The following is a 72,089-nucleotide window of genomic DNA, read 5'->3' as shown; positions in this document are numbered from 1 at the left end:
GATTTGGGGCCACCTCGTAACCAAACCACCTAAAATTCCCTTTTATGAAAAATGTTTGTTCTAAATTGGACAATGATGATTGTTTTTAGGTTGTTTATTAACATTATTATGCTTTAAACATAAAAACATTTGCTTCAAGTATGTCTTTTATTGACTATTTCAAAAACCATTTGTAACCAAACGGACCGCAAAAAACCTCCCTCATCCTATTAAATATTAATTTTAACTGGTTTATGCTAAAAATATGACGATTCTCTTTTGTGTTTCGTAAACTAGAATATATTTACTCATAGAATCACATAAAAAAGTACCAAATAATCCGAATTTTATTTTCAACTCGTCAAGTGAGTCATGGTACTACAACTTTAAATGGAAATGCCCAGCTTACAAAGCCACTATTTAGTTAACATGATTTCACCTATTTTAGTTACCTAAACTACTAGGGTCTGTGCGGAAAGAGAAGAGTCGTGGAATGTATTGGGCCCCATACATTCTATCATTCTTCTCTTTTCGCACAGCCAATCCATATAAATATGTACTACAGTTAAGTCGGTAATCTCAACTCGTCCGGTCGTGTGTGTTTTAATTTATCACCATCAGCGTTCCGCACTTGTATCGGAAATAACTATTACAGTATATACAAATATATACATAATGTAAATTTATCGCCCTAGTGCGGAGTCCTAGCTACCGAGCTAGGACTCCGCAAACATTCCGCCGGAAAATTTAAAGGGCCACTCTAAAGGTACACATAGATATAGGCAGTTAAATTATATATTTTGTACTAACACTATGGGTTCTATGCCTGAAATAAATAATTTAAATTTCAATTTCAATTAAAGGTGGCCTTCCACTGACGAGTCTTCCAACAGTCCAAATAGCGTGGCTGCAATCCAAAATCGGTCCGTGAATGTCAAATGAATTCATTGTAACGGCATCCATTTGGAAGGCTCGTCAGTGCCCTGCCTAATACGTTGTAATGTAATAATTACAGTAGGTACATAATGGTGCTAATTTACCGCCCTAGTGCGGTAACTAGCACTGCGTATGTCGAAAATTTAAAAATTTAAAACGTTGTACTTTTACAGTAGGTACATATAGCCCTTTAAATGGTGTACCCTTGTTTTGATTCATCGAAACGTTAGTACTATTAGTAATATTGTTTGGCGTTATTTTGTTTCATGTACTATTTATTTCAATTTTTCTTACTGCGTAGAAATACTATTCAACGAATATTACTTGATCGCTGATTCGTTTCAAATTATTTTAATTGGCACAACTACTAAACATTGCAATTCATTTGTTCGACGTATTACTTTCATACATTTTTATATGTCGTACTACTCATTTATACATTATTCTGTTGTAACAATTTTAAGTTTCGGTTAGGTTAGAACTGCAACCCCACACAGAAACGAACGGCTATCAAAGTCGGTTTAGGTTAGGTTAGAACTGCGACCCCACACAGAAACGAACGGCTTTAAAAGTAGGTTTAGGTTAGGTTAGAACTGCGACCCCACACAGAAACGAACGGCTTTCAAAGTGGGTTTAGGTTAGGTTAGAACTGCGACCCCACACAGAAACGAACGGCTTTCAAAGTAGGTTTAGGTTAGGTTAGAACTGCGACCCCACACAAAAACGAACGGCTTTCAAAGTAGGGTTAGGTTAGGTTAGAACTGCGACTCCACACAGAAACGAACGGCTATCAAAGTAGGTTTAGGTTAGGTTAGAACTGCGACCCCACACAGAAACGAACGGCTTTCAAAGTAGGTTTAGGTTAGCTTAGAACTGCGACCCCACACAGAAGCGAACGGCTATCAAAGTCAAATATTACATATTGAAATAATTTTATGCGTAGTAAATTTTATTAAATGCAATCCAAAATGAAATAAGAAAACCCGTAAAGAAATATACCACGATATAAACTATATACGAAATAACTCGAGTGCCAATTAAAAGTCCCAGATTTAAATTTACTAGTATCAATTCTTCGACGCAATGACTTGTCGATGAAATGAAAATACTTGAAACGTGGTCTTCGAAATAACATTCGATGAAATGTCTGTCGGCAATTCAAGGGTAAACCCCTTTAAATAGGTATTCGACATACTCACGTATAATGCTACTATCTTATCCTCCATCCGACTGAATGCAAAAGTTTTATTTTAACCTCTTTGCTGGCCCTTTTCTTTGATCTCCACCTATGTCCATTCCATTCTTTGACCCATGAACATCGCCCATGAAGAGTAAGATAGTAGATATGAGTTGACAAAATATGAAATAGGAAATGCTCAGGCACGCAAAAAAATACTTAGGTATAAGGACTGTATCGTTTATTATAAATACAGATAAAACCTGGTCTAACTATTGACGTGTGTATTATTTTGTATTACTATGTTCTTAACTCGTTCTTAAGGTATAATCTGGGGCGGTATTTTTAAGCCATATCTGATATAAGAAGGTTTTACATTTATTTTATTTTAGGTTTGGACAAGCCTATCGAGCTTAATTTGAGACTATTTCACCGATTCCTTGGTACGATTTAAAGAAACAAAAGGTTAATATGCTGCCAAAATTTGCCATCTAAGTGTCCTTTTCATGATTGCTCAATTGAACATCCACAGAATAAATGTGGTGAATTTTTATCTTTACATGAAAACGACTTTTTATGCAACATTTTGGATTCCCGTCAATTTCTGACGCCAGCGAAATGAGGGAAACAGCTAAAAGAATCTACCGAAATCCAAAGCCTAACGGACATTCATGGCGTTGAACCATGGCTAGAACAGGTCGATAGAAACGCTCCATGCTCCATAATTGCTGTTTACCTACATAGTACGATTTTTTGTGTAATATCTCGTCTTGTTTGCAAACCGTAAATTTTCTTGTAGTATTTGTCCAAAATCGTTGTAGTTACTCGGGAGGATTGGGTAAATATTGTCCAAACCATATGCTTTACGTGATCTCCCAGGACGAAATGTTACTTATTATTAAAGCACTAATTAAACTATATGTGTAATTTTTTTTAATAAAAATATAATACCAGAAAAAACGGCTAAGTTTTATTCATAATAAACGATACAGTCCTTACTATTAATGTGTAACTTCTCTGTACCTTTGTCGTAAGATCTCCAAATAAATTATTTATTGTGATGCGTGGCTTCGTTGATGCTGTCGATCGATGGTATTTAGCAGCTGTTTTCGCCCCTCTCTTAGTAGATGGCGTCCTGCGGGGCGCAGCCCCCCCAGCTCCCCCAGGTCCCCCAGGTGCCGCAGGCGCCCCAGGCGCCTCAGGCGCCCCAGGCGCCCCAGGCGCCCCAGGCGCCCCAGGTTGCGCACCCTGAGGTGGAGCTTCCTGAGCTTCAATATCAGGCATAAACGTAATAACAGCGCAAATAAATGCTATCGTAAATATAAGATTATTTCGAGTGAAATCTGAAAAGCCGGTACCTATCATCAGCATTTATTATCTAGTACTGTCAGCGTCATATAGGCATAGAGTAATAATATAAGTAAAGAAAGAGTGGTAACTCCATACATCAGTTTTCTTAGCAAAACCCGAGTAATTGCGTGGTCGACATCTAACGTCAAGTCGCGGAAATTATTTCAGTAAGTATTCATTTATTTCTTGCTTCTACATTGCTGGTACATTTTTGGGTATAAGTAGTATTTACATTTCTTATGGTAGGTATATCACATGGACCCTGAATAGGGTGTAGCAAACACAAATAATTCAATTAAGTTACAGGTACTTAACACATCTCTAACATAGCTGTAGTGGCTTTTACAAAGGACCCCGCAGCGAACATAGGGAAAAAGTGGTTTCAGTTAAATCTCACGAAATTTTAGTATGATGTTAATTTGGCTCTCCTGATTATTTTTTAGTATGGGCACAACTCTCTCAGAAGTATACTTTCAGAAATAATCAATGTAATTGTTTTATACAAAATATGTGTTTGTTAACCATTTTTACGTAATTCCTCCTCCTGACAGTTGGTAACTGGCCTATAACCGCGAAAATCGAAGTTCGCAAATTGCGGGCATTCAAAGTTTTCTCTGTCACTCTAGTTACGCCTTCATTGGAGTAAAAGAGAAAGATCCCCGCAATTTGCGAATTTCGTTTCGTTTTCGCGGTAGCGCCTCTGCACCTTATAACGTCAGTAACTGTCAGTGCGTGTCATATTGTATCGATTTTAGAAAACATGTCGCGTAAATAGAAAATTATACCGGGTGTGGCCTGTAATATGAGCAAAAAATTAAACTGTAGGCTGTACTCTTCATACTGATCAACATTTGTTCAGCGACTTTTAAAAATAAGTTGTGGTTTGATTTTTAATACATTTTAAAGTTTATTCTAAGACGCAATGTATTGCGAATTTTGTTATGTTCAAGGCGTGACAAGCAACGTCAATCACAATGATAATGGCGTCCATTGAAGATAATATTTCTTTTGTATGAAAAATAGGGAGTCTAAATTCTTCATAATTTTTAAAAGTTGTTGAATAAAAGTGTCACCGTTTGAGGAGTACAATCTATGTTTTAATTATTTGCTCGTGTTACAGGCCACACCCGGTATACTTGATTATTCCTGAAAGTATACTTCCGAGAGAGTTGTGTCCATACAAAAAAATAATCAGGAGAGCCTAATTAAAATCATACTGAAATTTCGTGAGATTTAACTGAAACCAATTTTTCCCTATGTTTGCTGCGGGGTCCTTTATAACTTACATTTATCAGTACTGTTAATGACCACTAACATGAATACTTACAGTATCAGTACTGTTAGTTGAGTTGATAATAGATGTCGCGGCGAACGGAAATTAACTCTAATGCTCAACAATTTTCAGCTAATATATATTCTGAACCGGATCAACTCTTACGGCGCGATTCGGGAAATGAATTAGACATTCACTAGATATGAAATAGTAACGATATGTGACGTTCCAGGACAAAAGGTACCTTATGGCCGCAATAATATTGGAGCGACGTTAATAACAGCGTAAGCGCCAACCACCATAAGGTACCTTTTGCCGTGGAACGTCATATATCGTTACTATTTCATATCTTTATCAAACTGCACAACGGGACTTAATCGCGTATTTTAGTTTTAAGATTTACCTCCGACGTTTCGAGGACGGCGTTGTCCCCGTGGTCTCGGAGAAGACTGGCTCAAGTTGACATCAACATCTTCTAGCCGCGCGAGTTTTTCGAACTACCCGCACTTGGTCTTGTTTATCAGTTTGAACGTTTTGCGCACTAGGGATGTCACTCTGTCGACACACAACACTAACGATATTCGATTTATCGACTGTCGATATTCGTTTCCGCTTACATTTACTAATGACTGGATACCATGTGGATGAGATCTTAAAACCCTCGTCCCGATTAAAATTGCAATGTTTTTTGATTTTAATGGCTTCCCGCACTTTTCTACTGTAGAAATGGCGATCCGTGGAGAGGATTTTAGGGTTATGCAGCTCAATCCAGTGGTTTGGTCCTGACTCCAGCAAATGCTCAGCCACCGCAGGAGTCAGGACCAAACCACTGGATTGAGCTGCATAACCCTAAAATCCTCTCCACGGATCGCCATTTCTACAGTAGAAAAGTGCGGGAAGCCATTGAAATCAAAAAACATTGCAATTTTAATCGGGACGAGGGTTTTAAGATCTCATCCACATGGAATCCAGTCATTAGTAAATGTAAGCGGAAACGAATATCGACAGTCGATAAATCGAATATCGTTAGTGTTGTGTGTCGACAGAGTGACATCCCTAGTGCGCAAAACGTTCAAACTGATAAACAAGACCAAGTGCGGGTAGTTCGAAAAACTCGCGCGGCTAGAAGATGTTGATGTCAACTTGAGCCAGTCTTCTCCGAGACCACGGGGACAACGCCGTCCTCGAAACGTCGGAGGTAAATCTTAAAACTTAAATACGCGATTAAGTCCCGTTGTGCAGTTTGATAATGTTTAATAATCGTGAAAGTTTAAATCAGTATTTCATATCTAGTGAATGTCTAATTATTTCCCGAATTGCGCCGTTAGTCTATTTTCAACTGTTTTAGTTGTAAGTACATTTTTTGTCAGTAGCGACACTTGTGACATCTGCTGTCAAGTAGCGGTACTTGACGTTAGATGTCGACTACGAAAGAACTCGCGTTTTGGTAAGAATGATGTATGGAGCTTCGAGCAACACCGGCTTCCGACACGTCGGAAGGGAGGGGCCCAAGCGATATCTCACCGTACAAATTATTCTGCCATTTTTCGCGGGGGGAAAGGTGCACACAGTCGCACTTCTCACACACTTACATACAAAATCCAATCTGTAATGACGACACAAATACATAGAAAATGACGCACGTCAAAGACAAATCTTGCAAACCTCGATCTCTTTTTGTGTACGGACGAGTGACTAGTGTCACAACACGCACACTAACACATTTTCGTTGAAGTATGTCATTGTATTCTGAGAGATGAGAAGTCGGATTTGTCGCTCGACCGATCCGCAATTTGTAACAAATAAATAAATAAATAAATAAATAAATAAATATTATAGGACATTCTTACACAGATTGACTAAGTCCCACAGTAAGCTCAAGAAGGCTTGTAATGAGCGAGCAAATTCGATAAATCCAACAATTACTTGAGACTAAAATATAATAATTGTATTTAAATGTAATTTAACGTATGATATGTAAAAAAAAATATTACATGTGAAATGTAACACTTTCTTTTTGTAAATTTGATGTCCCCGACCTCTCTTTATACCAAAAAACCGAGCAAACAGGCATTTTTGTGCAGCAGTGTTCACGCGCGCGTCTGGACCCGGTCTAGTGAAAAATCCAAGTGCAACTAGTTTTATTACCCGCGCTAGATTAGATTGACGCGCTAATCTTGTACCTCGGCAGAGGGGAAATAGTGCGAATGCCGCCTCCCTTCCGTGTTGCTCGAAGGTATGGAGTTACCACTCTTTCTTTACTTTAATGTGACGTTCCACTGAAAAAGGTACCTTATGGCGGCCGGCGCTTACGTCGCATGGCGCCGCAATAATATTGGAGCGGCGTTAATAATAGCGTAAGCGCCAACCCCCCATAAGGTACCTTTACCCGTGGGACGTCACATATTACCCTAATGGTACCTAATATATAGTTCGTTTTTTTTAGCATTAGAAAGAACTTCGCAGAAGTAAGCTTGTGGTTCCAAATCCGGCACTTTTAACGGTAATAAATTGAAGTAAATTATATGTATTGACCGTGCTACATTAGATAATTCAATAATTATTAAGAATTAAAGAGGCTGATAAAAACTGTACGCTTACTTCTGTGGAGTTCTTTCTAATGCTAAAAAAAACGAACTATAGTAACCACTAAAGTAACCAAATATATGGAATATCGATATATTTCATATATTTGGTTGCGTAGCCAGGTCTGTTTAGGACCTAAACTGAATCGCTATAAGGACATCATGGTAAGGCCCCTGGCCTTGTGCATTTTGTTTGTTTTGACGCCATTCAACCTTTACTTCTCACTTTTTTAACCGACTTCCAAATCTCAAAGAAGGAGGTTATCAATTCGGTTGTATGTTTTTTTTTATTTTTTTTTATGTTTGTTACTCCATATCTCCGTCATTACTAGATCGATTTTGAAAATTCTTTTTTTGATTGAATGTATATGCATACAGATTGGTCCCGTTTTTGTCAAAACCCAGTTCTGATGATGGGATCCATGAGGAATCGAGGGAACTCCTCAAATCTTAAAGGCATACATATAGTAATTTTTGGGTTTTTATCAACAAATCAAGCATATACACCCAAAAAAGTGACATTTGATGAAGTGGAACTGCTGATGATGATCAGAACGGAACTCTTTAACGACGCATAGTTCACGGTTGGCGATTTGTCCTCTTCGTTATGTTTGTTAAGCAAGTTAAGTTTTTAAGCCACATTTTTGTCAAGCTCGAGTTCTGATGATGGGATCCATGAGGAATCAAGGGAACTCCTCAAATCTTAAAGGCATGCGTATAGAGATTTTTGTATTTACATCAGAAAATCAAGCATTTTCATTAAAAACTGTTGCATTTGATGAAGTGGAACTGCTGATGATGATCAGAACGGAACTCTTCAACGACGCATAGTTCACGGTTGGCGATTTGTCCTCGTCGTTATGTTTGTTAAGCAAGTTAAGTTTTTAAGCCACATTTTTGTCAAGCTCGAGTTCTGATGATGGGATCCATGAGGAATCAAGGGAACTCCTCAAATCTTAAAGGCATGCGTATAGAGATTTTTGTATTTACATAAATAAATCAAGCATTTTCATTAAAAACTGTTGCATTTGATGAAGTGGAACTGCTGATGATGATCAGAACAGAACTCTTAAACGACGCATAGTTCACGTTTGGCGATTTTTCCTTTTCGTTATGTTCGTTAAGCAAGTTAAGTTTTTAAGCCACATTTTTGTCAAGCTCGAGTTCTGATGATGGGATCCATAAGGAATCGGGGGAACTCCTCAAATATTAAAGGCATACGTATAGATTTTTTTGTATTTTCATCATAAAATCAAGCATTTACATTAAAAACTGTCGCATTTGATGAAGTGGAACTGCTGATGATGACCAGAACAGAACTCTTCAATTACGCATGGTACACGTTTGGTGATTACGAATTTCGATTTTGACTTGGACTGGGACCTGGACTCGGAGTCATACCCGGATCCGGTTCGGACCCGGATCCGGTTCGGACCCGGATCCGGTTCGGACCCGGACTCGGATCCGGATTCGGACCCGGACTCGGATCCGGACTCGGACCCGGTCTCGGACCCGGACACGGACCCGGACCCGGACTCGGACCCGGACTCGGACCCGGACTCGGACCCGGACCTTGACCCAGAAAACCACTATGATACCTTAACTAAATAAACAACGATGATGCCAATCTTACTAGCCCCTCCCGCTTAAACCCCCGTACACCGCACGGCATGCGCCATTAAGTGGGTTAGATTAGGTTTGAACTGCGATCCTCACAGAACCGAACAAGGATTAGGTTAGGTTAGAACTGCGAGCCTTACAGAAACGAAATGCTACTTGAAAAGTGGGTTTGATCAGGTTCGAACTGCGATCCGCACAGAACCGAACTGCTATCTGAGGAGTGGGTTAGGTTAGGCTAGAACTACGACCCTCATGGCTCCTCTTCACGATGGGCCAACGCCGTCCACTCCAAGGGACGCATTTATGCGTTAGAGGGAGCAAGTGATATTGCTATCTCATTCTACCGCATGGCTGCGTCCCTTGGAGTGGCCGGCGTTGGCCCATCCTGTAGAGGAGCCATTATACAGAAGCGAAATGCTAGTAGAAAAGTGGGTGGTTTTACCTCCTTTTCTACATAGTGTACCATCTACAATAATCTTTCATCGGCCCCCATGGAAGTCGGTTTTTTTTTTCTTAAAAATTATTATTTTTTCTTATCAATATGAATTTAAAATTAGAATGCGGATAGGCTGTATAAGGGCACAGACAAAACATCCTCCAGACTGAGCATGTTCGCGCTACCCCCTCGGCAGGTATGCGTGGCAACGCATACTGTAATTTTACTCCATGTTCGAGTCGAAAGTGTCTTTGTGTGACGTCCGTGTCTTTGAACGGACCAATCACGTCACGGGACTTCGCTCACCTCGTACCGCTCACCCCTGCATTTTTGGCATCATCGGTTGCATGAAATAATTGCTCTAAACTCGATCCAGAGGATTCCTAGTCTATGTATAAGGGCCTTAGCAGAAGTGGTTTACGCTCGGTTTGCGTGAAACATTGAATGGAAAGTTTTTGTAAACGCTGCTTATGGCCGCTTATAAAAACCCCATACTGTAAACGGCACCGCAGGCGCCCGTACGAAAGAGCGAGCTTCGCGCTACCTTACTGTGTGGAGTGCACCACAGATGCCTACGCCTACGCTACGCGTAAATCAGAGCATGCAAAGCTTACAGTGTAAAGGGGCCCACTGATTAACAGTCCGCCGGACGGTATCGGCCTGTCAGTTGTTCGGGACTGTCAAAATTTTGTTCTAACTGACAGGCCGATACCGTACGGCGGACTGTTAATCAGTGGGCCCCTTTAAGGGCGCCGCAAGCGCTCTATATGTACAGTGGCGGATTAGCCCTAAGGCCCAATAGCAGCAGCGTAGCATACTTGTTTGCCGGCACCGTAATTGATCGAATATAACTAAAGGTTCCAAGAGAAATGGATTCTTATTAGCGAATATATATTTTAACCCGTCATACATGTGGGATAGTATCCCATGTTGATTTAAATATGAAAACGCAGTGTAAACTGGGCGTTTTTTTGCTGAATGAAAATATACCCCATAGAGACCTCTCTGGTATACCCCAAGTAACAATTTGTGGTACTATAGCAGTCGATAGAACGTTTCCTAAATACCACTTAAGGTCCTATAAAAGACCTATGAAGGTTGTATAAAGCCAAAATGGCGCATCTTTAGTGCCATTCAGTGATATAGTAGACCTGTAGCAGTGTCAGTCGTGACGTTTTAGGTCTATAAAAGTGATATAATGCATGATTCTTGTTCTAATTTGCTGTCAGAAACGCCATTATAGTGTCAATTTATACTATAGTAGCATTTGAGATTCCATTATAGTGCTTGTTTTATACTATAGTAGTATTTGAAATTCTATTATAGTGCTTTTTTATACTATTGTAGAATTTATAGTTCCTTTACTACGCAATTTGCTATCAAGTTGTCCATCAACTGTTGTGAGTGGTTTTGTTGTGTGTTTACTTCACAAAAACGGTAAGTACTAAGTAAAATGGTGACAAGTAAAGACTATATTAATATGCGTCATTTAGATGTCGAATAATTCGGTCCTTAGCGCAAAAAGTATATGGGACGGAAGTTTTACCGTTAGAATAGTATTAGGTTAATGAGGAATTTTAAATGCCCCCTCGATTTATTTATGATTTTAATAAAATAATTTAATAAAATATTATGATATTCACCATATTTACTACTATACAGCCAAGAAGTAAATCCGACGCTTTTATAGGCTAACTATAGAACTTACGAAGAAATATTCACCGCCATCATGATTAAAATTAGGGTTCCAAAAGAATTTTGCTGTGACCCAGTTACACCAACAAACTCTTTAGAAAGACGTAGGATTTTTTTTTAATTAAGATGTAGTTATTACTGTTGTTTTCTTTTTCAGTGTTATTGGTAAAAAAAATGTGCTAATAATGGATGGCGATAAATATCAAAACCGTCACGATTATATGCTTGTATTAAACCATTGATGATAAATCTGAACTACAATCACTAATATCACTGGGGTCTTTTTTTATCAATTCATTAATATAAAAATATTTTGTACGGAACCACATTATGTGGCTTAGGCCTGAACTTATATAAGCAAGATATAAGTAGCCATTACAGATCAAATTTATCATTTACAAGTAGTCGGTTTCTACCTTTATGTATCTAACTCGGTTTATAAAATACATAAAAACTCAGCTATAACGTTGTTGTCTTTTAAAAGAAAAAAGAAAAACCACTATACAACAGTTTTGTGATATAAAAGAGTCATTGTGACGTTTACAGCGATGAGATATAATAGGGATTTAAAAACTACGAAAGCGATTTTTAATGCTATAAAAATATGTCCCAAAAACGCTACTACAGAGCAAAAGAGTTGTATAATAGTGTTCATATGACTACTAAAGTATTATGTACTATAACAGTGATCTCTAAAGCCACTATATCCTGAAATCGTTGTATAGATGGGTTTTTGTCACTGTTAAAACACAAAACTATAGCGGCTAGCAGGGAATCTTAATAGCGCAAACTACTAAAGTATTATGTACTATAGCAGTGATCTCTAAAGCCACTATATCCTAAAATCGTTGTATAGTTGGGTTTTTGTCACTGTTAAAACACAAAACTATAGCGGCTTGCAGGGAACCTTAATAGCGCAAACTACTAAAGTATTATGTACTATAGCAGTGATCTCTAAAGTCACTATATCCTAAAATTGTTGTACAGTTGGATTTTCGTCACTGTTAAAACACAAAACTATAGCGGCTTCCAGGGAACCTTAATAGCGCAAACTACTAAAGTATTATGTACTATAGCAGTGATCTTTAAAGCTACTATATCCTAAAATCGTTGTATAGTTGGGTTTTTGTCACTGTTAAAACACAAAACTATAGCGGCTTGCAGGGAACCTTAATAGCGCAAACTACAAAGTATTATGTACTATAGCAGTGATCTCTAAAGCCACTATATCCTAAAATCGTAGTATAGTTGGGTTTTTGTCACTGTTAAAACACAGAACTATAGCGGCTTGCAGGGAACTTTAATAGAGCAAACTACTAAAGTATTATGTACTATAGCAGTGATCTCTAAAGCCACTATATCCTAAAATCGTTGTATAGTTGGGTTTTTGTCACTGTTAAAACACAAAACTATAGTGCCTTGCAGAGGACCCTTAATAGTGCAAATTTGTTGCATAAAAGTGATTCCAAAGACTATTATACAGTAATATTGCTCTATAGTGGTTATATTTGAACCTGTCATAGTACACGCCTATAACGGCTCTATAAAATGATGATGTAAACCTTTACATCAATTGTTTATAGAATATATTAGCTGTATAAGCCTATAGAGCAAAAAGGTGTTGCCAAACGCTTTTATACAACAGGTGGTCACCTCTGGAACCTTAATACGACGTCTATACAAGCTTTTAGCGATAAAAACTAAAATTATAGGACTAAAATGTTACTTGGGACTTAACTGATGTTTTGGTAATTTTGTCGATTGAATCCTTTAACTACTACTTAAACTACGTCCAAGCGTCCATTTATATCATTAAAGCTACTTGGCCAAGTTTGGTATTGTTTTCATATAAATCGGGGATGCCGAATAAATTATACACCGTATTTTTTTTATTTCCGTAAATTCCAAGGGTGCATTCCTGTGGGCTTAAATCAAGTAACTTTCTCAAAGACTCGATATTCTAATTAACTCTCTTCTCTTTTTTTACAAGTTTTCACTATGACATTGATGCATCAAGGCGTATTGTTTACGGGTCAATTTTTGAAGACGGTGTTTTTTCGACATTTGTATGGCAATTTTTTATTTTTGAAAAATCTGATTTATGATCATCGTTTTAGGAAGGGTTCTTAACAACAAAAAATATACTGTACGAGGCACCTCTGTACATTTTATAGTTAGTTAGTAGGAACGGAGAAAGCTACTGATTCTGAGTAGAAATAAGTATTATATAAATTCATAAAAACTTTTTACAAAAAAAAGAAAACCGACTTCAAAAAGGATGAAATAAAATATTATCCTTTTTAAGTCTATGCGTTACCAACTGATATGTTTGAAGTCGGTGCCAAGCCAACTTTTGAAGCATACCATGATTTTGGTGCGATTCGATAAGGATGTACGTTGGATTGCTATACACGACGACAATGAACGTACTTTCTGTAGGTACAGTCGACGTTAAAAATATGTTTACACTTTTCGTCTTATTACAAAAGAGTAAGGTGCAAAAGTCTAAACATATCTTTAACGTCGACTGTACCTAAGAACACACGTTCAAACCTTGGCACAGTCCGTACCATGTTTGTAGGCACGCAAGCGTGGGATTGGGACTGAAGTTATTTCCCGTCCCTTATTCAGAGGACTACATTTCAAAATATAAAACAATTCAAGGAATTTACTTTCTTGCTAAATTTCACCTAAAGCGGTTCAGTTGTTTAGCCATAAAAAGGCGACAAAGAGGCAGACAGAATTACTTACACATTTATAATAATTGTTAGTACAGTTCTAATGGGATTTACAGTCATAAAGCTGATTATTTTTGACGGGTATTGTTACTACTTGGCTTGGCACCGACTTCAAACATATCCGTTGGTAACGCATAGACTTAAAAAGGATAATATTTTATTTCATCCTTTTTGAAGTCGGTTTTCTTTTTTTTGTAAAATGTTTTTATTTTTCCATTTTTAGTTTTAACGCATTGTTAAGAGCGCGACGCATGAATGAAAAACAATATCATGATTAACACTAAATTCGTGTACCTACTTTAATAAATAGGTATGTAATCAGGAATTTTCTCGAGTCCGTCTGGGAAATTATAATTCCTGTCACTACACTAAATCTATCCTCCGCCCCGCCACTGACCCAATCCCTGAACCCCCCCGATCACTCTACCTCACAGCGCTTCAACCCCTGATCCATGTACCCTTCGGCCCTGAACCAGCAGCCCTTCAACCACCATTACCCGACCCCTTAATCCCCGACCCCTTAACTCCTAACCCTAACCCCCGATCAGTAGCCTTACCAGCTTACCAAGAGTTTGACATTGATTTATTCGCTAGCGTGTGTGTAACTTACTTTCTTTGCATCGCTCTTACTGGCATATTAGTGCGAGCGAGATGCATAAAAAGTAAGTTGCGAAGACGTTAGCGTCGCTAACTTAGCGAATATGTCAATGGCAAACTCGTGGTAAGGCTACACTTGCACTACATCAAATTGGCGGTGTTCGGAAGCAAATGCTCGAGTTACTTTAGAAAACACCGAAATCACTTTACACGTGCCTTTAAAAACTGAGGAGTTCCCTCAATTCTTCATGGATTCCATCATCAGACCAGAACCAAAAATAATACGGAAATACCTTGGAGGCAACTCCTTCCAAACAAAAAAAAAATACTCAAATCGGATCACAGGTGCCTGAGTAATCGCTGAACATACTACATTTAAAAAATCATCATCATCAGGTTTACTTCATCAAAGTGGTGGTTTTCGGGAGAAAATGCTCGAGTTGCTTAAGAAAACACCCAAACCACCATGCATGTACCTTTAAAAATTGAGGAGTTCCCTCAATTCCTCATGGATCCCATCATCAGAACAAAACCAAATTAAAATGGGACCAACTCGGAGGTAGCTCCTTTCAAACAAAAAAAAGAATGACTCTAATCGGACTACGGATGTCGGAGTAATCGGTGAACGTACATGGAAAAAAAACATAGCCACAACCGAATACAGAACCTCCTCCTTCTATGAAATGGAAGTCGGTTAAAAATTCTAACAGAACAAATTTAGGTTCAAATTTAAAGAGAGATGCGAGTCAGACTGTACAAAGGGGGCCCATTTCTGGGACTTAGACTTTTTTTTTGAGAAAATGAAAAAGCATAGGGGTTTCAAAACAGAATAATTTACAAGATTTTGATGAAATATATATAATCACTTTTATCACTTTTTTTCTCAATAAACTCTCTAAAATTTAAAATGGCCGAGTTAGACGCGACCAAAGACTGATGTTTTTAAAGAAAATTTTATTATTATAAAAAAGTCGGTTCTGGCGCTTAGCCGGCCGCTGCCGCGGCACGCTCGCTTCGCTCGCTCGGCTCACGCGCTGTAAAGAGGCCCGCTGATTAACAGTCCGCCGGACGTTATCGGCCTGTCACTCCTGTCAGTTGTTCGGAACTGTCATAATTTTGTTCTAACTGACAGGCCGCTATCGTCCGGCGGACTGTTAATCAGTGGGCCCTTTAAGGCCGCAGTCTACCTAACACTCCTCCTCGCTTCGCTCGTCGTCGTACCTACACCGGCCTGCCTTAAAACAGTGTTAGGTGTGTAAAACGCTCGATCTCCGCCATTTTCAATTTTAGAAAAAAGTTTTCCAAGTAAAAGTAGCCGATTATGACGTGTTCTATACGTTACAATCATTTAAAATATATGTCATAATGACACAACTTTGTCAAAAAAAAGTCCCAGTCCCTTTGCTACAGTCCAACCAAAACGTTTGCTAACTAAGTTTTTGTCCTAATAACATTTGACAAAGTAAAATCATGCCAAAATGATAATTTGACCAAATAAATTATATACGAAGTGTAATTTTGCTAAAGGTTCCTTTGGGAAATAAAACTATTGCGATAAGTTTGTTGGGAAGTGAAATTTGGCGAAAGGTATTTGGCCCAAACGAAAGTACACCCCATGTGATTGAGCTAGTGAAACCCTCTACGCAGAGTTTTGCGTAATATTTATTCCCTATTCGGGATCAGGTAGCAAAAGGTAGTCGTTACGAAAAATGCAACCACGTTACGGTGTTTACAGTTAAAGTAAAAGCCTGTATTAAAGTATATTTTTAACAGATAATTGATAAGATATTACATACGTAAGTACATAGTAATAGTTCTTATGAAGACATGACATCGTCTTCCTGATGCCATTGATGATTTAGAAATTTGGCGCCCCGGGCCTATACGTTTCGCCACCCAAGGAAGAAAAACAAAATGCAATCCGCCAGGGGTAGCGTATGCCGCCCCTGCGGGTTGGCGTTCCGGGCCATGGCCCGGATGGCCCTAGGGTGAACACGCCCCTGCGTTAATTACTCACACATTTCGTTAGGTAGAGCTAGCCACTTCAATTATTGAAAGTAAAAGATTATTTCTTGCTGTGATCGAACAAGTATGATTGTTTCTGCATACCAACATTAATAGTAGGTACAAGCAATAACAAATATAGTTTTATAATTGAGAAAGTACGCTTGATTTCATCATGACTGAATTGAATAATTATGTGAAGGAATGTCAAACTTTATAGGCAAGAGTTGAAAATTATGACTATAAAGTATACACAGTAGCCAGAGGAAGCGCTTTACACACCTTACCTAATTGAGTCATATACATATACATACATAGGTACTAACTAAGTAAATAGCTTACACAAAACCGTAACAAAAAATACACTGAAAACTTCCTCAAGAATCACTCTATTGATAGGTGAAAATCGCATGAAAATCCGCTCAGTAGCTTTTAATTGAGTTCATCGGGATCATACATACATTACATATAACAAACAGACAGACGCGACGGGGGACTTGGTTTTATAAGGTGTAGTGGTAAAAATAACTAAAAAATACTCTTACTAAGATATTTTTAGAGCATCGTACAAAACTTTGTTCACGGTGCTCTTATGGTTTTTTAAATGCTTGAAGCAAAAGTTTTTTAAAGTAGAGATAGTTATCCCCATTCCCCGCACACTTATTTAATACAATCTTAAAATTTCTGCGTAAATAGTACTAAGAGTAAAAATTTAGGTACCTTTTAATCATTTTTAACCGACTTCCAAATCTCAAAAGAAGGAGGTTATCCATTCGGTTGTTTTAGGGTTCCTCAAAAGGAAAAAAGGAACCCTTAAAGGATCACTTGTCCGTCTGTCTGTCTGTCTGTCACAGCCTATTTTCTCCAAAAGTACTGGACGAATTAAATACATATGTAAATTCGTGACCCAAAGACGGATATCTTACGTACCTAATAAATGAATTTTAAGCATGGAGGCCACTTTTGGGGAGTAAATGAGAAAATTAAAAAATAAAGTTTTTAAACTAGTTATATCGTGTTATATATCAAATGAAAGAGCTCATCTTGAGAATTTCAAATATTTTATTTTATGATTATAAAATACATAGGTTAGTAGTTATTTAAGAAAATAGCCAATAAATGACCATTCCCCCTTTATCTCCGAAACTACTGGGTCTAAAATTCTGAAAAAAATACACAATTTTTTATATTAATTCTACAGAATGTCTTGGTCATTTTCAATGAAAATAAATCAAAGTACTATTAGGTACCTACCGATTAACTCTATCTATCACTAAACACCAAAATTTTATTAATTATTAGGTTAACTAATTCAAAGAATAGGTCTAAGGACTGTATCGTTTATTATGAATACAACTTTATTTAGCCGTTTCTTCTGGTATTATATTTTTATTAAAAAATTACGTGCTTTAATAATAAGTAACATTTCGTCCTGGGAGATCACGTAAAGCATATGGTTTGGACAATATTTACCCAATCCTCCCGAGTAACTACAACGATTTTGGACAAATACTACAAGAAAATTTACGGTTTGCGAACAAGACGAGATATTACACAAAAAAAAATCGTACTATGTAAACAGCAATTACATATGATTCGTAAAGCGAAACATCTGGGCATAGTCTAATCATTTCTTTTAGTTGGAAAAAAAGTTTTGGATCTGTGCTTGGTGGCCTTTTAGAGAATATGGCATGTTACTTACGACAATCCCGACTTTGGTATACAATATAACCATCATGGAGCGTTTCTAGTTTCTATCGACCTGTTCTAGCCATGGTTCAACGCCATGAATGTCCGTAGGCTTTGGATTTCGGTAGATTCTTTTAGCTGTTTCCGTCATTTCGCTGGCGTCAGAAATTGACGGGAATCCAAAATGTTGCATAAAAAGTCGTTTTCATGTAAAGATATAAATTGAGCACATTTATTCTGTGGATGTTCAATTCAGCAATCATGAAAAGGACACTTAGATGGCATATTTTGGCAGCATATTAACCTTTTGTTTCTTTAAATCGTACCAAGGAATCGGTGAAATAGTCTCAAATTAAGCTCGATAGGCTTGTCCAAATTACATTTGCTAGACGGTATTAAAATCATCATAAAGTCCCTAAAATAAAATAAATGTAAAACCTTCTTATATCAGATATGGCTTAAAAATACCCCCATATTATACCTTAAGAACATAGTAATACAAAATAATACACACGTCAACAGTTAGACCAGGTTTTATCTGTATTTATAATAAACGATACAGTCCTTAAACCAAAACAAACACACAAAATAAAAAAATCGGCTTAAAAAACCGCCAAATGGTGCCTACGTTGGGGCTAAACACTTCATACACCTTACTTTTCAGTACCTCGGTAAGTAACGACAGGGACACAGCAATACATAGAAGTGACAACGTCGGAAAACTTAATCAGATTGGTGAAAAAGTGTCCTATCTATAGGACTAAGCCAATTCGAGACGGGGAAAATGTTTCCCCAATCTGATTAAGTTTTTCGATCAAATCAGGCGGTGCGGACTCAAACGCCAAAAAATAAAACGCGAATTCGACCGCCGGTTATGACCGATATAAACGATATAAAAACTTTTTACAAAAAAAAGAAAACCGACTTCAAAAAGGATGAAATAAAATATTATCCTTTTTAAGTCTATGCGTTACCAACTGATATGTTTGAACTCGGTGCCAAGCCAACTTTTGAAGCATACCATGATTTTGGTGCGATTCCATAATGATTTACGTTGGATTGCCTTACACGACGACAATGAACGTACTTTCTGTAGGTACAGTCGTCGTTAAAAATATGTTTACACTTTTTGTCTTATATTACATATTACAAAGGAGTACGGTGCAAAAGTGTAAACATATCTTTGACGTCGACTGTACCTAAGAACACACGATTAAACCTTCTTGGTACAGTCCGTACCATGTTTGTCGGCACGCAAGCGTGGGATTGGGTCTGAGTTATTTCCCGTCCCTTATTCAGAGGACTACATTTCAAAATATAAAACAAATCAAGGAATTTACGTTCTTGCCAAATTTCACCTAAAGCGGTTCAGTTGTTTAGCCATGAAAAGGCGACAAAGAGGCAGACAGAATTACTTACACATTTATAATACTCATTAGTACAGTTCTAATGGGGTTTAAAGCTGATTATTTTTGACGGGTATTGTTACTACTTGGCTTGGCACCGACTTCAAACATATCAGTTGGTAACGCATAGACTTAAAAAGGATAATATTTTATTTCATCCTTTTTGAAGTCGGTTTTCTTTTTTTTGTAAAAAGTTTTTATTTTTCCATTTTTAGTTTTTAACGCATTGTTAAGTGCGCGACGCATGAATGAAAAACAACATCATGATTAACACTAAATTCGTGTACCTACTTTAATAAATATGTACTTAATCAGGAATTTCTTCGAGTCCGTCTGGGAAATTATAATTCCTGTCACTACACTAAATCCATCCTCCGCCCCGCCGCTGACCCAATCCCTCAACTCCCCGATCACTCTACCTCACAGCGCATCAACCCCAGATCCATGAACCCCTCGACCCTGAACCAGCAGCCCTTCCCTTAACTTCGCTTCGCCTTAACTCCTAACCCTAACCCCCGATCAGTAGCCTTACCAGCTTACCAAGAGTTTGACATTGATTTATTCGCTAGCGTGTGTGTAACTTACTTTCTTTGCATCTCGCTCGTACTGGCATATTAGTGCGAGCGAGATGCATAAATAGTAAGTTACGAAGACGTTAGCGTCGCTAACTCAGCGAATATGTCAATGTCAAACTCGTGGTAAGGCTACACTTGGCTACACTTGCACTACATCAAATTGGCGGTTTTCGAAAGCAAATGCTCGAGTTACTTTAGAAAACACCGAAATCACTTTACACGTGCCTTTAAAAACTGAGGAGTTCCCTCAATTCCTCATGGATTCCATCATCAGACCAGAACCAAAAATAATACGGAAACACCTTGGAGGTAACTTCTTCCAAACAAAAAAAGAATTACTCAAATTGGATCACAGGTGCCGGAGTAATTGCTGAACATACTACATTTAAAAAATCATTATCATCAAAACAATCATCATCATCAGGTCTACTTCATCAAAGTGGTGGTTTTCGGGAGAAAATGCTCGAGTTGCTTAAGAAAACACCCAAATCATCATGCATGTGCCTTTAAAAATTGAGGAGTTCCCTCAATTCCTCATGGATCCCATCATCAGAACAGAACCAAATTAAAATGGGACCAACTCGGAGGTAGCTCCTTTCAAACAAAAAAAGAATTACTCAAATCGGACTACGGATGTCGGAGTAATCGGTGAACGTACATAGAAAAAAAAAATAGCCACAACCGAATACAGAACCTCCTCCTTCTATGAAATGGAAGTCGGTTAAAAAGAGGGTGGACGCAAGACGCAAAAATACCTAACAATTTGTGTTCGCATTTGGGGGCATTTTTAGGGTTCCCTACCAAAATGGTACAAAAGAAACACTTATGGTGCGACTATGTCCGTCTAAATTATAGAAAGGTTTTAGAAATTTTCTAAATTATAGAATTTGACAACAGGTCAGTAAATGAATGCTCAAAAAACGTTGTAAAGGGAAATGCTAGGAACACAATTTTTGACTCCGTAACTTTGTTTGGTGGACTAGTTAGGAGGTGAACATATCAAAAGTCCCCGGCTGTAGCCCCGGTGCTGGGGGGTAGAGGGGGGTAAGAAGGTCGAATTTTTCGGTTTTTCATTGATATGATACCTTGGAAACTTTGCGTCTTAGCGACATGACTACTAAGACAAACCGAAAGCTGATAAAATTAGTTACAAGTTTTATCCAGTCAAGTTTTTCGATATCTTGAATAGTTTTTGAGATACCCGCTCTTGAAAGTTTATTTAGGGATTTTTATTTTACCTTGATATCTACATCAGCGAAGCTGTTAGGCCATGTTTGGTATCATTTTCGTATAAATCGGGGGTGCTGAATTCATTTATGGTATCACATTGACACTATTCCGAAGTAAAACCAAAATTAAAAAAAAAAAAATTTTTTAATCCCTCTTCACGCTTAAACCGCTGAACCAATTTCATTGAAATTTGGTATAGAAATAGTTTCAGTCTTGACACAGGACATAGGATAGTTTTTTAACCTAAAACATCTTTTGAGGGTGTGTAAAGTGGGGTGGAAGTTTGTATGGGGAGTCAATAACCGCTGAACCAGTTTAGATGAAGTTTGGGATGGTATACATCTGTGATTTAGATGAAAATGATACCAAACATGAATTCAGTTTCATCGACGAAGTTGAATTCCCCCCATACTCCATTTCACAACTTTAAAGGATGATTATTGAGATAAAAAGTATCTTATGTCCTGTCTTGGGACTCGAAATATCTGTATACCGTGAATATAGCCAAATTTGCCCGCTTTTTTCGAAAAAACACGAATTTCTCAAAAAATATATATGACATCGTATGACTTTTTTTTGCTCAGCACGTCCATTGTAATCAACCGCGTCAGTTTACTTGAAGAAAAAAAAATTTAAATCCTGATTTTATTCACTTTTTTGGCGTTTTAGAGGGCGGGCAAAGATATCCGGGGTTGTGGCCAACATTGTCCACGTCAATTTGGTGCTGAAATACAGCTCTTATGATGATGATGTCTAAGAATCACAAAAAGTTTTTGGGAAATCCTACCATTCCCTGTCAATAACTTATCGATAAGTATATAAACTTTTGAATAAATCGGGTGGGCAATGTTGCCTACCCGTTTTTGCCCTTTTCCATACAAGACTCACCTAAGCATTTTACAAAGGCTAGGGTTGTCACTTTAGAGGAAACCTGTTACAATAGTTTAATGGCCTAAAATATGAGTTTGCGTATAAAGGATAATAAGCGCAATCAAATACAGTATATATTTATAAACTAACTTTAGTGTACAAACATAACCTTCTTTTACTTGCGGAGTTGGGTGAATTTGTCAAAAGCGACAACCCTAAGCCGTTTTTGGTGGTGGGCAATGTTGGCATCCATAGGTCTGTAAATTACCGGATTCCATTGCCCAACGCCAAAACTTTTGGGTCTTTAGGCCTTTTTAGATTAAACCTCAATGGACATAATCTATGCTTCATGTTTTATAACTGAAATATATACTATTACTAAACCCGGAAATATTTGTCAAAGGGTTCTCAATTTTTTTCTACATGCATTCTTTTTTTAACAATTTTTTGCCCGCCGAAATATACCCTACCCTATATTTGACAACTCGCTGAAAATTCCCAAGTAAAGTTGTGCACATGTTTGGTGTATAGTTTTGTCACAAATTTAACCTATTTTCTGCTAAAAATAGCAGGGTGGCCATAAGTATTTTAAATTTTTCTCATCATCAATGGCCTGTCACATCAATAAGATGATGGTTTAAGCAGCGTCTATATTAAGAGTGCGGCACTTTCGTAAATGACTATTAAGTCCAATGCGAGAGCTGCAGCCGCGACCGCATAGCTGGCAGGAGAATGCCGTGCCCGGTGACGAAGGTGGGAGGGCGGCGCGCTGGTGTCTCAGGGCTGGTGTCACGTTTTGGGCAAAGTTTCCCCTGGTGGCAAAGTTGGCTATATTCACGGTAACAAATTTCAATTAAATCGGTGGAGCGGTTTAAGCGTGAAGAGGAATTTAAATAAAAAGGTATTTGTTTAGAGTTTATATGTTTTTTCTTAGGAATGGTGTCAATGTAATACCAAAAATGAATACAGCACCCCCGATTTATACGAAAATGATACCAAACACTGCCTAGCAGCTTCACTAATGTAGATATCAAGATAAAATTGAAAGCCCTAAATAAACTTTCAAGAGCGGATATGTCAAAAACTATTCTAGATATCGAAAAACTTGACTGAATAAAACTTGTAACAAATTTTATCAGCTTTTGGTTTGTCTTAGTAGTCATGTCGCTAAGACGCAAAGTTTCCAAGATATAACTGAAAAACCGAAAAATGAGACCTTCTTTCCTCCCTCTACCCCCCAGCACCGGGGCTGCGGCCGGGGACTTTTGATATGTTCACCTCCTAACTAGTCCAAACAAAGTTACGGAGTCAAAAATTCTGTTCCTAGCATTTCCCTCTATAACTTCTTATTGCTTGGCCTACAATAAAAAGAGGGGGCAAATTTTTAAAGTCTAGTTAGTGGGTCGAATGGGATATCATTTGAGAAAATAGATATATGAAGGAAAATGCGATTAAAAATAAGCCCCCCACCCCCACCCCCCACTCTTACATATCTCCGAAGTTTACCAAAAAAAATTATGATTTTTTTTACAGAATAACAATAGTATTATCATAAAATTTACAGGAAAAATATAATCATACCACTATTTAGATTTTTTTTTACTATAAAAAAAACATTTTCTAATTTAATTTGCAATTTAAGCCCCTTTACGGTTCTATATTATAGGTATATAGGTACCTGGAATTTGTATGAGATTAAACCCAAAAACATCTTTCAAAAAAATTTTTGAAATCGGTTCAGATGATAGAATAATTATCGCTGAAAAAACTTAATTTACATACAGTCGCGCAAATTAGTTAGCCAATTTGTCGATAGATGGCACTGTACAAAATTACGCTTAGTATACTTCGCACTTGACCAGTATTTTAAATTTAGAGCGTTCAAATATCACCATAAATCTAAAATTGGAGGAAGTGGCCAAATTAGCGTTTGCATCCACACGGCCTGAGCAAAGTGTGTGAAACGCAGCGCAGGGCTTATAAGACGAAAATGAAGGACCCGCGCGAAATCGCCTTTTCATACAAATAGGGTTGCCAGATGGTCGGGATTTGGCGGGATTCTCCAGATTTCTAGCATGTGTTCCCGATTCCCGACAAAGTGAAAACTGTCCCGAAAAACAGCTTCACGTTATAAAATAATAATTTCAAGTTCCGAACTGTCGTCGAGCGAGCGAGCTGACGTAGTGCCAATAATGTAAAATATCGTTGTTTTTATACAATTACTTGAATTTGAATGTATTTTTTTTCCCGACTTAAGTCCCAAAATCCCGAATAATTGTTATTGTTTCCCGATAATAGCGCCTTTTGATCTGGCAACCCTACATACAAACGTAGTTCTCATTTTCCTCTCAGGATATTAACATTATTGAAAATATTGTTACACAATTTGTTGCAGGTATATCAATATTATCAACCATAGGTATGCCTGCCCCTACGTTTGATTTTGTCGAATTTTTAATTGTCATATGTAAGAGTTAGGAGTACGTATTTAAAAATATTTTCTACTAGCTATTGCCCGCGACTTCGTCTGCGTGGAATTAGTGACAGCAGCTAAAGTAGGTATAGCGCCTAATGATAATGCTAATAGCAAGCGTTCAATTCGCGCAATGCTTACTTCAATTATTAGGCAATTGTTTAACTCATTAATTCCACCTCCTTTGCACTTTCGTTAGGGATGATTTCCGACATGAAAACTATTCTATGTCCTTCCCCGGGACTCAAAATATCTCAATACCAAATTTAAACTAAATCGGTTCAGCGGCTTAAGCGTGAAGAGGTAACAGACAGACAGACACACTTTCGCATTTATAATATTAGTATGGATATGGATAATGTCAACGTCCAGAGAGGAAAATAGGGAATACGTTTGTATGGAGAAACAGCCGTACTCTTTCCTCTTAAGTGGATTCGGTTCCTGGTCCCTGCATATTGATTTGATACCTACCTACTTGAAATAATATTTGCAAAAGAGCAAACCTATTTAAACCAAAAATGGTACGTCTAGATTTTTACGGCCGTTGCCTATATATAGAAAACCGGCATCAGGGGTTCGAATTTGATGGAAATATGTCATTCCAGGCCAGTACAGGCTCTTCAGATACGCAATACTTCCCGTTTGTTCTAAACTCAAATTCCAACAGCCATTAGGTATATCCTGGTCGATGGAGTCAAGGAAATCCATACTATAATTATAGTCTTGCCTGCTGAGAAGGTTGGAATTCCACTGGTGCTGAGGCGGACGTATATGAAGATACGACTTTAACTGTTGAGCTTCGGAACCAGTTAGGCCGTAAAAGTTTGAATTGATGACAACTCTTCCATCTGGCTGCTTGATGAGCTGCCCTCTCGCGCATATTTCCGCTTCGTCGCAAATGTTAGCAATAGTTCCCGCCATCCTGCTTTCTTCTGTAATAACCTGACAGCGGTCTGGGTTGTTTTCTTCTTGAGCTTCGTCTAAAATTTTAACTTTAAGAGTCGGATCTCCACGGAATGGAAAAGTTGCGAGCAGCGACAGCAACCTGTGACGTCGTTTTGCTTTCGGCAATAAGGCCCAGTTCTTCAAGTCGGTCGTGTAAAAATATCTGCGATCTGCCACGGCATCATTGGTTATGCCTAAAATATTATTTGCAACATGTCAATAGAACGACATTAACGTAATCGTACTTAGTATTTAGGATTTTGGATAAGGAACAATTTTGTGTTAACACTGGTTTGTCCAGACAGACTTTGGTTCATACCTACTTTATCGTATAAATGTGTGTACGTGTAGTAGGACGGTTTCTGGCTGACGTTAGCGTCAGCACTGTACGCTGCACGCTGCTTTATATTTTAGCTAGTACAGACAGTACAGTAGCTATACATAAAAAAATAAAATCTATTAATGTAGGTACCTACATAATCCGCCGAATGTGTGAAACGCTTTACCCCGGCTACACACGTTATGCTGGCTACACACGTAACTATAAATCGTAACGATTAAACTGTGCAGTCCGATTTGCGCAGTTTTATCTGCCGTGTGTATGACATATCGTTGTCGATTATCGTTGATCGGTGGCAGTTGCAAATTATATTAGAAAAAAACCAAACAAGTGCGAGTCAGACTCGCCCACCGAGGGTTCCGTACGTTTTAGTATTTGTTGTTATAGCGGCAACAGAAATACATCATCTGTGAAAATTTCAACTGTCTAGCTATTACGGTTCTTGAGATACAGCCTGGTGACAGACGGACGGATAGACGGACGGACAGCGGAGTCTTAGTAATAGGGTCCCGTTTTACCCTTTGGGTACGGAACCCTAAAAATCGTTGTCGATGCGCTTGCACAGTTTTATCGTTGCATGTGGATGGCGATGGCGATCGTTCATTTCGGCAGTGAGTACTTCACGTCGCTCGCTTGTGTGCGCACGTGGGTCATTATTCAATTAAGTACATAAATGAAAAACGTAATGAAAAAAATAAATATATATTTATAAACTGAATGTGTTAATTTTATTTAATCGTATGGCTTTACCTACATTATACACATATAGAGAAATCATAAATCTAACTCCACGGCAGTGGTGGACAAACAATCTTTGTGAGGGGCCAAAACTTGAAGGAAATTCAGAGACGGGCCAGATTACAGCAAAAATGTATTTTTATTATATGGCTGCCCATATTATACATTTTTTTAAATGACCGGCGACAGGCCAGATAAAACCCTTTCGCGGGCCGGACATGTCCCACGGGCCTTACTTTGCCCACCACTGCTCCAGAGAGTTAACATGATGACATGACGTTTCTTGGATGAGCTTTGCGGAGAACTGACGATTGGCTCCGATATCGGAGGCGTGTGGAGGCACTAGGAACGTTCGATTTATCTGCACAGTCGGACTGCACAGTTTAATCGCTACGATTTATAGTTACGTGTATAGCCGGCATTAACTATAAATCGTAGCGATTAATCTGTGTAGTCCGCAAAACTGCGCAAATCGTACTGCACAGTTTAATCGCTACGATTTATAGTTACGTGTGTAGCCGGCATTAACTTATCCGAGCCCCGAGTTTATAGGTTTGCCTTTGAAAATTAAATACGTATCAGGTTTAACTTACCAACTGCGATGTGGTAGTCACCATCCACGGCGTACAACTGTCCCCAGTACTGCATGTGTGTGAAATGGTTTTCTGTCTGCAGCATAGTGAGGGAGTTTTGCAGCATGGAAATCAGTTCGCTGCTTAACATGTTGCCATTTACGTTCATGTACTCCCGGACCTCCCAAAGCTTGTGGACATTCATGGATATATTATTTCAGACTCAGGTTTCCTAGATATAAAAATTAGTCCCACGTTGTATATTTCCCAAATAATTAAGCAGTATGACAGCGTGGTGACAGCTTTTGTTTTGTCATTATTCATTAATCACTATGATATCGCTATGGTTTGGAAATAGTTTGGAAATATGGAAATTATTTAGATACCCCACACTCACTACTTGATCAAGCAAATATTGTCAGTAGAAAAAGGCGCGAAATTCAAATTTTCTATGGGACGAATACCGTTCGCACCTACATTTTTTAAAATTTGCCGCATTTTTCTACTGACAAGATTTGCTTGACCAAGTATATTATACTCGGATTATACTACTCTTTGCCCCACACATTCGTTCCGAAAATAATCTAGGTAGCTATACACCAAAGAATATAATACTCACTAGGAGAAGAACGATAACTCCATACAAAAAAATGTCCCCTTCAAAAGTTCGTTTATACTACTAGCGCTCGGTAGGATACCATTGTAATTAGAATTGACAACCCGTTTAGCCTAGCGGGTATTGGCAGTAATCCAGTTCAGGAAGCTAATGGTCCTGGGTTCGAATCCCGGAGAGGGAATTTCTTTTTGTATTATTTTATTTTTTGTTGGGGTCAGGTTTTTAAGAGCCCATCAACGTGCACACTAGCGCCACTGCTGAATACATCAAACTATTTTTTATGTTACTGGATTCGTCAACCTACCCGTTCAAAACTAAAACGGCCGTTTTTGTTTTGAGCTCATAGATTGACGAATCCAGCAACATAAAAACTAGTTTGATGTATTCAAAAGGTACTTAAATACACAATACAGTCAGTAGCGGCCCCTTTTTTAAATACCTGTCGTTAAATTTAAATAATCACGATTATTCATTATAGCAGTGGTGCTAGCTACGTTGTACTAGTGTGCACGTTGTTGGGCTCTTAAATTAGCATATCACAAATAAATAAAGAAATACGTTATAAGATAATGATTTGGTACTATATTTAAAAATTCGTCAAATATAAAAGGTTACAAAAAGTTACGTATTATTAAGATATAAATATTTTCATTCCTATTAGGATTACTGTATATATGTTTGGAGCAATACATATGAATACATACATTGATATGGCAAATGGTTACAAGTTGTTATTACATCTATCCGGTTATCGGACATTTCTGCTCCACAGCTCCACGCAGCGTTCTTGGTCACCGGAAAACTAGTCTGTATATGCAGCAGACACGTGCCCTTTGAGCTTTTTCCAAGAAATCATATGACGGGCCAAGATTATATTATTATCTCACGCTCAAGCCATGATTCACTTTCTAAAACAAAATAGTCACAAATTAAACAATATAATCTAACTTCCTAATTACTAACGTCGCTAATTCCTAAGGTCTAAATTTACCAGCTTACTCGTAAACAATGAGAGGTTTTACATCTATGATGAATTTAGATTATAATTGCGGACGCGATATAGCGTCCGCGGGACTTACGGGGATAGTAAGATTAAATTATTATATTTGAATTTGGTAATTACTGTAATTAGTACGCTCATTTTTATTTAAAGATTGATATATTTCTTACCTTGAAATTATCGCTGTTTCTGGTTTACTACAACGGTTTCCACACACACATTAGGGGCTTTTCATAATCCGGATAAGAATTGTTGATGAAGTCGCCATTGCCGGATACATAATACAGCAAGGAAGGAAGAGAGACAACGGTTTAAATTTAACTAAGTCTGTGCGAAGACGCATTTAGATATGTTGCTCGTACATATGAATAGTTTTTATTTTTAAATTAATAGGTATATAAATATATATCAAGTGAATAAATCGTTTTATATGAAAATTAATATTTTTGGCGTTAAATGACTTAAATGACAGCATTGACATTACAGACTTTTGTCTTGGCTATGTTCTTACCGGCCAGACCCAAATCAAGGCCTATCAAAAAGGCCTATTGACAAAGATTTTTTTAAAATTTTATCAAGGAGGGTAGAGGCACGTCTACCCTTCATAGATTTTATGAACATAGACAAAGACAAACTGAAATAGATAATATACTTGGTCAAGCAGATCTTGTCAGTAGAAAAACGCGGCAAATTTGAAAAATGTAGGCGCGAAGGGATAGCGTCTCATAGAAAATTTGAATTTCGCGCCTTTTTCTACTGACAAGATTTGCTTGACCATCTATAAATTACATATATAAAAATAATAATAATAATTTACATATGACGTCAAAGTCATATGTAAATTATTAAATGTACTTCATAAAATAAAAATCAAAATATATTTGATAAAATAATTGGATTTGTTCCAAGGCCTGTTCACTTCCTAAGAAAGTTATGTCCCCAAATAATTGCGCATGTGTGCGCCTGAAGCTTCTATGTGTGCGTTGGCCTCCGAGAAAAAGTTGCGAGTAATAAAAATAAAAACATTTTTCTACAGCAACATTGCTCCCAACTCTGATTTAAATTATCACGAATTTTGTACATAATTAATCATAAAACGGGACTTAAAACGCTTAAAACTTAATTACACGCGATTAAGTTTTATAATGAATATTTGCTTCCAACTGTCTTTATCAATGTTCATAAAATATATGGAGGGTAGGTACGTCTACCCACCATAATAAAAAAATATATTTGTCAATGACTCTGTCCAACTGCTGTGGTTAAAGTTCATAACGAACATTTTATTTATTAAATCTTTAAATAATAAATACAACGTAGCGGTACAACCACTTAAGACTGTAAGTCTGTACCTACATAGATTACAGCAATGCACATAGAAAATGTGCTAAATGCGGAGCAACGGCTGTTGAAGCAGCCAGAGTGAAATTTATACAGCTTTAGTGGGTTCAGAAGGAACCGAGTCATAACGCATCTGGAAAGCGTATTAATTAACCGTGAAGAATTATATGAATACAAGTTAGAAATCTGTGTAAAATGCCGTATGTAAAGTGTAGTGTATCTGTGTGTAAAGTGTAATAGGTAGGCATGCCTAATGTTATTTGTATAATACTGAAAACTTTGTGAATGCGCTTTATTAATGTCTATTTTTATTAAGTTGTCAGGGTTTAATTTTCAGTGTATATTTCTATATGTAAAACATAATACAATGTTATAAACATAAATATGCCTTTTATTTAAATCAATAGATAATACCACAAACAAGGGGTAATATTTGCATCTTTCATATATTTCGTGATATCGTGATATGAAGATAACAAATATGTTTATCAACATAATTACTATATACCTATAATACCAATACCCGCCAAGCTAAACCGGTTGTTAACTTTAGTTCCATTGGTACACATCGAGGGCGCCAGTAGTATAAACGTATAAACGGTTGGGGACATTTTTTTGTATGGAGTTACCGTTCTTCTCCTAGTGAGTATTATATTCTTTGATTTGTTCCTAGAAATCGTATAGACAAAGCGAGTTCTAGCAATGTTGCTGTATTAAAATATTTTTATGGTAATTTCTGGCAATACAGCTCTAGAAACGGAGCACACATGTACAATTATGAAGGGTCACGTCATTCCAAGGAAGTCAATAGGCCTTGCTATACACCAAAGAGTGAGTAAGTATACCTACTATTAGGCCAGTCAAATTAGATATTTTCTAGGACTTAATTCCCAGCAAGCTGGAAATCGTCTTAATGCCTTCATTTGGCTCTAAATTAGTGTAATGCGAGTTTGCTCCATTCATTCATATTTTTTTTTGTTTGTAGGTACTACAGTACTTATTGCAAAAACGGTACGACCGACGGAAAATTTGCTCTAATCCTCGTAATTTGCCTTAATGTCTAAGAGCTAGCCACGGAAATAAGTATGCAATTTATAGAGCAACGAAATTGTTGGAACTGGCCATCAGGTACATACTTTTCTATATGACTGCTGTATTTTCAAATGTATATTTGGCAGACTTCAATAAAAATTGTACGAGAGGAATATTTGTTTCAATAAGTTATGGTTAAATATTTACAAATATACCTTTTATAGTGAGTTTTACCTATCTTCTATTTCCGGATGAGATTTATCTTTTGAGCTTTTTGTGTTTCGTATAAAATATGAGTGGTCAAAAACTAGATTTACACCGCTTTAATATTGAAAAGCTGCGCGGTCAAGACAACTGGTTAGAATGGAAGTTCAATATAAACCTGCAACTAACTATGCACAAACTGCAAGGTATAGAAAAAGGCGTCGAGACTGTTCCTGTTCCGCCAAGTGAAAACGCGCCGGCTGCCGAAACCGAAAGTTATCAAAAGAAGCTTATCAAATACGAAGAACGCGATTCACTATTGCAATGCATCATAGGATGTAGCGTGTCCGCCGAACCGAAACGGCATATCCTCACTGCCAAATCTGGTAAGGAAATGTGGGATAAACTTCACTCGGTCTACGAGCAGAAGAATGAGAGAAGACTCGATTTGTTGTACTGCCAGTTGTTTACCTATACGAAAGATGAAGCTGATGATATTGCTATGCACGTCTCTATGCTACATACGTTATGGCAACAGCTTAACGACGAATTAAAGGAAGAAGGAGCACTCCCTCAATCATTACTTATGAACAGGATATTGAATACCTTACCTTCAACATACCTCGAGTTCAAAAATGCTCTAGTCAGTATGCCATAAACATTATTAATTAATCCGGGCGCCTGTCAGCTGTTTAGCGGTGGGTGCGGGAGTGGATGGGCAACAAAGGGGTGAACATATCAAAAGTCCCCGGATGTAGCCCCGGTGCTGGGGGGTAGAGAGGGTAAGAAGGTCGATTTTTTTGGTTTTTAATTGATGGCTTGGAAACTTTGCGTCCTAGCGACATGACTACTAAGACAAACCGAAAGCTGATAAAATTAGTTACAAGTTTTATCCAGTCAACTTTTTCGATATCTTGAATAGTTTTTGAGATACCCGCTCTTGAAAGTTTATTAAGGGATTTTAATTTTATCTTGATATCTACATCAGTGAAGCTGTTAGGCCATGTTTGGTATCATTTTCGTATTAATCGGGGGTGCTGAATTCATTTATGGTATCACATTGACACTATTCCGAAGTAAAAACAAAATCTAAAAAAACATATTTTTTTAAATCCCTCTTCACGCTTAAACTGCTGAACCAATTTCGTTGAAATTTGGTATAGAAATAGTTTCAGTCTCGACACAGAACATAAGATAGTTTTTATAACCAAAAACATCTTTTGAGGGTGTGAAAAGTGGGGTGGAAGTTTGTATGGGGAGTCAATAACCGCTGAACCGGTTTAGATGTAATTTAGGATGGTATACATCTGTGATTTAGATGAAAATGATACCAAACATGACTTCAAACCTTACCTTAAGCAGTATTAACCTCAGGAATTCAGTTTCGTCGACGAAGTTGAATTCCCCCCATACTCAATTTTACAACTTTAAAGTATGATTATTGAGATAAAAAGTATCTTATGTCCTGTCTTGGGACTCGAAATATCTGTATACCAAATTTCAATTAAATCGGTTGAGCGGTTTAAGCGTGAAGAGGAATAAAAAAGAAAGGTATTTGTTTAAAGTTTATATGTTTTTTCTTAGGAATGGTGTCAATGTGATACCAAAAATGAATTCAGCACCCCCGATTTATACGAAAATGATACCAAACACGGCCTAAGAGCTTCACTAATGTAGATATCAAGATAAAATTTAAAGCCCTAAATAAACTTTCAAGAGCGGATATCTCAAAAACTATTCAAGATATCGAAAAACTTGACTGAATAAAACTTGTAACAAATTTTATCAGCTTTTGGTTTGTCTTAGTAGTCATGTCGCTAAGACGCAAAGTTTCCAAGATATAAGTGAAAAACCGAAAAATGAGACCTTCTTTCCCCCCTCTACCCCCCAGCACCGGGGCTACGGCCGGGGACTTTTGATATTTTCACCTCCTGACTAGTCCAAACAAAGCTACGGAGTCAAAAATTGTGTTCCTAGCATTTCCCTCTACAACTTCTTATTGCTTGGCCTATACTGCGAAATAAAATAATAGAAAATAAATGAGGGCGCCACTTTCTACGTAACTGTCCCATGTTTGACGTAAAATGCTTACACATGGCAACAATTTGGGCGGCAATGGATCAAAGATCGCGTGGATTTATTGCAAGGTCTGTGGAGCCCTTAAAGCTGGAAACAAATTATCGGACACGGCTGACGGACGCGCGGCTGACGGGCGCGACATAAAAGTGTGCACAGTGTTCGGAACGTGGCTTGCGGACACGCAACAACGCTTATTTTTGTAATCCTTTAATTTGAGATTATAATAATAAATTTCTTTATTTCGGACAAACAAACGCAGTAATTCCTTGTTGCGAACACACTCGATAATTCTTTCCTCCATTTTTACCGTACGCACGTCCAAGCTCTCGCGTAGTCCGCGTCCTTCTGGCGCAGTGACGCGTCCCGCCGAATTTTTGAATTTCCCGCCAAACATTTAAGTAAAATTTCAGTAGCCAGACTCTATTAATAATTTATTGTGGAGGAGTATAATGTAGGCTGTCTAGATATAGAAAAAGAAACTGCTGACTGTCAATCGGAAGTCGTCAATATATTCACTTGTGCTATTTTAAGCGCCCTACAGACTATGCGCGTGAATCGCGGGCGAAGCCGCGAACGCGAGTGTGGAGTCTAGTCGCTGATATGCGAAATCGACTCCAGACTCGCGTTTGCGGCTTCGCGCCGCGATTCGCGCACGAGTGTGGAGCGGGCTTTACATTCGTGCTTATTTCAGTAGTTAAATCCAAGGGCCCAACCTTTTCTGTTCTCTTTCACGACGCAGCAACTAGTATCATTTCTCTCTCCTCGCTCTTTTAAAATGCCGTTTGTCAAAAAAGGACAACCATACTGTTGACAAGGTGGACTTCAAATCAAGTGTTGCCTTTCTTGATGCGCCCAGGCTGTGTATGTGTGCGTAAAAGCGTATATGTGTGCTCTTTTAGGGATGTGAAAAGTCGATTTTAATCATGTTATATATCGATAAACGCTACACAGCGGAACGAAATAGCGATTAATTGAAGCTTCAATATCTTCGTTAAACATAAACATAATTGAAATGCTAATGGATAATGAATATATTATAATATAATAATATAATTCAATTATTGCGGAACACCTATTTAAGGAGGTATTTATGTATTTTAATTAAATATCTGAACTTTCCCTTGGTTCCCTGCTGGCGCGTGACTATAAAATTGTGATCTGATAACCACAATAAAGAATAAAAGCGTTTTTGGTCATTTTAGGTATCGTTAAGCCTTTGAAGTAAAATTAAAATTGCAAGAAATGTCGATAGTTTATCGATATGACTTTATCGACATGGCTACAGCAACGTGGGCCTCATTGTTAATCGTACACTAAACAAAAGTGGCAACAGTGACAGCTCGCTGAGACACCGTCTATATATATATTATGTCTATGGTTAAATCCCTATTTTACAATTCCGCAACCGCCATACACAATCCTACCCAACGAGGCGGACTACACGGTAGGAGTGTGAATGGGGGGCTTTAGATTCCCTCTTTAAGTATATTATATCTATGGTAACACAACACCGTCTTTCTTCTCGTCTGACCTAAAAAAAAAACACCCAGCTTGTCGTCTTCGACTTGGCGCCCATTTGCAACCGGCTTTTCCACTTTAATTTTAATATAACTCACTTAACTCAGTTCCGTTTTTCATATTAAACGTGCTACGATGTCTTCTAATGGTACCAACGGCGAGGATACAGAAATGGCGGAGTACGAGGGCGAAAAAGTAGTAACAATGATGGACGTACTTCAAGAACAAGAGGAATTTGAAGAAGACGCTAATGCCGTTCTTGGAGCTTCAGACGACAAAAACTGTACATACAGTAAGGTAACTAAGCTGATCGTTTTCTGGGGTTTAAGCAGATAAGGTACAAGTAATGGTTCATTGTAATGTTTGACGGCTCGAGATCCGTAACGACAAGAAAATGTCGGGTTAAATGCTTGTGCAAAGATGTCGTCTATAAAAGTATGGTGGGCTCTATGTACCTATTTTTGGTGAAAGTGGTACCATGGTGAACAGATTCATATATTTAACAGTATAACAGCTGTTATGAAATATTTTCTAGTGTATCGAAGCCCGCAATCGTACTCTATAATAGGCTTAAATTTATTATTAACCAGATTTGTTGGCAAACGATGATCTCTAATAACTTTACATTCTAACTTAAATTAAACTTCAATCAATATTTCTTATGGCCAACAACTAGGTACTGCTACAAAATTAAAAAATTCTACCGAAATGGACTGAGGAGATCAGCATGAAAGTAATTTAATGGTATACGGAAACAACATGTCTGGTAACATTTTGATCTGACAATGCAATGCTCTTAACATGTCCACTGCGGTAGGGGGTCGATACTAGTAGAAAGGTCTCAAGAATAAATATTATAGGGACATTCTTACACAAATAGACTAAGTCCCACAGTAAGCTCAAGAAAGCTTGTGTTGTGGATACTCAGACGATATATATATATATATAATATAGGTACAAATACTTAAATACATAGAAAACGCCCATGACTCAGGAATAAATATTTGTGCTCATCACACAAAAATGCCCTTACCGGAATTCAAACCCAGGACAAACAGCTTCACAGGCAGGGTCACTACCAGCTAGGCTGTTATCAAATACCTATAAACAACCTTAGGGATGATCCATTAATTACGTCACACGAATTTCTAGGTATTTTGACCCCTCCCCTCTCGTACAATGTGTCTAACTTTAAAAATAAAGCAATAAAATGTTACTTTGACTACCGAGAACCCGCCTGGTAGGTACTCGTAATGTTTGCTCAGATGCCGGACAACCCGCCCAGCGGGTTGTTTTGTACGCGGATATAGACGACCGGTTTCTGGGGTAGTGCGCCGTTTTTTGCCCGGTTGCAAAAGTGTTAATTGACTAGAGATGTCTTTGCATGTCCTTCAATTGTACTAAATCTACTAATGGCTTTAAACAATTCTAATGATGTTTCAATTTGTGGAGAATACATACTCAGAATTTCATGTTTATTATATTTAGCAACAATGCTCATCATTTACTCTAACAGACAAATATCAAAACATTCACTATAGGCAAGGCGTATTTACCCTAGGGCCAAGCGGTGCCATGGCCCGGGGTGGCAAAACAGGGGCCCATTTCTCAAATGATATTAGTCTAATATTATTAGTGTGTTGTCATGACAACCCATTACATTAACAACATTAGTCTAATATCGTCTGAGAAATAGGCCCCAGGGCTTTTTTATCTATATGAGATACATTATCATCATTTAATGGGGTGACGAATCTAACTGACCCGGGTGCCAAATCTTTAAAATACTCCTCTGACTATAGGTGCCTACAAAATCAAAATTCAACATGTTTCATAAGCCTTGGCAAAAAAATTGTTTACTACCTGTGTAATTATAAAATATAGTATTGCATGTGTTACAAACATACATACCTAATAATAAAGACTTACCAAAGAACACAATGAGTGACCATGCTGTTGGGCTAAGCATAAGAGCTGTAACTCATTTTGTAATCTTTCAATTGTAGTACAAGTACAAGCTATACAATTGAATGACATTTCAAACTGAGTTACTTCTCTTATACTTAGGCCTACTGTCCACGAGGCGTAGCTGCATAGACGCTGCACGCATCACCGTGCAGCATTCATGCAGCCCGGCGTACTGACATTGTCCACAAAGCGTAGCGTAAGCGTATCGTACCCTGCATTTTCTTTCATTCGTGATGATGTCGTCCAGTGATGAATACGTTATTTTGGCCTATTACTATCTTCGAAGTCGGCGACGACGCCGTTTATATTGGGTAAATCCATATATAAAAAGAAACATACATTGTAGACTGTTCGAAGCTGCAAGAGAACTATCAGCAGATGACAACGTATTTCATTCATTTTATAGAATTAGTAAAAGGACATTTTTCACTATTTTACAAACTTTGCAGCCGTTCCCGCCATGTTTTCTCACAAATACGCAACGTGCACCGCACGATGCAGCCCGGCGTAACACGCGGCAATAACACGCGGTACGCCCGGCGGCATGAAGCTTGCATGCAGCGTCGCTGACGCACCGTTGCCGCTCCGTAGACAGAGTTGTGCGGTTTTGTATGTAGGCTGCAAGCAAGCGTACACCAAGCGTACAATGACGAATACGCGTCTATGCAGCTACGCTTCCGTGGACAGTAGGCCTTAGCGCGCAGCATGCTAAAATGAGATCTTAAATCAGTTTAGCTAGCCATTTTCACAATAAGTACTGTATACCTCGAATTATCAAAATGCTACAGTTATAATAAAGAATAGCATTAGCCTTTTTCAAGGTGTTTTATATTTAAACATTAAGAGCCAACAGGAGTGGTCATTTCTCCATACAAACGTAGTCCTCGTTTTCCTCCGTGGTTTTTGAAGCTAGAGCAATGATTTTTTCAACACAGATTAATATTGTCAATATCTGTGTCGGACCGTTTTGCTTTTTTTGATATTTTTGTTTTTTAAGGCGCTAGAGCCCTTCAAAAATGGCCTAATTGACTATGCCGCAATGAGAGGCGTGGTATTCAAAACTGATATCAATTAGCCAAAAAAGCAAAACGGTCCGACACAGATAATTTCATAATCATTTAGATTTCCAAATTTGGTTACGATTGGTTAAGTTTTGGAGGAGGAAAAAGAGGAGTACGAAACCTCGATTTTTGTCATTTTTACGCAGGATTTTTCGCCTCAGCTGCAGTTGTCCCTATCGCACTAATTTTAGGGGCGGAGTCAAGTTTCTAAATACGTACACAGCCAGAAAAGTGATGGGCAATAGTCGACATTTAATGTCGATAATCTAGTGATGTAAGAAGTTATCGATAAACCGTCTTGTGTGAAAATATCTAGATCCTCCTAAGACAAAAGGGGTTTTGCGTTGAGAGGGAACACATTTTTGTAGTTACATAGGTACAATCTATTTTGAACTTTTTGATTCTAATATTTCAAATTAGAAATCAAAATCAAAAATATTTTATTGCATGGTTATGGGTTTACAAAATTTTTAGGTACAGTCACGCTCCGTAATTGTCGAGCAATTTAAGGTCCTAGCTAGGGAATGCAATCTCGCACCAAGATTGGCGATTCGAGATCTCGCACGAAAAATCCGAATCGAGATTGGGTGTTTCGAGATCTCGACAGTCAGATTTTCGGGATCGAGATTAATATCTCGACGAGATCGAATTTGACAAAGTAACTAAAAATGTGTTATTTTAATCAATAATCTCTAAGAATTCCATAGATATAGACATCATAAAATCGGGCGTATCGAGATATTCCTAGGAATATAATGAATCGCCGACATTTCATGATCTGCCTAGCGAACACCAGCCATTTTGCGCAAACCTCAAGGTGTGATATTCTGATATTCCTATAGTCTATAGGCAAATTAAACAAAAGTCGTCTCCTTCACGATTTTCGTCGACATCTCTTCTAAATACCTAAAACTGGTATGGACGTGTTCCTCGTGGTCTCCAGAATATGAATAAACCGGTTTTTATTTTATGGAGGGGGGGGGACGTGTCGAAAAAAAGGAAGGAAAAAGTGGGCGGCCGACCAGCATTGATATTTGTTCACGTCTTTAGTCCTATGGGACCGATCGGTTCGTGTGAGATGTCGTTTGAAAGAGTATTAAACGTGCAATTATTGTTTTATAATAACCGTAGTCATGACTGTAGTCATTTACAAAATATTTAAAATATATGATTATTTACCGTGCATGGATGGCATAAGTACTGACAAAACATGCGTCTAACTCAATAAATTATAACTTTACCGCAATTAATGTTATTATAAAATATACGAAAAATTTCATTAGCTTTCCAAAAACAAGTTTTATTGATGTATGATATTATACATATAACAAAGTAATGATGAATTTTGTTCCGTCACGTAAATGGCGGGCGACCGACCTCAACTGATCATTATTTCTCGGGTTCTATTTTACTGATCAATTGGTGATGCATACCATAAGAAAGAATATTAAACATACTATAACCACTTGACCGTCCGACGATAGCATAGTATCCGAAAAAAATATGCTCTTAACCGTCCGCGGGAACCTTACTATCCAAAGGGGTGGAAGAAAGATTTGATTTCAGAGCCATCTAACGGAATATTTCAGCATTATTTACTAATTCTCTTGATGCGACAACGTAGCCTAACTAAATAGTTAGCTCTAAAAAAATTTAGATGGCAGTGTAGTTATAATTTTTGTAGAAAATTGTGAATGCGCTGCGCGGGGTGTGCGTCGCTAAAAAACCCCGGACGGTTGACAGGAAAACAGTCTCGTGGGCCGGACGGTTGAGTGGATAAGGTTGCGACTTGCGTGCGGTGTAGTGCAGACGTGTTACAATTTTGTGCAAAGAATAAATTCAATACACCGTTGTTATATTGTGGACCTTATCACGAACAACTTAAAACTTAAATCACAGTTACTAACAGTGCATTCCTTATCGCGTCCAAGCCGCGTAGCCTGCACTTTGATCGCTCAAGCGCCACGGAGCTACAATGTCTACACTACAATCATCAAATGGAGGCGGTATTAGTGGCACCCGTGAACTCAGCGAATCACAACCAAACCTTGCAGCAGGTGCTGAACTAGATTTACAAAGACTGAGTTTTCGTAACAAACGTAAACTGTCTGATTCTTCTAGTGACATTTTAATGGAAATGGCAGATTTAAAAAAGCAGATGGCTGAAATGATGACCCTACTAAAATCTTCTAGTAAAACCCAGACTGAAAATATAGAAAAGCTTTGCCAGGACGTGAGTACTATTAAAAATCAAATTGGTAACATATCGAGCAGTATTGACATTATGAGTGCCGAACAGAACCAGTTGAAGACCGACGTAAAAAACTTGACCACATCCGTAACGGCCGCCGAAAATAAAGTGAAGGTAATAGAAACGGACCTCCAGTCACTTAGATCAAGTGTTGCTCGAGCACCCATGGCCTTGACGCCTGACAGCTACAATCAGCTCGTTGCTGAATGTCAACAGCGATCAATTCGAGACAAGAATATCATTATAGTCGGTATCCAAGAAGCAGGTCCTGAGGCTGCAGATAGAGAGGCCTTTGACAAATATGAAGTTGAAAAAATTACGAAATCAATATATAACGACTGCCCTGAACCTCTGCAGATCATTCGCCTAGGTAAATACGTCGAAAACAAAGTCCGCCCAATAAAGGCGACCTTCGCATCAAAGGCTACAGTGAAAAACATACTCCGAAATAAAAATAAAACACACGATGTTAAAATATACTCAGACCAAACGCCCTACCAGAGAGACTTTCTAAAAAGTGTACAAGAAGAACTTCAAGCTCGAACATCCAATGGTGAGACAAACTTATACATAAAATATGTAAAGGGCATACCAAAAATCTTATCTTCACAGCCAAAAAACTATGTACAAGTAACGGAGACGGACACTCCGCCTGTGTAAAATCAAACCCTAATATGTCTAATATTACTTACCAGACCGCAACTGAATATACTGAAATACACACTACCAAAAAATCACTAAAATGCTTTTATGCAAACGTTCGGAGCATCATAAAGCCCGGAAAATTTGATGAACTTAAGTGTGTCCTGAACTCCTTTCAAACCACCATCCATATTATCGCTTTATCAGAAACGTGGATAAAAGATGAAGAAGAAGCTAAACGACTGCAGCTCCCAGGCTACGAGCATTACTATAACTTCAGGAAAAACACTAGAGGTGGAGGAGTCTCCATTTTTATACACAAAAACCTGAGACACAACTTTATTGAAGAAAACAGTATAAATGACAATCACTACATTTGGATACATATCGAAAAAATTTCATTAGACATCGGGGTTGTTTATAAACCTGAGCGCACCAACTCTGCTCAATTCCTTGAAGAATAATCCAGGCAACTACAGAAAAGAGACAGAATTCTGGTCTTTGGCGACTTTAACTACGACCTGATAAAGCCAAATTCGGTCATCAAAGAATACAAGCAAACTCTTAAGGAGAATGGTATAAGGATACTAAATAAGATCGACCCAGCGTACTCCACTCGTCAGACTTCAACAACCAATACCATCTTGGACCACGTATGTTCCAATATAAAACAGAATGATTTTCACCTCGCTATTATCGACTCTGAACTCTCTGATCACAAGCAAATATATTGTGAGGTCAAGAACTACCAACCAGCCACAAGAAGAAAAATAGAATACACAGCTACAGACTATACTAAATTCTACAAAAATGTTGAGAAAAGTAAAGATGAGAACGATGACTACGAGCTCCTAGCAACGAAACTTACCAAATGCCTTTTAAACAGTAGAATCACTAAATATAAAATACTTAACCCACCCAAACAGGAGTGGATAAATAAAGAAATTATAAAAGATATAGATAAGAGAAACAAACTTTGGCAAGACCTAAAATCCATCAATGAGGATCCAAAACTTAACGAGGAATTTGTTAACCAAAAAAAACTGGTGTCCACGAATATACAACAAGCAAAGAAAACCTATTACTACAAATGTTTTAAAGAATGCATAAAGAAACCGCAAAAAATGTGGTCGCTAATTAATGACCTCACAAACAACAAAACTAAGGACATGGCACCACTGGCGAAACTGGAAATCAATTCTAATACTTACACTGATACGACGGAGATCTGTGAGCAATTCAACGTCTATTTTTCTACAATCGGATCGTCATTAGCTGAAAAAATTCAACCAGTACACCAAAACTCGGCTACGACCTGCGCTTCACTAGCTGAATCACATCTATACGAGAATCTAAGTCAGTTGAAACCAGTGACTACCGACGAAATAAATAAAATCATAATAGAGTTGAAATCAAACACTAGTTCTGGCTTGGATGGTCTTACCGCGAAACTACTAAAATCTGTAAAAAATGTCATAACTAACGAACTAAAATTATGTATTAATAAATGCATGGAGCAAGGTGTTTTTCCCGACAGCTTGAAAACTGCAAAAGTAACGCCTATATATAAATCAGGATGTAAAACAGATCCCGGAAATTACCGTCCAATTTCAGTGCTCCCTATAGTCTCTAAAATTTTCGAAAAAGTCATACACGATCGCATAAACAAATTTTTAACGCTTAACAATATTTTATCAGACAAACAATACGGTTTTCGACAAAAATGTAACACATTATCAGCCACAGTTGACCTAGTCACAACACTTAAAGTTAAAATCGACCAAAAACAGATAGCGGTAGGGATCTTTATTGACCTCAAGAAGGCGTTCGACACAGTCAGTCACGAGAAATTACTAAATAAACTACAGCACATAGGGATAACGGGAAAAGCGCACGAAATGCTAAAATCTTACTTACAAAACCGACACCAAGTGGTGAAAGTTGACAAATGCCAGAGTAGCCAAAGAATTATCACATATGGCGTGCCACAAGGTTCAATTCTTGGACCGCTTCTTTTCCTCGTTTATATTAACGATATCAAAGACTTAGGGCTCAAGGGTGAACTGACACTCTATGCCGACGATACATGCCTCTTTTACTATGGCCGTAAAATCGATCATATCCTCATAGATATCCAAACAGATCTTGATCTTCTAAACACGTGGTTCCGACTAAACTTGCTAACCATAAATATTGATAAAACTAATTACGTCATTTTCGCGGCGATAAATAAAAAAATTGAAGGTTACACGCCACCATCAATAAACAATAAAAATATAAATTTGAAAACTAGTGAAAAGTACCTAGGCTTAATCATGGACAGCCACTTAACCTGGAAACCTCACATACAAAAAATTAAATCAAAACTTATCTCTCTCACGGGCGCTATTCGCAATATATCTCGCTGCCTTCCACAAAAAGTGAAATATCTAATATATAATTCCTTGATAAAACCACACATTGATTATCTAGTTGAAATATGGGGAGCAGCAGCTATTAGTAATCTAACGGTCCTTCAAAGAGCGCAAAACAAGCTAATAAAAACATTATTTAATTACAGTTATTTAACACCAACTCGAAAGATCTATAAAGAATTAAAAATAATGAATATTACTCAATCATATGTATATTATACGTGTCTATTGGTCCGCAAAATTCTTCATAAGACTATACACTCACATATAGGCTTTACACAAAAACATCACGTACAAAGAATTAAATTACGAAACGCTGATCACCTAATCTTACGGCCAGCAAGGACAAAATATGGTAAAAGAAGTATAATTTATGAAGGTGCCCAACTTTATAACAAGTTACCAAAAGATATCAAGGAATCGAAATCCATAGCTAGCTTCAAAAAACATCTAAAATTCTATGTAGTAAATAATGTAATAATTAAATGATTTTGTGCATGTATATTTGTTAAGCAAATAATATGCACGTATAATTCAAATAAATTATAATTCGATAAAAAAAAAATTAGGGTGATAAAATCTAAATATTTTGAAATGTACAATATCCGTAAAAAAAAAAAAATCACGCACGTAATCTTAATATCTAATATACTATATTGCATAAATCAACCAAATCTTATTATGTATGTCTTATAAACTTATAATTGCAAAATATTCATAGTAAATAACTAATACAAACTATACTATTAAACAACATACTAAAATAAACAAACAACAATAAACTAAAATGTTAAATGCAATTATCTTATTTACTTATTTTTATTGCATAACAACATACCAAAATAAATATAAAAAACAATAAACTAAAATTATAAATGCAAAATAACCTTAATTACCTATTTGTTAATTGCATAAAATTATATACTTACATCAGTAAAAGAACAATGTATAAAGATAAAAAATAAATAATAATTAAAAACGTTAAAAAATAAATATTGCAAATAATTGTAATCTGTAAGCTATTTCTAACAAATACTAATACTCTGTGACTTGCGTTATTATACCCAATTGACTTCTCCACGCCAACCTGCTTCGTAGCTCGCCGACATTCGTCAGGCGACTAGTTCCCTTTGACCCGCTGACGGACGCATGATTGGTAAACCAGTATAAAGCGACTCATTATTCCCAATAATTGCGCTAAGTCGGAAGTCACACTTATATTTGACGGCGTAAACTCGCACGCGCTTGGTAAGCGTCGGGAATGCACCATATTTAACCGCACGAGTTAAGCTATCCGAGCCGGTTAGTAACGTATTTCTACCCACTTTGTAACCAAACTAATGTTTTGTACTTAATAATTACTTATTTATTTTATATTGTCTGCACGTTAGTCCTAAGATATACCTACTATAAAAATTGTATTCTCAAGTAAGCGAATTTTGTAAATTCTTTTTGAGAATAAAGTTCTTAAACCATAAACCATAATTGGTTTCTAATAACCGTAGTCATAACTGTAGTCATTTACAAAATCATTGAAAATATGTATATGATTTCTCGATCAATTATTTTACAATGCGCCCGCTATGAAGCTAGGAATATCAAAGAATGCATTGCTCTGATGGATCTGCCGTCTCTTTCATAAGGAAGATCGTGATATGCCTGGGTTAATATTAGATCAGGAAATGGTGGCGTTTCATGATACGCCAAGGATTACGATTTGACGATATGCCGCCGACATACTAAGTTACTTATTTAAGGTACCTCATGTTATATTTTGAAAATAACAACAACAAATTAAATATTTAACATAAAATCTATTTTAATTTTTACTTTACTTCTATGAAATGCTATCGATGTTAAACCACTATTTACCTTTACTTAGAAGCTGCGTAACAATAATAGAGCTAAAGCCGGACACATAATAGCACTGCCTGAACAACATTAATCTAAGGACATATATTACTTAAAACAAAGTATTTCACTTTCAGTCTTGTTCGAGATCTCGAATATATTAATCGAGATCGCGACCGAGATTGCATATATCGAGATTTCCTGTCAACTAGGTTAAATTTCGAAAATACGTGCGAGATCTAGCGAGATCTCGAAATTGCGAGATCTAGATAGCATTCCCTAGTCCTAGCTGAATGGGTTGTTTCATACGCTTACTCTTACTCTATAGAATGTCCAATCCTGCCTTACAAAGACGTTAATATTTATATTTGTCATGTCTATACTTCGTTTCTGAGCATTATTGAAAAAAAAAACTTACTTGATACTAGTATTAACCACTAAGTACATAAATAGGGTAATTCGCCAGTAACAGGCCACTATTAGTAACTGGCCACGCCAAACCAAAAATGAATTCTATTCACCTATAAATAGAATTCTATTCACCTATAAATAGAATTCATTTTAGTATAAGGTGGCCAGTTATTGAAACCTTATACCTACTAAAATGAATTCTGTATAGAGGTGAATAGAATTCATTTTTAGTTTAGGGCGGCCAGTTACTGGCGAATTACCCTATTCGATATCGAGTTCCGTAAACGTAAGCCGGGTAAGTAAAAAAGTTCAATCACAATAGGGTAATTCGTCAGTGGCCACCCCAAACCAAAAATGAATTATATTCACCTATAAATAGAATTAATTTTAGTATAAAGTGGCAAGTTATTGAAACCTTATACTAAAATGAATTCTGTTTACAGGTGAATAGGATTCATTTTTAGTTTAGGGCGGCCAGTTATTAAAAGTGGCCAGTTACTGGCGAATTACCCTACTTAGTAGTAGCAGTAACAAAAAGTGGCAATGCAAATTGCAATCAGTGAGGTGCGCGCCAGCGCGAGTACGGGCGCACCGCACGCGTCTGTGTGCGTGCATTACACATACAAATACAGTCTCTCACGCCGCGGTTACGCCCCGTCAGAGCGACGGGTATATTCAGCTTGAAATCTCAAAATTGACTTTTAGCTCAGCTCCCGTTTCGTCTTAATATGTACGTAAATTTAGTCCTGTACTGTTTTTATGTAAAAATGTGTTGTTTTTGACCTAAAAATTACTATAACAGTTTTGGTCCCAATTAGTTAGGAAAGTTAAGGTTTTACTGTTATAATAAAGTCATAATTAGTGATTATTGTCTCGTATTTTAATTTGTTATCTATCTTATTGCACAATTCATTGTATGCATAAGATGTATAACTGATGTTAACCTATCATTTGCTCAAAGTCAATTGGAATATGGAGCAAGAACTAATTTAATTTGTTCTTTTTAGGGATATATAAAACGCCAAGCTGTCTATGCATGCCTGACTTGCTGCAATGATGCCAAAAATGACCCTGACAAGCGTGCTGGTGTGTGTCTTGCTTGTAGTTTGACATGCCATGAGAACCATGACCTCGTAGAGCTCTATACCAAACGCAACTTCCGCTGTGACTGTGGGAATCCCAAATTTAACCACCCCTGTCAATATACTGAAAACAAAACTTCTCTCAATGATGAAAATATTTACAACCAGAATTTTAGTGGTCTCTATTGCACCTGCCACCGACCCTACCCAGATCCAGATGGAGTTGAAGAAGAGATGATTCAATGCATAGTATGTGAAGACTGGCTTCATTCTTCACACTTAGAAGCTACTGTACCTTCCCCTGAGCTATATGCTGAAATGATTTGCAAAGCTTGCATGGATAATAATGAATTTCTCCATGATTATAGTAAATATGCTGTTAATGGTGAAGTTGATGTTGTGAGTATCACTGAGTCTGATGAGGCCAAATGCTGCAATGGAGATACAAATGAAGTGAATGAAGTTCCTGTTAAAACAGATAAAGTTGAAAGTGCTAATGATTCTGGCATATTGACAAAAGTTGATAATCTCCCTGAAGTTAAAGATACTAGTCATGATACTATTGACGAAAATAACTCAAAAGATCAAATGGATCCAAATCTGCCAGTCACTGAGAAATCTGATGATGAAAGTCCAACTACTAAGAAAACTGATGAAGTTCAAACTGAGCCTGTTAAAACATCTGATGAAAATCCTTTGGAGAATGACCCAGCTAATGATACTGCAAACCCCATTGAAGAAAGCCAAACTAAAGACAATCAAGACAAGAAGCCATCTTCTGATGAAATTTCTGATAATAAGTTAGGGGACAATGCAAACTGTGCTGTTAGTTCTGAAGACCAAGAAAACACAGATACTACTAATAATAAAGGTGATGGTACTACTGATGTCACTGAACAACAACAAGACCCTGCTAATACTTCTCAGGGGTCTAATGCAGGCGATGTCAATGGCGATCAAGCAACAGAAGTTAAAACTGAACAAAAGCAAGATCTTGCTGACTCCAGTCAAGTGAGTGCTGATAATACAAATGGTGAAACTTTACAAGTAACCAATAACCTTTTAGGAGATGAAGAAACAAAGGAAAACAAGCGAAAATTATCTACAGAGGAATCTTCTCTTGATGTTTCTGCCAAGAAACCAAAATTAAGAGAAAGTGATTGCATTAGACCACAAGGTGAAAGGAAAATATTTAAAGGTGCTACATTTTGGCCAAGCCTTTTCCGACAAAAATTGTGCACTTGTAATGAATGCATTACCATGTACAAGGACTTGTCTGTTTTGTTCCTAATAGACCCTGAAGATACAGTTACAGCTTATGAATTACTAGGCAAGGAAAAAACTGATGGTGCTGCATCTACTCAATATGAGAAAGGCCTCGAAGCATTATCATCTCTAGGAAGAATTCAACAGATTAATGCTTTGACAGAGTACAACAAGCTGAGAGACAAGTTACTCGATTTCCTCAAAAGCTTTAAAGATAGAAAGGAAGTTGTCAAGGAAGAAGATATAAAGGCCTTCTTTGCAGATATGAAACCAAAAAGAGAGCCAGATGGTGTGTATTTTTGCAGATAATTTATTATTCAAATAGTGACCATTTTATTATCCTTTATATTCTTATTGTAGTGATTGATGTCATTCCCGCTAGTATTAAATAGGTATCTCTTATTTAAGGTTAACCATTGATTTTCTTATACTTTGAAGTAATAAAAGACTCGTAATTTTTTAAATAAATTGTTTTAATCTTGCTTGTCTTGTTTTAGTAAAATTCTTTTCTCAAACATGCAATGAAAGATTGGTGTAATGTTCCTTATAATAGGGTGCAAGTATGACGTTTCAGGTGCGGCTAGGACAAGAGGTCGTTAATGGAATTTCATACAAATCTTGTAGGCCTAGGCCGGCAAAGTCCTCTTTTTTAATTTCCATTTCACAGATATTTGTGACGCAGAATATGGCATTAAGCCATTAAAAAAAACTAGAGGCAGTATTTGCTTTATGGTTCGTAATGACACTCTGCCACTACGCATATAAATAAAAAAAAAACAAAAAACAATGTTTTCTATAATTTGCAGTTTTATTTGTATAAAATCAACATGAACATAATGAATAATACATCATTAACCAAATTCTATAATTTTAAATTATAAATTTAAGTACACAAATAAAAACATTTAAAATATTTCATCTAAACGTTAGCGGTAAAAAGGTCTAGTCAAACATGCATAGGCATAGTTATTTTTTTTATTGTTATGGAGGCAAAGTTGAAAAATTTTCACTCTGTATTTCTGTTTTATTGGATTTATGATGTGTTGTTGATTTTTTTACTTTAATATGAGTTCCGACGAAATAATTAAATGAATATTAATTGTAATCGTAGGAGTTGCAATTGTCAGCGTAAGCAGAATTTATTTTAAATAACTAGCTGCCGCCAAGTACGTATAATGGTTGCTTATGGCAATTTTATTATTTGACAAACTAAGAAAAATGGCTTACAGTTTATTAGAAACAGTTTTGTGGCATAAATGAAAGTAACTACAAAATCAAAATCGTATTTACTTCATGCATAAAGCAACGATGTATGTGAAACATGATATCAACATGAAAGACTATGTAAACTTATGTGACGAAAACTACAATCAGATTGATACAAGGCGAAAAAATCAAAGATACATGAAAATATACGGGTAGTAAAAATACACGACTCGTGTAAAACATACGCGTGATGAAAATATAGGTACGTGTTAGTTATATTTTGGGTGTAGTTTACTTTCAGTTTTTTCTATAAATAAAACTTGGGTTTCGTGGATTTTTTATTTTATTTATTTCATTGCATGTTTGAGAAAAGCACTATACATACCTCGGCGGGAAAAGGGGTTGCCCGCCTCAGACCTATCCGCGTCTATAAGTCTTCGGCCGGCAACCCCTTTTGTCCCGGCCTCTGTAGTAATGTACTATTTAAAATACTGAACGATCCCCTTAATACAGTCATTATATGTTTTCAGACAAACAAATTAATATAGTTTTCAAACCTGTGTGACGTGATACGTCTAGGTGTACTGTTTAAAATGCACCACTCTCCCCCCTCCTCCACCTGACGCTCGACCCCCCCCCCCCCACCTTGAAATGTGTCCCCGTTGGTAGTTTTTTGGCATTCTCACGAAAACTATAATAGATATCAAAAAAGTGTCAAGGACAGAATTAATCCTCATTAAATTTAGAACAAAAATGGTCTTATGTGTTTTATTATAAGTTGGACAGTATTCAAGCTATAAGTACTTGTATAACCTTAAAATAACAAAATAACCATACTAGTATGACGAAATGCAGAATATCTTCAAAACGGCTAGACCGATTTTAATAAAATATACCTAAAAAATCACCGTAGTGAAGCCAGCTATCAAACAAAAGAAACTACATCAAAATCGGTTCATCCGTTTCGGCGTTACGAAGTCACAGGTAAACACAGAAATACAATTTTTTTTCAACTGCACCCAATAATTTTGTAAACCGATTAATTTTGATCAATTATTTTAATGGGATCATGTCCCTTGAAGTTTTAGCTTTACGAAAAGTTAAAAAACATGGAAAACGGCCCAGTATTTTTCAAATTATCGGCATTTTCCCGATTTGTGAGTGGTTTCGTGTTATCACGCGCACGAGTTGCCCTTGACCCCTATAAAACGGGGGGTAGGGGAGGGGTTGTTATCAGTCACCTATCAGAAGTTGACCGGTACACATATCCGCATATTTTCCCGTAAAGAAGACCTGTGAAAAATGGAAACCTCTGAAGCTGAAGTCCGCCAAGTCGTCCAGCTCAGCTCCTGCAAGAGGGGCGTAGCTAGGGTTTGCAATCCGGATCCGAAATGTATGAAATTATCCGGATCTGGATCCGGATCCGCGGATCTTTCCATACATTTCGGATCCGTCGTGCAAACCCTAGGCGTAGCCAACGTTCAGTAGCTGCCACGCTGAATTTAAGTCAATCTACAGTTTGCAGAGTTTACCAGAGGTTCCAACGGACTGGATCCTTTACTTCAAGACCAAGAAGCGGCCGCAAAAAGTGTACATCAGAGAGGGACGACCGCTTCATTGTCACAACATCTCTCCGAGATCGACACCTGACAAGCGTTGCCATCCAGCAGCGTCTGCGTGAGATACAAGGAGTGGCTGCCAGTGAGTGGACAATAAGAAGAAGACTTAAGAAAGCGAACTTGACACCCAGGAGGCCTGCAACGGGGCCCAGATTGCTGGCGCGACACCGTACAACCCGAAGAGAGTTTGCAGAAAATCATATGGACTGGACCATTGAGCAATGGACCCCAGTTCTCTTCTCGGACGTGTGCAGAATATGCTTGAATGGATGTGACCGAAGAGGAAGAGTCTACAGAAGGCCAGAAGAACGGTTCGCCCAATGTTGCTTCCCCGAAAGATTTCGCCAAAATAGTGTTCCTCTAAAAATGTCTGTGTGTGTGTCGATTGATGAAGTTAGGGTGAGTAATTTTAATATGTCTATTAAGCGCTGAATAATTATAGAATCAAAACATTACTTGTACCGCCGGCCGCCGTGGCCGAGCAACAAGTGAATGGTTTTTCGGCACGGCAAGTCTAGTCTCGTTTGCAATACTTTACATGGCTAGTAATCTTTAATTTGAAATCGTATTTTCATTTAGCGTTATAAAGTCATTACGTAATAAATCAACTAAGTAAGTAATCTTTGCTTCCGTACGAAATCACTTGTTACAACTACCTCCTTTTTAGAATAAAATAATTACGGATGAAATAAGTACGGAGCTATAAATAGATAAATCACAAAATGATCTTTAACCCAGTTATATGACTAATAAAAAATTCAAAGATTATAGTAATATGTACCATATTACTAACATTTCATGTTTTGAATAAAATATGTTACATTCATACTATGCAATGTTCGCTCAATAAATTGTTTACGAATGCGAACACCATATTATTATATTATATTGACATGCTTTCGCCTACAGATTTTATATACTGTATACTAGTAGGTACTAGGTATACAAACTATATCCGAATTGAATAAAAATTATAGATCTACCCTACTGTGTAATAAAAAAGATAGGTAACAATATTAATCCTTGCCGATTGGTAATATTTAAGTGCCTATGCACGGTAGCAAATGTGTCTTTGTGCATATAGACTTATTCTTTACTTAACCAATAAGTTTAATTAGCAACTTATGAGGAGGTATCCTCATACCTGTAGGTATACAGATACCTATATTTTATATGTAGGTACATAAAAAAATTCATTAAATACACGATCTACAAGATACTTGAAGAATAGTTTGACCGACTGTTGCCAGTGACCGATGTATACGACGAGCACGCGCTATGCGTGCTCCGATACCGACATAGTGAATGTATCGTAAGGATTAAAACGGATTAGGTACTGGTTTTAATCGCACATCGCAGTATCGTCGAGTCTTGGGTCCAGTCGGTGTGGTCGCCTCCTTTTGCTCATCAGATCTCCTGCTTTGTGATAAATAGACATTACTGATTGACACTATTAAGTACCAATGCTATATGCTTAAATCACATAGCCAGTTACTTTCTACAACAGTACTGTATAACGGAGGCGTACCAAGTGTGAACAGTATATCTTTGTACGAGTAAGTAAACCTCATGAATGTGCTAACATCAATTTCTTTTTATGCACTCGCATATTATCAACTCAATGTAATTTTAGAATGAAATAAATCATGGTCAAAGTATTGGGACTTGATTTGTGTAATATTATAGACTACGTCAAATAATAATACTCCGCTAGTACAATAGCGTCGAGGATCGTAAACTCATGCGTAAATCGTATCGGAAATATAAGTAAACCTCCTAATGACAACTGGGATTCAGAATTTGGTAGTTTACGTAGAGTGAGTACTTAGAAACTTAGGTATACTATGCAACGAGATGATCATCAAACAGGTAGGTAAGTACTCGGTATAAACCGTGTTACCAAATAAAAGTCAATGACAAAAGGAGAGTTTATGATATTGCACATTAAATAACACATATAAATTAAAATTCATATAGGATAAATATTTAGTTACAAACGAGAAGTCGAGGCAAAATGTTCCACATTCATTGTGTCGAGAGCTCCGCCTTCACAGCGTTGAGGTTATATTTGCCCCACTTTAATAGTGAAGAGGCTATCTTAACTCCACATTAATTGTGTCGAGAACTCCGCTTTAACAGCGTTGAGGGTAAATTTGCCCCACTTTAATAGTGAAGAGGCCATCGTTACTCCACATCAATTGTGTCGAGGGCTCCGCTTTAACAGCGTTGAGGCTAAATTTGCCCCACTTTAATAGTGACGAGGCTATCTTGACTCCACATTAATTGTGTCGAGAACTCCGCTTTAACAGCGTTGAGGGTAAGTTTGCCCCACTTTAATAGTGATGAGGCTATTTTTACTCCACAGTAATTGTGTCGAGAGCTCCGCTTTCACAGCGTCGAGGTTGAATTTGCTCCTCATTAATAGTAACGAGGTTATCCTTACTCCACATTTACTGTGTTGAAGATTTATGACGATAATTGCATAATATCAAAAACTACATAATAATGAATGAATGAATGAATGAATGAATGAATGAATGAAATCATTTATTTTCAGAAATAAATAATGGCTGACTCGCTCTTCAATTGCTTCGGTCATTTGGTTTATCGGTCGCTTTGCTCTTCGGCCGCTTCGCTCTTCGGATGCTACGCTCTTCGGTCTCTCCGCTCTTCGGATGCTACGCTCTTCGGTCGCTTCGCTCTTCGGATACTACGCTCTTCGGTCGCTTCGCTCTTCTGATGATACGCTCTTCAGTCGCTTCGCTCTTCGATCACTTCGTTCTTCAGTCACTTCGTTCTTCGGTCTTTACGCTCTTCGGTATGTTTGTTCTGCAGACGCTTTGATCGTTATAAAATGAGTCAAAGATATATAACCGTGCTCCACTGTAACAGTGTTGATGCCAATGTAATGTACTTGTCATAGTCTGCATTCAGACCTTTATGTTGCCTCCACTTTAATAGTGATGATGTGACTTTACGTATGTGAAATACAAAGGAGATTTTAGTTACGTTGAAGCAATTTAACTGGTGTTAATGCAGCCTAAAATCCTGTTAAGTACACCAACAGTGCTGTATGACGAGTAAACAATATATGGAAAGAGATATAACCCTTTAACCGGTTTTACATTACCCAACCACCGAAATTACATACATATAACGAAGTTATGTGTTCCAAATAGCTTCAAACAGCATCTTTGTCCTGCAGTCAAATATATAGCATCTCAACGAGCCCGATATACCTACTCGTAACAAATCCAGTACGATTTGCTTACTGGTTATCTCAGCTCTAAACTTCAGGGGACCGTCGCCGCAACTAACAAGGGCTGCACCGTGGTTGATGCATATATCCCACGACTCGAAATCAACGCTGGAATCCTTAGCTGAAAACCAATATGCACAATTGCACAACAATGCAACCAGAGTTAAATGCTGTAACCTGTTACATGAGTCGCATTCGCTAAATAGCTAGATTGACAATCGCAATAAAAGATTGATATCCATCAACAATAATAAAATTAAATATTGTCATTAATTTAAATGCTCTAGGTTGTCATATTATATTGCTGTACAGTTATAATAGGGTATTTTCCTACTACTACTACTACTACTACTACTACTACTACTACTACTACTACAAATCAGTTACCTTTTTAGAACTGTCAAAACGATTTGCTAACATGGAATTTATATGAAACATTAGATCGTGACGTCACGGTCAACTCACCTACTTTTTACACGACTGCCCAAACAAAAAGAGTGTATTGTTATATTTCTATCCAATTTATAAAATAGAACTTGTGTTTAACAATAACTCTAATCTGTGTATTTTATGCATGGTGTAAAATAATTTATTTAAATACTTATAGCACCTATGTAATACCCTATTGAATGCTACGTAACACGAGAAAGCTTAAATAATTATTGTTGATTGTGTATCACAAGAATACTGTGCACGCTGTACAGTATAATTGTTATTTTTAAAAAAGGTTACTATAAGTTACTCCTTGAATGATAAATTTCAAGTAAATGCCTTATACACAAATATATCATAATTTAAGACCTAACTACCTACACTACAATCTACCAAAGTTTACTTGCCACTTGTATCACGTGTAGTCGTCATCTGGGCCAGTCATCTTAAGCCTAAAAAGGGGGTCAACCTCGGAATGAGAGATAATAAGCTGGAAACTCGTATACACCTTCGTTATGACATTTTAAAGGTTCTCTTAAAAGTCGACGCATATATCATGTGCGCGTCACAAGTTAATCAAGGTCAAAGTTCATGAAAATCGGTTTTTTGCGAATATCAAGATTTCTATAACTCCACCGCTGTTAACATGTAGGGAAGAATTGTAGAGCATAAAATTTGTGACACGTTAAGCTTCGAACATTTTTTCATGAGATTAACCGTTTTCAAGATATAGGGCACAGAAAGCGCAGTGATCAGACATAAGTACTATAAGTTGGTTTGATAGTGAATGAGACCTTACATTTTGTGACTATGCGCTGAAACTTGGCACAGTTGATTTTTAGCTGGTCTGAGTAGATTTGTGTTGACCGGGAGACATCGAGAACCACGGCACATTTAGTGGGGGGAGGGGGGTTAAGTTCGATGCTGCCGCGCTTCAATTGAAGCATCATTTCTCTAAAGCTATACATATTAGGACATGTGATATATCATTTCCGGATAAATTATGGATGGGGAATCTATTTTTGGAACTAAAACAATGTACTTTGTAACAAAGAAAATGAATAAGAATTAACTTAAAACTACTTCATCTCGCTATTTTAACTACAGATAGAGATTTCGGGAGTTAAATAAAAGCATGTGAAAACATTTTCATGTATTATTAGTACTTAAAATCTACCTCTTTCCTGTAGAAATACCTTAAGTTAAAGGCTATAAAGCTTAATTTCCTGATTAAACCTCAATAAAGGGGTACCTTTTCTGTAGTAAACTGTCATAAAATCATTACATACATACACACAAGCTGTTAGCTATTGTCCACAGGAGGGGCCACTTTTGTTTTAAAATCTATATGTGATCCATAAGTGTCATTTTAACGATTAATAAACTTTATAGAACGTATTATTCACACAGATTACCAGCTCGCCTTGCGTTATAGTGCGTTTCCCGTGCCGCTGCGCCTTCTATGCCGTATATCTTGAAAATGGCTAATGGCATGAAAAAACGTTTTATACCTAACTCGTCGCAAATTGTATGCCCTACAATTCTTACCTACATGTCAATAAAATTGGAGCTATAGGAAACTTGATATCCGCGAATAACCAGTTTTTATGACCTTTGACCTGGAATAACTTCCGACGCGCACACGATATATGCGTCGACTTTTAAGAGAACCTTTAAAATGTCATAACTAAGGTGTATACGAGTTTCCAGCTTATTATCTCTCATTCCGAGGTAAAACCCTTAATTTAACTGGGCCATCGGTCAGACACGTAAAGAAAGACGAGTTATTTATTAATGAAGGTAGTCTATCTATATACATTATTTAGCTATTTACATATCGTTTGAGAATGTGACTGTCTCATTTCAATCAAAGACAGAGCGAATCGTACTATTTTTAACCGACTTCCAAATCCCAAAGGAGGAGGTTATCAATTCGGTTGTATGTTTTTTTTTATTTTTATTTTTTTTATTTTTTAGTTTGTTACTCCATATCTCCGTCATTACTGGACCGATTTTGAAAATTCTTTTTTTGATTGAATGTTTATGCATACAGATTGGTCCCGTTTTTGTCAAAACCCAGTTCTGATGATGGGATTCATGAGGAATCGAGGGAACTCCTCAAATCTTAAAGGCATACATATAGTGATTTTTGGGTTTTTATCAACAAATCAAGCATATACATCCAAAAAAGTGACATATGATGAAGTGGAACTGCTGATGATGATCAGAACGGAACTCTTCAACGACGCATAGTTCACGTTTAGCGATTTGTCCAGTTCGTTATGTTTGTTAAGCAAGTTAAGTTTTTAAGCCACATTTTTGTCAAGCTCGAGTTCTGATGATGGGATCCATGAGGAATCGAGGGAACTCTTCAAATCTTAAAGGCATGCGTATAGAGATTTTTGTATTTACATCAGAAAATCAAGCATTTTCATTAAAAACTGTCGCATTTGATGAAGTGGAACTGCTGATGATGATCAGAACGGAACTCTTCAACGACGCATAGTTCACGTTTGGCGATTTGTCCTCTTCGTTATGTTTGTTAAGCAAGTTTAGTTTTTAAGCCACATTTCTGTCAAGCTCGAGTTCTGATGATGGGATCCATGAGAAATCGAGGGAACTCCTCAAATTTTAAAGGCATGCGTATAGAGATTTTTGTATTTTCATCAGAAAATCAAGCATTTTCATTAAAAACTGTCGCATTTGATGAAGTGGAACTGCTGATGATGATCAGAACGGAACTCTTCAACGACGCATAGTTCACGTTTGGCGATTTGTCCTCTTCGTTATGTTTGTTTAAGCAAGTTTAGTTTTTAAGCCACATTTCTGTCAAGCTCGAGTTCTGATGTTGGGATCCATAAGGAATCGAGATAACTCCTCAAATCTTAAAGGCATACGTATAGAATTTTTTGTATTTTCATCATAAAATCAAGCATTTACATTAAAAACTGTCGCATTTGATGAAGTGGAACTGCTGATGATGACCAGAACAGAACTCTTCAACGACGCATAGTACATGTTTGGTGATTTCGAATTTCGGTTTTGACTTGGACTGGGACCCGGTTCGGACCCGGACTCGGACTCGGACCCGGACTCGGACCCGGACTCGGATCCGGACTCGGACCCGGACTCGGACCCGGACTCGGACCGGGACTCGGACCCGGACTCTGACTCAGAGACCCGGACCTTGACCCGGAAAACCACTATGATACCTAAACTAAATAAACCACTATGATTACCTACCATAAAATGTGGGTATGATGATGCCAAACCCCTCCCGCTCAAACTCCCGTACACCGCACCGCATGCGCCGTTAAGTGGGTTAGGTTAGGTTTGAACTGCGATCCTCACAGAACCGAACAAAAATGGGTTAGGTTTGGTTAGAACTGCGAGTCTTTCAGAAACGAAATGCTACTAGAAAAGTGGGTTTGATTAGGTTCGAACTGCGATCCTCACAGAACCGAACTGCTATCAGAGAAGTGGGTTAGGTTAGGCTAGAACTACGACCCTTACGGAAACGAAATGCTACTAGAAAGTACTCGTTTTACCTCCTTTTCTACATAGTGCACCATCTACCATAATCTTTCACCGGGCCCCATAGAAGTCGGTTTTTTTTTTCTTAAAAGTTATTGTCTTACACCAGTACTAGCACCCAAAAGGAAAGGATGAGTATAGTTTTCCTGTTACTGACTGACAAATTGGTTTGACCAACTATATAAATCTATAACTTGAAGCTGAATTATAATTGAAAATTTGAAAAATTATAAGTTTCAAAACAGCACCTACAGGCTTTTCTACTAGTCATTGTCCGGGCTTAGTCTAAATGTATAGAAACTTGATTTCTATGACAACCTTACAATGAAGAAAAATCTCCTTTACCCACAGGCTTTGTATAGAAGAGGGTATTTATTGTTGTATTGGATCTTCATTGCAAACTGTCATAAAGTTATATTTTATTCTACTTGTCAATACTTAAAAAGACATACATTCATAGATTAATCATAACCCAAAAAATAATTACATCCAGTGAGTGGTTGGTAAAATCTAAATGATAAAAAACAGCTTATTTATTATGTATAGTGTCTGGCAGAAAACAACCTAAACCGTTGTAGTAATTATAATCTTGAAAATTAAAACAATGTATATCTTAGTTAAATTTAAATTGAAATTCGAATAATAGGTATAATGGGTATAAAGTGGTATAAAAATTGGTTCAGAGCTATAACTAAAGATTGAACACACCTTTCAATGGTCTACATATGCAAAGGCAAAATTACATTATACAACAGTTATAACCATAATTTTAAGAAGTTGTTTTTTTAAAGTTATAGTTATAGTATTACAATAAAAACTAAGAAAGTTTAATTTATTTATGATTATTTTTTTTTCTTTCACCAAAAAGGAATATAAAAGGTACCTAATTTTACCCGTTAATCAATGATGCTTATCATTATAATATACAATGCTATACTTATATAAAATTACATTTGCAGGTAAATCTCTTCAGCTGAAATCAGTCATATCAGTAACGGTATACGTAACTTACTGATTTCATATCGATATTTCATTTTATTTTCGCACCTGTATTTAGATACAAGGCTCTGAACATCTGCTTGTAAATTATATTTGTTGTCTTGGATTTGGATAGGAAGTATAATTAATAATCAAACGAACTTACCTGTGAAGTTTGATTACAATTATACGAGTATCCAAATCCAAGACAACAAATTCCCGCCCCCCAACCCCGAAAATTAAAATAAAATAGTCTCTGTTCATAACACAAAAAAGATCCACTCTGAAATAATGACGGGTATCCGAGGAGCGGGGTTAGAGTGGGATGGCGGGGGATGATGACGTAGTGAGGGAGAGGAACAGCGCGAACTTGTTTTTTAAATATTATATCTCTAAAATGTGTGACAAGGACGGCATGATTCCATGTACTGCTGCTTGTAAATTATATTTGTTGTCTTGGATTTGGATACTCGTATAATTGTAATCAAACTTCACAGGTAAGTTCGTTTGATTATTAATTAAAATCGGTCTAGCCGTTTTGAAGATATTCTGCATTTCGTCATACTAGTGTGGTTATTTTGTTATTTTAAGGTTATACAAGTACTTATAGCTTGAATACCGTCCAACTTATAATAAAACACATAAGACCATTTTTGTTCTAAATTTAATGAGGATTAATTCTGTCCTTGACACTTTTTTGATATCTATTATAGTTTTCGTGAGAATGCCAAAAAACTAACAACGGGGACACATTTCAAGGTGGGGGGGGTCGAGCGTCAGGTGGAGGGGGGGGGGGAGAGTGGTGAATTTCAAACAGTACACCTAGATGTATCACGTCACACAGGTTTGAAAACTATATTAATTTGTTTCATTTTCCCATACATTGATTACATAGAATAACTCAATTACCTTATAGAAGTCGTGAACTACCGAGTCTTCGCTTCAGGTGAGCGACGGTAAAATTCTTCATCTGACTCGTCAGTTTTCTTTTCCTTCTGACTGGCATAGTTCTTAGATTTGGGCGTGTTACGTTTATTCCCACTAGTTATCAAGTTGCATCAATGGTACTTAACAACTGGGATTTTTTTGCCAACTACACTTACACCAGTTTTACACTTGTACCAGTAAATTTTTTTTATATTTTTCATGATATTTAATAATAGAGTTCTGGGAAAAAATGCCGCATGTGTCCAGTTCTTACCACTGGTAACAGCTGGGTATTAAAAAAACCCACAAATGTGTGTCACGCGTCTATTTTATCGCTTATTTGTTTTCACCGTCCTCTATTTTTAATAGGTAAATACATCATTTTGCAAAATACTTTATCTCACCCCAAAAAAAGTTGGAAAATATTTCGTATTTACAGTGATATACTGATAGGTATTCCCAAAGAGTAAAGTAAGTATGGTATTCCATAAAATTGTAAAATATATTTTAGCGTCGTGGTATGACAGCACAATAGAATATTGTTATTGATAGTCACTACTGCGGAGTCTGCGGACATTTAAATAAAAGATTGGTTTGTTGTAATGAACGGTGTTTATTGAGGAGCACACATCACGCGTAGAGGATGTCGTAATGGCCGGGCCGATACAGCAGCTGCACCTTCGGCGAGCAACCTTCGGGGAAGTCGTGCGCTATCACCTGCACACACAATCATAAATTAAGTAAGTACATGGCACTAATACCGCCGCTAACGTAGGTGTAGGTAATGTCGCCATCAGATAATTATATCGAAGCGGCCGAGTTGCTCAAAAATATCTCAACACGCATTCAAGCTTCTTGACAATAGAGGAGTGTTCATATAAGGCCTGATTCGTAACGGATTTGAAAAATTCAAAATGCTGGCACATAGCTCTAAAGACAAATATCCCTCTTTTGTTTTTAATATTGACATTACTAATGTCTCCAAATTATGTAGGCATCGTTTTTCATTACGTAAGACATAGATTTATAAGGCATAGATTCCTAGTCCGTACACCCCTAGTGAAGCCATTTCAAGTGCGACGTCACGTCACACTCGCATCATCGTATTCGAACGGCCCTCGCAGTACTCAAAGTCAAATCGGTCTGTGTACACCTCCCGTTTAAAAATCAAAAACTACAGGAAAGATGGTTGTTAGTAGTGAATGGGTGTCACAACACATCATATAATAAAAACAAACCGCTTGATATTACATTTCACGCGTAAGTATCGAGTTTAATGTGATATTTTTACATAATCGTAAATACAAAAATCCTAATTTTCGTCAGCCGCCATTTCTTCTAAATGTTGCCAGTGTAGTGAATATTTTTTCCTCCAAATGGGACATGACGTCTACATTCTAAAATAAATACGCTCAATGAAATTTCATTGTATAGTTATAGGAAATTATAATTAAGTTAATTATTTAGGTAAGTATTTACTTTTTTCTTATTTTTATTTTGTGTCATGTTCGTTTCAGTTTTCTGACTGACCTACTTCTGTCTGCGAGATGGAAGGAAAGAAATAGACTAAATCGGAATGACGCAATATGAAAACATTGGAAACGGACTAAACACAGTCGAATATGCTCTGTCCTATTTAAATTTATTCTTATTATTTTATTATGCACATTTGTGAAATAAATAAAAATAGTAAAAACTTATCAGCTATTTATTTAATACTTATTTCACAAAGTACAGAAATGCAATAAATCCTAAAATAAACCAAAAGCTTTTGCTACAAAATCGAATCTACACACTTCCAAATTATTAATAACCAAGTGTGGATGTTGTTAAAATTCCCCTACTTTGAGAGAAGTAAATGAATACTGGCAACATATTTTGTATGTATGTGTGTGTTTGCTGAGCGTAAAACACGAGCGTTCCACGCACACATCGATCGTGTTTCGGCTTCACTTTTGGCAGGTTAGCCGTATGGAGACTATTTGTCTATGCGTTATTAGTTTAAGACGTAAGAGCTGAAAAAACTAAAAAAAGATGAATCAACGTGAACGCCGTGATCAGATTGTCGCCAAATGGATGGAAAATACACAGCGACCGAACCACTTCATCGCAAAACAATTAAAAATCCCAAGAAATACCGTTGATACGGTTCTAAACCGATACTTTGAGACCTTGTCTACCGCTCAGAAGCCTCGAACCGTAGAACATGGTGGTGCTCGTGATCCTAGGCTAGACAGGAAAATCATTAAGACGATTCGCAACAACCGCAGTATGTCTGAACGGGATATAGCTAAAAAAACTCTTACCAATCAGTCAATGGTGAGACGTGCCAAGGAACGGGCTGGTATGAAGTCTAAAAAGAAGCGAAAAGTGCCGAAAACATCGGAAAAGCAAAAACTCACAATCAAAACCAGGTCTCGAAAGCTGTACGATTTTCTGGGTACAGACAATTTTCACTTGATTTTGGATGACGAAACCTATATGTGAAGGCGGACTTTTCAACACTTCCTGGCAATCAGTTTTATGTTATAGCTGATGGAGAAAATCTTCCAGATTCGGAAACTACCGTAAGAATGGAGAAGTTTGGCTCCAAGTATCTGGTTTGGCAGGCAATTTGCCCATGCGGCGATCGCAGCAGTGCATATGTTACAACTGGCACAATCAATAAAGACATTTACATCAATGAATGCTTGAAGAAACGGTTAATACCATTCATTCAAAAACACGATTCCTCGGCCTTATTTTGGCCAGACCTAGCTACAGCCCACTATGCAACGGATACCCTAAACTTTCTCAAACGACATGATGTCCAGTGGCCTATTTTATAAAGCTACAAGTTACAATTTACAAGCGGAAGTCTCGTTCTAACACATAGGGTTAGAAAGAGACTTCGGCTTGTAAATTGTAACTTGTAGCTTTATAAAATGGGCCACAGATCGTGCCTAAAGCACTGAATCCGCCAAATATTCCACAGTGTCGCCCTATCGAAAGGTATTGGGCTCTGGTCAAAAGAATCTTACGGAAGACAGGTAAGACTGCCAGCAATCAGCAAGAATTCCTGAGAAAGTGGAACGCAGCGAGCAGGAAAGTGGCTAATGACACTGTCGCACGGCTGATGGAGGGCATTCGGCAAAAATTGCGGCGGAGTGGGAGAAAAAGTAGAATTTCCATAATAGTCACGAGATGATAATTTTATACTGTTTTTTTAATATAAAATCATATATTTTTGTCAATTAAACCACTAAGCTGACAGAAACAGATTTTTTAATTTTTCAAATCCGTTACGAATCAGGGGGCCGATTTTTGAAATTCGAGCGTTCGATTTCGTCACTCGAAAATGTGTGGAAAATGGCCAAATGCTAATTTTTGAAAAACGATCGATAGAAATTGGGAATCTAGTGGTATTGACCACTCGTTTTCAATTCTATTAGTAGAATTTAAATACCTAGTAGTGGAGATATTATTGACCGAAATACACGAAATCGAGCGGTCTAATTTCAAAAATCGGCCCCCAGGCCTTATAAATTTGTGAGCACCTTGGCCGCTTCGATATATCTGATGGCGACTGTACCAGACATGGTTATTCGAACACAATACAACAGCAGTTTCTGTTGCTATAAAAATCCCAGGAATATAAATATACAAATATAAGGCGCGTAACGCGTAATAGCGCGTACTTGCATTCGATTTTGGTTACATTGCGGACTATTGATTACGTCCAATTCAACCGGCCGATCAAAAGTTTTGATTCAAAACCCAGTGGTAATCTATCAACCTCGTCTTATGGCTCCTCTACACGATGGGCCAACGCCGGCCTCTCCAAGGGACGCATTTATGCGTTAGAGAGAGCAAGTGATATAGCTATCTCATTCTACCGCATGGCTGCGTCCCGTGCCGACGTTGGCCCATCGTGTAGAGGAGCCATTACAATGTAATGAAACTCGCTCTAAATACTCTAAATGAGCCCTAAGTTTAATTAATGTACAATATACAAATAAAATAAGGCCCTGTAGCCACGTAGTCCGACTAGTCGGACGACGTGGATTTATTTTTCCCGTTAGTTCGTCTATCGGACTGCATGGAATCGCAATTCCATCTCGCCCGAGTGATCGCTCTACCTGGCCTTTTTAATTCCTGTTAGATCGGCCTGCATGGATTCGCAATTCCGCTTAGTTCGAGTGATCGGTCTACCTGGCATTTTTTTTCATATTAGATCGATTAATCGGACTAGAAACTCTCACCGGGATAAATCAATATAATAACTATGAAATGGAAGTCGGTTAAAAACAATTAAGTACTTACATGTTTTTTTATTGTTATATATATCTAATTGAATAATTTAACATAACAAAACAACTTTCCTGTTTTAAAATAAAACTTTCCTTAACCACACTAAAATGAATACTATCAATATTTACAGAACGAGCCTCTCCAAGCCAATCGCTCTAAAAAGAAACCGACATCTATATCAAAATCTGTAAGCATTGCATTTGTATCTAAAATAAAGTTGTCTCGTCGTAAAACTTCCCTTATTCTTTTTTCCAAGAGTACACCTTTCATCAGCATTCAGCAGTATTTCATATTTTAGAGCGATTGGCTTGGAAAGGCTTGCTCTTTAAATGTTGATAGTATTCATTTTAGTGTGGTTAAGGAAAGTTTTATTTTAAAACAGGAAAGTTGCTTTGTTAAGTATGTTAAATTATTCAATTAGATATGTATAACAATAAAAAACATGTGCTTAATTGTTTTTATTATATTGATTTATCCCGGTGAGAGTTTCTAGTCCGATTAATCGATCTAATATGAAAAAAAATGCCAGGTAGACCGATCACTCGAACTAAGCGGAATTGCGAATCCATGCAGGCCGATCTAACAGGAATTAAAAAGGCCAGGTAGAGCGATCACTCGGGCGAGATGGAATTGCGATTCCATGCAGTCCGATAGACGAACCAACGGGAAAAATAAATCCACGTCGTCCGACTAGTCGGACTAAGCAGTCGGACTACGTGGCTACAGGGAAATAAGGCTACAACAATAAAATGAGTGCCGAAACTTACAAGGTTTTATTTATGGTAGTGTCCGACCGTAGTTACGATTTCGACAGGCTTCAGCATAAAAATCTGATTTTTTATTTTATTTTGTAAAGGAAAAAATTTGCCGCTCATATCAATCCCAAACTTGCCTTCTCTACACCATTCACTTTAGAACAATTTTCTCGCTGGAATAACAATCGTAAAAACTAGTGCTTGCGCCAATTCTGGGATTAGTTGCGGACTCCAGGCTCCCATGAGCCGTAGCAAAATGCCGGCATAACGCAAGGAAAATACCAATTCGATTTTGGCCTTCGGTTGACGCTATGTTGATGATAGCGTTACTTTCTACAGAAATGTTGCCATCTTAGGCTATAGTTCGTTTTTTTTAGCATTAGAAATAATCTTGATGTCTTTTAATTGAAAAACACATTTTAAAAATAAGTTACGGCAAGTATGTAACAATTATGAATCTAATACTATCATTTATACTTTTGGTTTCATAAGTAATAGTTTTTGATTTTTAAAAAGCGTTTTTCAATTAAAAGACATGTCAAGATCGCTTACCTTCTTGCAAGTTCTTTTTTTTTATAGGGTCTCCTATAAACGCCATCGGCCGCTTACAGCAACACATCGTACGCCGCGTCACAATGCTTACCATAGAGAAACAGTACTGTTGTGGTCTTCGTCACACGTGAACATTGGCGTCTGGACTTCATACAAACATTAATGTCAGACATCGCATATAGCATAAAATAAGAGACTAGCCTTATGTATTATCATACATACAATACAACGTGATACTGTATGTATGCGTACAGCAGCCGGCGGATCCACGGCTAACTTGACAAACTTGAAAGACATATAAATTAAAACAGTTAGATCTACCTGGCTGTTGGTGCCACGGTCCATGTACTTGACGCGCACGCCGGCGTTTAGCGCGGCGCTCAGGGCGATGATGTGGATGTGGTCGGACTCCTTGTACATCGGCTCCACCTCCTGCAAGTAGGGCAAGTCACACATGTGTCAACACATAACAACATGCATATTACAACTGCCCAATATCAAAAAATACACGTGAGGTTGTGTGGGGAGAGGGGGTAGCCAAAAACCTCACCAAATATCACCAAGGGGGAGGGGAGGATCAAAAAGTAGCCGAAAATAGGTTAACTGGTAGAGAATGCCTTCTGGCATTAAGTTCGCCTTTTGTACAATTTTTACTGTGCAATAAAGTTTAAATAAATAAAATACCTCGCGTGATTTGTGCACAACCCCTTTTCGACTATTGCAGACGATTTACGGTGTAACACCGGAGAAACACCAAGTTTGGTGGCTGAATAGACCGATGCAAGACTGACATGGTTTACAACAGTTCTGACAAGAGAAGTTTGCGGAAAACGGTACTGATACACCTTGTCGTCGTTTTTGTCTCTTATCCCACACTGCCCACAATATACATGCTAAACTAAACAAGGAATTGGCTACTTTCCCACTAGTCAAATCAGCTTCGTTTTTAGATCTGTCAAAACAATTTGCTAATATGGAATTTTTGAAAACTTGTGTAGTGACGTCACAGTCAACTCACCTACTTTTAAAGCCTACTCCAGCTGTTTCCATCTGACTAGTGCTATGCTATGCCATAACTTTAATATAATCTGCTTACTTGTCTACAAAACTCAGTGACTGTCCTGGGTCCCTCAATAAAATTTTGATAAAAGTCTTGTTGTGTTTGCAGTGCCCCAGATGTTACAAGGCGAAGGTACACCACAATGTAGTCCGAGTAGCCCTGCTTATTGAACTTGTCATGCAGCTCCACGCGGGCTTTTTCCAGCTCTTCAGGGGCACCTCCAGCTTGTTCGCCCACTCGTTGGACCACTTCCATAAACTAGAAAATGGAGAAAATAATCAATGATTTATCATTTTCGCATTTAATGAGTAAACTACACCAACTATATACTCAAAAGTGACAATTCCAAACAATACTTACTCACTTACTTGTAGTAGTTCGTTTTTTTTAGCATTAGAAATAAGGTAAACAATCTTGATGTGTCTTTTAATTGAATAACACATTTTAAAAATAAGTTACGGCAAATATGTTACAATTATGAATGTAATACGATATTTTATATTCTTCTGCTTTCATAAGTAATAGTTACTGATTTTTAAAAAGCCTTTTTCAATTAAAAGACATGTCAAGTTCGCTTACCTTCTTGCAAGTTCTTTCTAATGCTAAAAAAACTAACTATAATACTTATTCTTTGCAAATAAATACTTGTACTTAATAATATCGAAATTGTTAGTGGGCATTTGTTTTTCCATTATTGATGCAAGTACAAAGAACATCCTTTGAATAATTCCTGGACGGTTTTATCATCATCAACATACATCAGGTTTTGAGTTAAGAATGTTTTACACTAGCCAAAACATAGGTAACCTCTGTAAAAAAACTATTTACACATTTTTGAACATATTAAGTGGTTACCACCTATTTCTAATTTATAGTTTGGCAACTATTTTACAAAAACAAAGTTATACATAAATACACAAAATCAATCCTGCACCCAGTGTGTTTATGATCATCACACAATATTTTACCAAGTTTTTCCCGTTTGTCATAAACATGCTTGAGTAATATTTATTATTTGCTTTTATGCAGTTCTTTTTTCTGTATTATCATACTGAGTTAGAGGTTTAGATGTTTAATTATAAAAAAGGCTGATTTTGTTGTAATTGCAATGACACTCCAAATTATGCCTAAGGGTTGATATATTATATATATACCTAGTTGTAGTCTTTAAATATTATCCTTTGAAAAAAAATTGCATACCTACATTATTTAATAATTAAAGTTATAAACAATTACTAAAATATCAAATTCTATAACTATGTTACTAAGATATTTTTCATGTAATTGATGACATTGTTATGATGTAGTACAGTCAGCTCCAGAGAAAAGGTTACCCCCCCTACACAGAAATTCACATACAAAGGTGCTAAACCAATAGTATTGCTGAATGTACTTAACCTCCAGAATGTATTTCCACAACTCATTGATCAATTATTAACTAAGAGACGTTACATAAAACCTCGAAAAAATAAAACACAATTTGACATCGTAACAAAGAAAAACAAAACAACAAAAAGTAACCTAAAAAAATCGCGACTCACCGTCTCATAAAAATCTTCGACTGTGAACTGTGAGAAACCTAATGCGACGAGAGTATCCTTCGAATTCTTTGCTAACTCGTGGAATTTTTCATATTCCGCTTTGTCCGTCAGGAGATGTTCTAAATACGCGTATGAAAATGCCCGGAAGAAACAGTTACCGTCCGGTCGCGTTCTCCGTATATATTTGTACTTAGCCGCTAAGTCTTTTACTTTTAATAGATATACGGGATCTTCATTATACTCTTTTTCTAGCGACGACAAAGGCTCGAGTTCTCCGACTAGAGGAATGCTCTCTGAAATCTGCAAAACAAACAGTAACCCACATTTTGTATTGCTAAATTGCAACTGAGCAAAATAATAAAGTACTTCATAACTGGTCTCTTTAAAAAGCTTACCTCTTTTTCTATCTCTCGTTGCTGTTTCATAATCAATTCATCTTGATTTATCGAATTATCTGGTATATTACCGGTACAGCCGCTACTGCTCGATGCATCGTCCGCCATTTTCAAATAAAATTGACAGATGAATGACGACAAATGACAATCGAGCGAAAAGGCATTTGACGCGTTCCGATTCAAATTATAAGATGCGTTCAGAAATCTGATGCTTTTTTAGTGCATGCATAAGGGCGGTATTTCATCTGTCCAATATATGGTCAAATGTACATTGAGTCTTACTCTTTTATTGAGCAAAATGTGAGACACAAATTTGATCAAATATTGGACAGGTGGAATACCGTTCACTGGGAATACCACCCTAAGGAGCAGGGAAGCTGCGCATGCTAAGGCATTGCGCTCACAAACAGTGCAAACACCCGAGCAAACAGTGCAAACACCCGAGCATACAGTGCGCTTGATCTGCGTGACTAAGTTTGTAGAGTCGGATGTCTAGGTCTACCTTAGTAGCTGCTTCCGCAACTGTTACCAGTGGCTTTTACAAACGTTGCTACAATAGGCATGCGATTTTAGGTAAATTTAATTGCTAGCTAAGTATTTAAGTAGGAGCAACGAATTCGATCGATCAAGTAAACTTAAGTTTCTCAAGATCAAGTTACTGCACACCGTGGTATGGGGACCTTGCACTTTGAGACTATGCGCTGAAACTTGGCACAGTTGATTCTTAGCTGGTCTTGAGCAGAAACAGACCGGGAGCCGTTGAGAGCCACGTCTCATTTAGTGGGGGGAGAGGGGAAGTTCGACGCTGCCGCGCTTCACTTGGAGCAATATTTCTCTAAAACTATACCTATTAGGGCATGTGATATATCATTTTCGGATAAATTAAGGATGAGGAATCTAGTTGTAGAACAAAAACAATGCACTTTCTAACAAAAAAAAAGCATTAAGTATAAAAGACTAAAAAACGTAATTTTGAATTTTTCATAATTACCAAATTTTTTTTAAAGTGTAGCAGGAATCTGATAACAAAAAATATAGTCGTAAAGCTACACTTATTACGTTTAAGAAAATATATAGTTTATTATACAAAACTATTGATAAATGGGAGATAAAAAATAATATTAAGCGTGGGTCAGAGTGATCTCAATACAAAATATTATGAATGTGGGAAAGTTACTTATAAGTAATTTGTTCTACAATCGTTTATTTTTCTTGTTTTTCGTAAATAACTCGTAAACGGAAGCCCACAGCAAAAAAATATCTTTTACGTAAATAATCTGTTTTAGATTTCTTATAAAATAAATGCTGCTTTTTTTCGCTAGGATGAATATTAAAAAAAATATTGAAGGGAGAAAATAAATACTTAGGTCCCCTTTTTTAGTAATTCGTAAATAACTCGTAAACGATGGCCAATAGCAAAAAATGTTTTATTACATGAATAATTTACATAAAATTTCCTACAAAAAAGGTTATTCAAACTTTTTCGCTAGGGTCAATATTTAAAAAGAGGACCTTAGAATTTATTTTCTCTCTTTAATATCGTTTTTAATATTGACCCTAGCGAAAAAGTTTAAATAACCTTTTATGTATGAAATTCTATGTAAATTATTCATGTAATAAATTTTTTTGTGCTATTGGCCATCGTTTACGAGTTATTTACGAATGACTAAAAAAGGGGACCTTCCAATTTATTTTCTCCCTTCAATTTTTTTTTAAATATTCATCCTAGCGAATAAAAGTAGCACTTATTTTATAAGAAATCTGAAACAAATTATTTACGTAAAAGATATTTTTTTGCTGTGGGTTACCGTTTACGAGTTATAACTTGGTCAAGCAGATCTTGTCAGTAGAAAAAGGCGGCAAATTTGAAAAATGTAGGCGCGAAGGGATATTGTCTCATAGAAAATTTGAATTGCGCGCCTTTTTTTACTGACAAGATTTGCTTGACCATCTTTATTTATGAAAAACTAATAGTACATTATTGCAGAGGCCGGGAAAGGGCAATTCGTGGATGAGTTTCGATTTTGTCGGACGACGCGAAGCGGAGTCCCCGACAAAGAAGACGAATCCACGAATTGCGATTCCTGCCGAGGCATATATAGTGCTTTTCTCCAAACATGCGAGGAAATAAGCTAAAATAATTAGGTATTATTTAAGCATCAAGCATCACTCAAATCAAACCTTCACATCAAAAATGTCAAAAACAATTTCCCTCTTTAATTAATTTTTAAAAGTTAAAGGCACAAACTTATTCTGCCATTCAGTACCATTCAATATTCGTTCATTCAATATAAGTAATTGCGCAATATAGTTTGTCAAACCAACTTTTCAGTCAGTAAGAACCAGGAAAACTACACCCATCCTTTTCTTTTGGGTGCTAGTACTAGTGTAAGACAAAGATAGTATGATTCTCTTTGTCTATGTTTGAACTGAGAAAGTCCTTTGACAAACTATGTAAGCTTTATGAACACGGATGAGATTTAAAAAAAATATAAAAATAATCTTTGATTTTATTAAGCAGTATTCGCACGATCATACACGTGAAATGATAGCTGATCGGGTCGTGTAGAAGCGGCTCGCGGCAATAATAATTGGCTGTTTGCGTTTTTTATTATTAAAAAGTAAAAAACACTACAGTAATAAGTTATTACTGTAGTGTTTTTTTACTTCCCGTCCGCTAGAACAGGACAGCGATAGTTTGATGTTTTTTAGTTAGAGTTTGACATTAACGAAGAACTTCCCGTACTATTTTTGCTACAGTAAGGTGAACATTTCCGAGCATATTGGAGAAAAAAAAATAAACGACTGTAGAACAAGTTATAAGTAACTTTCCCACCTTAATAATATTTTGTATTGAGATCACTCTGATCCACGCTTAATATTATTTTTTATCTCCCATTTATCAATAGTTTTGTATAATAAACTATATATTTTCTTAAACGTAATAAGTGTAGCTTTACGACTATATTTTTTGTTTTCAGATTCCTGCTACACTTTTAAAAAAATTTTGTAATTATGAAAAATTCAAAAATACGTTTTTTAGTCTTTTATACTTAATGCTTTTTTTTGTTAGAAAGTGCATTGTTTTTGTTCCAAAACTAGATTCCTCATCCTTAATTTATCCGAAAATGATATATCACATGCCCTAATAGGTATAGTTTTAGAGAAATGTTGCTCCAAGTGAAGCGCGGCGGCGTCGAACTTTCCCCCTCCCCTCCACTAAATGAGACTTGGTTTTCGATGTCTACCGGTCTGTTTCTGCTCAAGACCAGCTAAGAATCAACTGTGCCAAGTTTCAGCGCATAGTCACAAAGTGCAAGGTGTCGTGCACTAACAAACCAGGTATAAACGCTGGAATATATGGCAAATCGGATGCGATTATTGGTGACGTTTGAAGAGGTCTTTATTTGCATGCTATACTTACAAGCACACACGACTCTTTGGTCAGAGTATAATAATATTTTATAAAAATATACATTACAATAAGTTGTCATTTACTCATTTATTCCTAATACAAATGTAATATTAATGGTATCTTAATTTAATCCGCAAACATGTCTTCAATCTTCTTTTGCAC

General features: G+C 37.1%; 4 protein-coding genes across 4 annotated transcripts in view; 1 reads left to right on the top strand and 3 right to left on the bottom strand.

Annotated features, from left to right (window-relative positions):
- Positions 1-25,067: 25,067 nt before the first annotated feature.
- Positions 25,068-27,467, bottom strand: LOC134670955 (radial spoke head protein 9 homolog). Its single transcript, XM_063528784.1, has 2 exons — positions 27,250-27,467; positions 25,068-25,772 (listed from the first exon to the last, which is right to left on the bottom strand). The coding sequence occupies exons 1-2, from the start codon at positions 27,431-27,433 to the stop codon at positions 25,141-25,143; spliced, it is 816 nt and encodes a 271-aa protein (XP_063384854.1). The 5' UTR covers positions 27,434-27,467; the 3' UTR covers positions 25,068-25,140.
- Positions 27,468-35,049: 7,582 nt separating this feature from the next.
- LOC134665203 (putative E3 ubiquitin-protein ligase UBR7) lies at positions 35,050-48,298 on the top strand. Its single transcript, XM_063522074.1, has 2 exons — positions 35,050-35,315; positions 46,624-48,298. The coding sequence occupies exons 1-2, from the start codon at positions 35,154-35,156 to the stop codon at positions 48,271-48,273; spliced, it is 1,812 nt and encodes a 603-aa protein (XP_063378144.1). The 5' UTR covers positions 35,050-35,153; the 3' UTR covers positions 48,274-48,298.
- Positions 48,299-60,512: 12,214 nt separating this feature from the next.
- Positions 60,513-68,662, bottom strand: LOC134665193 (ubiquitin thioesterase otubain-like). Its single transcript, XM_063522063.1, has 5 exons — positions 68,513-68,662; positions 68,118-68,417; positions 66,613-66,834; positions 65,838-65,948; positions 60,513-60,636 (listed from the first exon to the last, which is right to left on the bottom strand). Exons 1-5 carry the CDS (start codon positions 68,618-68,620, stop codon positions 60,550-60,552), a joined length of 828 nt encoding a protein of 275 aa, XP_063378133.1. The 5' UTR covers positions 68,621-68,662; the 3' UTR covers positions 60,513-60,549.
- A 3,333-nt stretch (positions 68,663-71,995) lies between these two features.
- The window catches only part of LOC134665183 (pre-mRNA-splicing factor SPF27), an 8,148-nt gene continuing 8,054 nt past the window's right edge, over positions 71,996-72,089 (bottom strand). The window contains exon 5 of the mRNA XM_063522050.1: positions 71,996-72,089. This exon is cut by the window's right edge and continues 96 nt beyond it. Within this exon, the coding sequence (XP_063378120.1) occupies positions 72,054-72,089 (36 nt within the window). The 3' untranslated portion in view covers positions 71,996-72,053.

This window comes from Cydia fagiglandana, chromosome 1 (genome assembly GCF_963556715.1).
Source record: "Cydia fagiglandana chromosome 1, ilCydFagi1.1, whole genome shotgun sequence".
NCBI lineage: Eukaryota > Metazoa > Arthropoda > Insecta > Lepidoptera > Tortricidae > Cydia > Cydia fagiglandana.
The sequence above is the reverse complement of the archived record's forward strand: the minus strand, read 5'-3'. Positions and strand labels throughout refer to the sequence as shown.

Excerpts from the sequence above, each read along its gene's own strand:
- LOC134665193 (XM_063522063.1), bottom strand. The coding sequence starts at position 68,620 with ATGGCGGACGATGCATCGAGCAGTAGCGGCTGTACCGGTAATATACCA. Across the intron at positions 66,835-68,117 it reads TCGAAGATTTTTATGAGACG|TTTATGGAAGTGGTCCAACG; the intron begins GTGAGTCGCGAT and ends TCCATTTTCTAG. Across the intron at positions 60,637-65,837 it reads ACCGTGGCACCAACAGCCAG|GTGATAGCGCACGACTTCCC; the intron begins GTAGATCTAACT and ends TTGTGTGTGCAG.
- LOC134665203 (XM_063522074.1), top strand. The coding sequence starts at position 35,154 with ATGTCTTCTAATGGTACCAACGGCGAGGATACAGAAATGGCGGAGTAC. Across the intron at positions 35,316-46,623 it reads AAAACTGTACATACAGTAAG|GGATATATAAAACGCCAAGC; the intron begins GTAACTAAGCTG and ends TGTTCTTTTTAG.
- LOC134670955 (XM_063528784.1), bottom strand. The coding sequence starts at position 27,433 with ATGAATGTCCACAAGCTTTGGGAGGTCCGGGAGTACATGAACGTAAAT. Across the intron at positions 25,773-27,249 it reads TGACTACCACATCGCAGTTG|GCATAACCAATGATGCCGTG; the intron begins GTAAGTTAAACC and ends ATAATATTTTAG.